Below are 72089 nucleotides of genomic sequence, written 5' to 3'. Positions count from 1 at the left end.
GTGTGCTAGCCAGTCTCCAAGATGGTCCCCAGTGATTCTCACCTCCATGCAGTCACCTCCTGTTGAACAGGACTGACTTGTGTAACCAATAGGACTTCATGGAAATGATGAACTATTACTTCTGAGAGTAGGTCGTAGAAGACAGTGAGGTCTCGGCCTTGCTTTCTCTGAGATCACTCCCTCGGGGGGAGGCCAATGTCATGCTCTAAGGAGACTCAAGCAGCCCTGTGGAGAGGTCCCCATGATAAGGACTTGAGACTTCTTACCAACAGCCAGCATCAACTTGCCAGCCCTCTTAGAAGCAGATCCTCCAGTCCCAGTCGCCTTTCAGATGACTGCAACCCTGGCCCATGTCTTGACCACAACCTTATGAGATACTCTCCAGAACTACCCAGCTAGCCACTCCCAAATTCTTGACCCTCTGAAACTGTGAGATCATTTGTTTTTATGGGGTAATTTGTTACACAGCAATAGCTAACTAATACAACAAGGAGGAGAACTACCACTGGCTAGGAACACATGCATTGAAGAAGTGATATATAAATGTCTATAATGGTTAGCCACTCAACATTTGGGGTTTTTGGTTTGTTTGTTTTTTGCTGTTGTTGTTATATTGGATAGCAACTCCTCATAACTATTACTATGTTAATCATTTAAATGTTATTCCTATCTGCCACGTGACACTAAAGATTAGGACTTAATATTTGAACTGTGTGCATTTGTTTGTTCTTATGTAATGTCATTTTTTTCAAACTTTATTTAGTAACAGAAATGTTATTTTCCAATAAGCCCTTTTCAAAGAACCCTATGTTAAACAGATATCTGAGCTTGTTCAAGTTGAAGCAGTTGAAGAAGTGACAATTTTATCTTCCATCCCAGATTCCAACTCACCCATTGAAGTTACCTTAGAACATAATAGCATTTCAAAAAGGAAAGACGTGGCTTAAGTATTGCATTGAATCTAAAATTGTGAAATATTTTCTAATGAAAACAGTCCTTGGAAGGACTCTCTCCTCCCCTGCCCCCCCCCCCCCATCCCCTCTCTCTCCTGCCCTCTATCTCTCCTTCTCTTCCTCATGCCGCACTCTCTCTCTCCAGCTAGTAAATTATCCTGAAACAGTTTGACAGAGTAAACTCCAAGAAATGTAATTTGATTGGGGGGGGGGGGGGGGGGGGGGAATAGGCTCAACCAAAGTTGATAGTTTTGGAGAGTCAGAGAGAAGTCTGATGTTGAAAAGAGAGCCAAACTATACAGCCCCTGTCAGTGTGAGCCTTATATCTTGGATCAGCTCAGCAGTTAAAATCCATTTCTTTTTTAAAGAATTGTATGTTATAAGGCTTCCTTTGTTCCATTAGCAAAAGGCAACGGTGATCCTAGTAAAAGCCAAAACGTGGCAGTGAGTTTGATGTTGGATGCTCCCAGTTCACTCACCAGCCAACCCTAGAAGCATATTCTTTTCTTTTCACATTATTTTATTTTAACACTTGGATTGCGGGAAACGAGTTAAGTCGGCTCGCGTGAATTGCGCGTACTCCGCGGGAGCCGTCTTAACTCGGTTCATATAGATTTGCGGTGGAGTGCGGGAAACGTGTAAACTCGGGCCGATTGTAACTGCGTATTACCAAATATTTGTTTGTTTGCCGTTCACAAAGATACCTACCTGCGTATGCGAACCGTTTCATACCCATTGGGGTAATAGGTATCATAAAAATCCCTTGTAAGTAGAGAACACTTTATGGCGCTGGTCGAGTACAATACCGTTAGGGTACCAATGTATTGTTTTCTCATTTTATAACCGATATCCCTGGATATCTCACCATGCAAAGAGAATAGTTATTGAGAAATACTTCTTGTGTCCGGACGTCTTTAGTTTTGAGTTTTGTGAATATTATTACGTGTTTAAATATTTAAATATATTGTGATAAAGACATTCATATAGAATTTTTTAACCAAATAAAATAAAATCGTTCCGCAAAGTGTTCGCATAATAATTATTTTTTTATATCAGATATCTATTGGAGTACCGCTATTTTCAGTTAGTATTATTTTTATTTGCTTTAACCTAGAATGTCGCAGCATTCAGACTATAGTGATGATGAGTTTTGTGCAGACAAGTTGTCCAATTATTCTTGTGATAGCGATCTTGAAAATGCGAGTACAAGTGATGAAGATTCTAGTGATGATGAAGTAATGGTGCGTCCCAGGACATTGAGGCGACGAAGAATTTCGAGCTCCAGCTCTGACTCAGAGTCAGATATAGAAGGCGGGAGAGAAGAATGGTCGCATGTTGATAATCCACCGGTCTTAGAAGATTTTTTAGGGCATCAAGGATTAAACACAGATGCTGTTATAAATAATATAGAAGATGCCGTGAAATTATTTATCGGAGATGATTTTTTTGAATTTCTTGTAGAGGAGTCAAACAGGTATTATAATCAAAATAGGAATAATTTCAAACTTTCAAAAAAAAGCCTAAAGTGGAAAGATATAACCCCTCAAGAGATGAAGAAGTTTTTAGGGTTAATTGTTCTCATGGGACAGGTGCGCAAAGATAGAAGAGATGACTATTGGACCACGGAGCCATGGACGGAGACGCCATATTTTGGTAAAACGATGACGAGAGACAGGTTCCGACAGATATGGAAAGCTTGGCACTTCAATAATAATGCGGATATCGTAAATGAATCAGATAGACTTTGCAAAGTGAGACCAGTACTAGATTATTTTGTGCCTAAATTTATAAATATTTACAAACCTCATCAGCAATTATCACTAGATGAAGGGATCGTACCTTGGAGGGGAAGATTATTCTTTAGGGTATATAATGCTGGCAAGATCGTTAAATATGGAATATTGGTTCGTTTGTTGTGCGAAAGTGATACAGGATATATCTGTAACATGGAAATTTATTGCGGCGAAGGAAAGCGATTATTGGAAACGATACAAACAGTAGTGTCTCCATACACTGATTCGTGGTACCATATATATATGGACAATTATTATAATAGCGTCACAAATTGTGAAGCACTTATGAAAAACGAATTCAGAATATGTGGAACAATCCGGAAAAATCGAGGTATACCTAAAGATTTTCAAACAATTTCTTTGAAAAAAGGTGAAACAAAATTTATAAGGAAAAATGATATATTGTTACAAGTGTGGCAATCAAAAAAGCCTGTATACCTGATTTCTTCGATTCATTCTGCGGAGATGGAAGAAAGTCAGAATATTGACAGAACATCAAAAAAGAAAATTGTCAAACCGAATGCACTCATTGACTACAATAAACATATGAAAGGTGTTGACCGGGCCGACCAATACCTTTCATATTATTCGATATTGCGGAGGACGGTCAAATGGACAAAAAGGTTGGCAATGTATATGATAAATTGCGCATTATTTAATTCTTATGCAGTTTACAAATCAGTGAGGCAAAGAAAAATGGGTTTTAAAATGTTTTTGAAACAAACAGCTATCCACTGGTTGACGGATGATATTCCAGAGGACATGGACATTGTTCCAGACCTTCAACCAGTACCGTCTACTTCTGGAATGCGGGCTAAACCACCTACATCTGATCCACCATGCAGGCTATCGATGGACATGAGAAAGCATACGTTACAGGCAATTGTCGGAAGTGGAAAAAAGAAAAACATTTTGAGAAGGTGTCGCGTATGTTCCGTTCATAAATTGCGCAGTGAGACACGCTACATGTGCAAATTTTGCAATATACCTCTACATAAAGGGGCGTGTTTTGAAAAATATCATACGCTAAAAAACTATTAATTTCTATTTGTTTTGATTTATTATGAAAATTTTATTTTAAACTTTAAAAATATGTGTATATTTTTAGGTAATAAGTATTTTTTGGGTTTTTCGTATTTAGTTTATATATAGCGAATTATTTATGTACTGAATAGATAAAAAAATGTCTGTGATTGAATAAATTTTCATTTTTTACACAAGAAACCGAAAATTTCATTTCAATCGAACCCATACTTCAAAAGATATAGGCATTTTAAACTAACTCTGATTTTGCGCGGGAAACCTAAATAATTGCCCGCGCCATCTTATATTTTGGCGGGAAATTCACCCGACACCGTAGTGTTAAAATATTTTTATTGATTTCAGAGAGGAAGGGAGAGGGAGAAAGAGACAGAAACATCAATGATGAGACAGAATCATTGATTGGCTGCCTCCTACATACCCCCTACTGGGGATTGAGCCCACAACCCGGGCATGTGCCCTTGACTGGAATCAAACCTAGGACCTTTCAGTCCGCAGGCGGATGCTCTATCCACTGAGCAACACCGGCCAGGGCTTCACATTTTTTTAATTTAAATTTTTTATTGTTGACACTATTGCAGATGCCCCCCATTTGCTGCCCCTTTTTCCCACCTCCACCCATCCGCCCTCCTTGAGCCCTCCCCACACTATTGTCTATGTCCATGAGTTATGCGTATACTTCCTTTAGCTAATCCCTTCACCTTCACCTGCCTTTTTACATTTTAACTAGAGACCTGGTGCATGACATTTGTGCACTGGGGGGCGGGGGGGATGTCCCTCAGCCCAGCCTGCACCCTCTCCAATCTGGGACCCCTCAGGGGATGTCCGACTGCCAGTTTAGGCAGGATCAGGCCTAAACTGGCAGTCAGACATCCCTCCCACAATCTGGGACTGCTGGCTCAAAACCGCTTGCCTGCCTGCCTGCCTGATTGCCCCTAACCGCTTCTGCATTCCAGCCTGATCACCCCTAACCACTCCCCTGCCAGCTTGATCGATGCCTAACTGCTCCCCTGCCAGCCCGATTGCCCCTAACTGCCCTCCCCTGCCAGCCTGGTCGCCCCTAAATGCCTTCCCCTGCCGGCCTGATCGGCCACAACTGCCCTCCCCTGCCGGCCATCTTGTGGCAGCCATCTTGTGACCACATGGGGGCGGCCATCTTTGTGCAAGGGTGTGATGGTCAATTTGCATATTACCTCTTTATTATATAGGATAATATGTTTTTAAAGTGCAAAAGGGATCTTTTAGTTCATTTTCAAGAAGAATTAACAAACGTGGCTTCATCTCTTCCCTTAGGAAAGGCATTGAAGGCAAATAAGAGGAGATGCTAACATGTGCAGCAGCTGCACTGTCAGCCAGGGGAGGGGCTTCAGTGGTCAGGGAACAAGCTTGCTGCAGGAAGAAAACCAGGTGTTGTCAATGCTAATGGCTGTTAGCACCACTTTCCCTCTCACACGCACATGGACACATTTATGAAACAGAGGTAGAAAAGTGGGAAATTTACCCACACGCTGCCTCATTCAGATTGCTTTTGGCTGCAAGAAACAGTTATTCATCTCAAACATAACAAGGGGGTGCAGGGAGGTGGTCCAACCGCATCATCAAGGAGCCAGTTTCCTTCTAGCTTCCCACTCTGCCCTCACAATGTCTGCCAGTCCTCAGCCAACCGGACCTCTGCCCCCAAGTCGCCTGCCACAGCTGCAGTCCTTCCTGCCTCAGATTAGAAACGTTCTTCCTGTGTTTCTCCTTCTCCAGGAGGAAAATCTTCCCAGATGTCCCCAGTAGATGTCCCAATATCTCCTGGGCAGGGCTATCGTGGAAGCCCATGCCTAAACCAATCACTGACAAGGCAACAGGGCCCAGGGACCAGGGTGAACTAATGCGTATTTGTTTCTGAGCCGCGGGGGAGAGCCACTTCCCTGAACAAATGGCTGTACAGAGAGAAGGGAGACACTAAAATCAGGGCGACCAGCAGTATCTGCTGCATACAACTCAGTGTGCAAAACATGGGCTTTCTCATTTGCCTATAAATGGCTTGTTCATGGGCTCCCACCCCACTGAAGGCCGAGCTGGGAAAATCCTAACTCCCAGTTAAGGTAACTTGCTCACTTCTCATTCAGAACACTCTCCAGTTGGCTCAATTTCTTTTGGATAAATATTTAATCCAATTTAAGGTTCAAATTTGCTGCCAGTGCTGTCTTTCTCCTTCGCACGTTGGCATCTACGTGCGTGGACAATCGGACACGTCCTCCTGCTTGGGGGCGGGGGCAGGTCCGAGTGCTCCTGCTCCTCACGGGCATCCCCCACAACCTTCCCGGCCCTCCTGCCTGGTCACGGAGGCGCCTTCTGGCCTCTGCTGCCGAAACTCACGCTGGCAGAACTCATGTTCCATCTCCCACTTGGGTTATGTTCCTGGGTGGCTGGGCCAGCACCCTGAGAAGGGTATGTCCCACTGTGGCTTTTACTGTGGGTCCCTCGGAGATTTGCTGGTGACTTCAATGTCATCTGCCAGCCCAGGCAATCCTCACCGCAGCTCCTGGCTGCAGGGCCATTGTGGCCTTATAATGAAAGGACAGCTAACACATCTGTTGCTTTCTTTGTCCCTCTTTGTGGTGGTGGAGGGGGTGCTGAGTTGCTCCCAGGCACTGGGGCGGAGGGGGGGGGGGGGGCGGCGCGGGCGGTGGCTGACAGAGATTTGAGACCCCTGTGCAGGACTTTCCACAGAAGCACACTGCCCCCCACAGGCAATGCTGCCTCCCACACGGGTGCCCGCCCCTGCGATGCATTCACACCCCAGAGTCCCAAATGGGGCTTGGGGCGAGGCCCCACTGCTCTCCATTTCCTCCAAACGCCTCCAGTTGTTTCTAACCCACGCCCTTTCCCCCACCCAGGAGGAGTTTTGATCCAGAAGCGGGGAGACAAGACATTTACTTCAACCCTTGTCCTTTCTCTTCTCTACTCTGACGTCCAAGCTCCCAGACCGCCAGGGAGGGCTTGTTCACTCCCTCCCTCTACGCAGAACTCCCCACGCACCCTACCTCTCCTCATTCCTGGAAAAGTGAATCTCATGTTGTAGCCATAATAGAGAAAACAGTTCCCCTTAATAGGAAAATGGCCCAGGTTACTGGAAGAAGAGAAACACTTCTGTTTGCAAGACAGCATTCCTGGAGGGGTGTTTGGGAGATGTTGCTCCTGTCCCATCATTTGTCAGTTGTCTGGGTCCGTGCATGCATTTCCATGGAAACAGGCAAAGTTTTATTAGACACAATTACATTCACAAGCATATTATGACGGGCTTCGGAGTGGTGACTCGGGAGCCAGACACCCTTCACAGAGCTCTCCTGTGCCTGGTAGCAGTGCCTTCTATTAACTGGCTTAGTGTAGTGGATCATTCTGATAAATGCCCCTTATTCAGCACCGAGTATAAGTCCACAATTTTACATCCATTAACTCAACTCCCTTCATTATAATTCCCTTCCCATAAGGCATGATTATTATTTCCATCTTACATCATACTAAGCCTCAGACAGGTTAAGTAATTTTCCCACAGACACACACTGCGGAATTTAGAATTCAAACCCAAGGTTTTCTGACTGCAATGTCCGCGTCCTCTCCTCCCCAGGGGAAGCCGCAGTGGCAGGACAACACGATTGGGAGCATGGGCTCCAGAACCTGCCAGCCTGAACCCAGGCCCCAGGTACAGGACCTCCTCAATCCTCAACTTCCTCATTTGAAAAGGGTGTTAATAGTTCACACCTTGCATGGTCTTGTGAAAATTGAATGAGAGCCCCAGCTGGTTTGGCTCGGTGGATAGAGCGTCGGCCTGTGGACTGAAGGGTCCTGGATTCGATTCCAGTCAAGGGCACATGCCTGGGTTGTGGGCTCAATCCCCAGTAGGGGGAGTGCAAGAGGCAGCCAATCAATGATTCCCATCATTGATCTCTCTCTCTCTCTCTCTCTCTCTCTCTCTCTCTCTCTCTCCCTGCCTTCCTCTCAGAAGTCAATAAAAATATATTTTAAAAAAAGGTGAATGAGATATATATGTTAGAGTTCAGAGTTGAGTTCTCAATAATTAATTTTGGCCATTATAGGTGTTGATATACTATAATGCTGCCTCTCTAAAGGGCTTTCATACTGAAAAGAACTTTAGAAAGCATCTAGTTCTATTACAAAGTTTTATAAATGAGAAACGGAAACCCCAACAGTTCACTCTACTTATCCATACATTCTTTTTAAATACATTTTTATTTATTTCAGAGAGGAAGGAAGAGTGAGAGAGAGATAGAAACATCAATGAGGAGCAAGAATTATTGATTGGCTGCCTCCTGGGACCCTTTAGTCCACAGGTTGATGCTCTATCCACTGAGCCAAACCGGCTAGGGCTACTTATCCATGTTAATGTATATTAAATGAAATTACATATATTAAACTTTCATATATATATATAATTTTTGTTGCCAAAGTCTTTGATACTGAGCCTTAATATGTATAGTATAGGCTTTGGAGACAAAAAGTTCACTGCTCTTTCAAAGATAAATACTGCAAGTTAAAAAAAAAAAATACAGATTCCCACTGGGTTCCCTTCAGTCCATTGGTTTGGGCGTGCCTGATGAACCTGCAGGTCAGAAAGACACTGCCGGTGACGTGGGGAGAGAAGGCATTCACTGGCGTGGGCAAAGCAATAGGAGGAAGCTCTCGGAGTCAACCAAGAGGGAGATGAAAGAGAAGTGCCAGCGACCATGATTAGTTGATCCATCATCAGAAGGAGTCAGCTCATAATTTCAAAAACAAATAAAAATTGGGCCATAATTAGGCCCAATTAACTCATCCTTCAAACACATTTTCTGTCGTGGACATCTGTTGTTTTGGCTGCCTTTCTGGTAATTACAACCCATTTTCCCTTGGAGGAACTATGTGACTACCATATATTGTTTGAGAGTGACCTTATCCCTAACTCCTGGAATGGGGCCCAATTGGCTTAAACCAATCAACTAATCTCACCCCCAAAAACCCAGTTTAGGGACAGGGCCATGACCTATCAGAGCCAATGAGATGTGAAGGGGTATCTGGGGGAGAAGCTGTCACGCTCCCCTCTAGCTTTGTCAGAGCCATCTTGCTAGTGTGGAGAGATGGTCTGAGGATGAAGCCAACTTACAGAGGAGATAGGGGTGGGATGCTCATACTGTGGAGCCCAAAGATAGATTACTTCCTGAATTTCTGCTGGAAGGCGATCCACCCTGGCTGCTTGACGCTGTCGCTGCAGGGATGTTTCAAGGGACCTGGCGTATATGGCATACTGTTCTTAATATGTTTGCTCCCCTTCTTAAGCGCTATGTATTTTAACCAAGGTCACCTCTCCAAGAAAGGTTGTTTCTCCAGGTGAGGATTTTTATCAGTAAACCCTTTAACTAAGTGCCAGAGGGGTAGTTAATCACTTTAACTATGAACAATCACGCTTAAGCTACATAATCGTTACTTAGAATAATCTCCTTCAGTTACTTCCTTGTAGCTTAATAGAACAATAGAGTAACCTTGGGATGGAGATAAGAAACGCCCTGACCTTTGGAATAGAATGGATAGGGTTAAGATCAAATAGTATAAACACAAATGTAAAAGGACAATAAAAAGAGGAACCTGGCTAGGAGGAACCTGGCTGGGAGGAACCTGGCTATGATGATCACCTGAACACTGCCTCCGTGTCATTCCTTCTTCGCCGACTCCGTCCACACCTATAGGGAACCCCTGGACCTGTTGGGGCTGGACCCCAACAAATTTCTCGGTGCCCGGAGCCAACACTGACTTATGAGCTCAGAACATACAACATACACACCCCAGTGAGAGGTAGAGTATTCCCCATTCCCCGGGAAAGCCAAGGCTTAGATAAATTAGCAGAACTGTCTAGTGTCATCGAAGCCAGGATTTGCACCTGGTTCTCTCCACATGCTTCTATAACTCTCACAGCAAACTAAAACTCAGAGTCTAAGTAACACACTCAAGGCCACACAGAGGGTGGGTAATGGTGGAGCTGGGCTTCTCATTCGGAAATTTTTGTTGTTTTGTTTTGTTAATCCTCACCCAAGGATATTTTTCCATTGATTTTTTTTTTGGGGGGGGGGACAGTGAAAGGAAGGAATGGAAGGGGAAAAAGGGAGAGGGAGAGAGAGAGAGAGAGAGAGAGAGAGAGAGATTAATGTAAGAGAGACACATCAATTGGTTGCCTCCTATACATGACATAACTGGGACTGGGGATCGAATCTGCAACCCAGGTATGTGCCCTTGACTGGGAATCAAACCCGTGACCCTTTAGTGTGTCGGGTTAATGCTCTACCTACTTAGACACACTGGCCATGGCTCATTTGGAAATTTTTGTCTAAACCCTGTGCACTCTGCTCTGTGGGCTAATTTTTTAGGCAGATAGCACAAACAAGAAGATAAACACAGGCTTTTAGGAGTAAGTCCCCAGTCCCATGAGGCTGGTATACTCAGACTAAATAAATGTCAGCTGCCTATGTATCTTGTTCTTAAATTCACCCACTGATATGATATAGGAAGAGGAGCAAGAAAGAAATATCATAACTTCATTATGTGCAGACATAATGCCCAGCTGGGTTTGCCTTCTGCTTGAAGAGTCTATTGCATGGTAGTAGTTCTCCCACAAATCCATTCTCTCCTTTCTGAGTATCTGGCTGAACTACATTTCCCAGCCTCTCTTGCACTCAGGTGTCACCATGTGATCCAGTTCTTACCAATGGAATTCAAGTGGAAGTGATGTGCACTTATACCCCAAGCAGTGGGCATGGCCCCTCCATGTCCTTCCCCTTTCCTTGGGATGGAACCCTTGACCATGCAGAGGAGGTTAATGCCTTAGTATATGACGAAGCAACATGATGGAAGGAACCTGTTTCTAAAAGCCCTATGAATCAGAGCCATCCCAGCAATCAACAATACTCCCCTCAAAATGTCACACTAAAGAGAATAAACTGCTTTGTCCTTTAAGCCACATGTGGTTGGGGACAGTCATCCCCCTTATCCTCAGGGGATAGGTTCCAAGACCCCCATGTCTGAAACCTTCAATAGTACCAAACCTTGTATATACTGTGTTTTTTCCTATACATGCACACCTATGATGAAGATTAAGTTATGAATGTGCACAGGAAGAGAGTAACAATAATAACTAATAAAATTGAACAATTATAATAATACTAGTGGCCCGGTGCACGAAATTCATGCACGGGGGGGGGGGGGGGGGGGGAGGGGGCGGTGTCCCTCAGCCCGGCCTGCACCCTCTCCAATCTGGGACCCCTCGGGGGACGTCCCACTATTGGTTTAGGCCCAATAAACCGGCAGTCAGACATCCCTCTCAAAAACTGGGACCGCTGGCTCCTAACCACTCACCTGCCTACCTGCCCAATCACCCCTAACCACTCTGCCTGCTGGCCTGCTCACCCCCAACAGCCCCCCACTGCCAGCCTTCTCGCCCCCAACTGCCCTCCCTGGCTGGCCTCATGGCCTCCAACTGCCCTCCCTGGCCGGTCTCCTGGAAGGTCTCCCAATCTAATTAGCATATTACCCTTTTACTAGTATAGATACATGAATGGCTTTGGGGCCATTATTAAGTAAATTAAAGGTTCCTTGAACCCAAGCACTGCGACACCACAACAGTCTGTCTGATAACCTGGACGGCTACTAAGTGACTAGTGGGGGTGCGGGGAGCACACACAGCTACCGACTGGTGTGCCTCTTTGCAGGTCTTCAGGGTGGACGCGCTCCACGTGGCATGAATAAAGCAAGTCCTGGGTGAGGGACTCCGCAGGCTGCAGAGACCTTGACCACGCAGCCAGCGTCAGGCAGGCAGCAGAGGCAGGGGGCCATGAAGCTCGGCAGCTAAAATCCTGGTACCATGAACAGAGCCTTGAGGGGAACTGGTGGACCCCCGAAACATGAAGACCAAAGACCAGAGTCTCATCCTAGCTGGTTGCTCAGTGGTTAGAGTGTCGGCATGCAGACTGAAGGGTCACAGGTTCGATTCTGGTCCAGGGCACGTACCTGGATTGTAGGCTTGATCCCAGGCTCTGGTCCGGGTGCCTGCAGGAGGCAACCAATCCATGTGTCCCTCTCTCACCAATGTTTCTCTCCTGTCTCTCCCACCCCTTCCATTCTCTCTAAAAATCAATGGGTGGGATGAACAACAAAAAAGGGACAAGAGTCTCTTCTACCTGGGTCAAGCTTCTGAAAATATTAAATGGATGGGGTTTCTTAAAAAGGAATCAAACAGACCAGCAATTCATTGAGAGCCAATGACTAGAACTTTTCTCTCTCATGCCACCAGCACTCAGAAATCACCTTTTGGTGAATTGATTCCCCGTATTAGTAATACAGTCACATCGGCTGAGCAGATAGACTGTCCCCCGTGCAGGCGAGGGCACAGGGAAGTGACCGCCTCGGAGTCTGCTGCCGTGAATGCTGGGGAAGCAGCACAGTTGGGGTTATGAGCTAGGACTGAGGAGCTAGGGCTCAGGAGCTGGGGCTCAGGAGCTAGCCCCACACTTACTGGCTCTGTGACCTGGCACCTGCGCTGACTCAGCTTCCTCATCTGTAAAATGGGAATGAGAGTAACAGTGCCCACCGCATACCATCACTACGCGGACGCAGGTCTTAGAACAGTGCCTGCCACAGTGAGCTCTGGGGAAAAATTTACGTAAATGTTGATGCCACCTTCAGGATGGGATTTTGACAATGTGCATCGAAGCCTGGCCCAGCAACTCCGCATGTAAGAAGAGTTTTCCTAAAGAGATCATCTTTGACATGTGCAAAGACTTACCCCCAAAGAAGCTCACTGTGGTAACAAGCAGCCATTACTAACACACTGGCTAAAAAATGGTAGTAACGTATAGTCGTGTTCATACAAGGGGTGCATTGTTGAAGACCTCACAGGAAGAAAAACTCACATTGTACAGTGTTAAATTTCCTACAAAAAATAAATGCAAAGCAAGATTCACATTATTCAAATGTTGCCCATAAAGGGAGATTTAATTAATATTTTATATCTTACTATTTCAAGTTGTGTAACCCAAATTCTCATTAAATGTAACCTGACTTTATTTATTATGAAGCCACACAAAAATGTATGTCACAGAAGAATAAGCAATGGCTGAGTAAGACATCCATGATACATCAGCTTTAAAAAGGGGGACCCCATTTTCATCACAGGCACTTTTTAAATATTCGGGAAACAGACCTCAAAATTTACAGTGTGCTGGCAGGGTTACTGGAAGTTTCTGATTCCTTATTTTTATTTACCTACCTTTTCTAAATGTCCTACAAGGAACATGTATTATTTTTCTAATAAGAAACAATAAAAGGAACTGTAAGGAATAAACATAACATTAATATTAAACTAAATTTGAAAAAAGTTATAGAAATACTTATGCAAACAAGCAGGTTCATAAAAGAAGACAGTTCCGATTGGTTAAGCGATGTCTATCGCTTTAGTAGACGGGACAATTCTCCCCTCTAGTGTCGGTGCAGGGACAGAGCTCCAGCGGAGGTCTCCCCAGACCCCAGGACCAAGCACATCTTCCAGAGCACACGCAGAACACCCTGGAGTGCCCTATGGCATTGGCACCATGTGCCTGGGCACGCTTCTTTTGAGATTTGAGAATATCTTTAAACAAACCAAAAGGTCGGCCATCCAAAAGAGAGCAAAGGACACTAAAGAGCCTCAGTCAACTCCTCCGGGCTGTTCCCCTGACACACTCCATGCAGTGTGGGAGGAGAAGGAAGTCTTCATTCTCTTCCTCCTTCCCAGGGAACAGGCAGGTGAGCACGTGGGAAAGGGTCCTACACGCCAGTCCAGCAGGCTGTGGCTCCACGCCTCTGTCCCGCTGGTAAGCAGTGTATGATGCCCACGCACGGTCGTACTGACCTTACCTCTCACACCAGCCCTTCTGAACCCACTTGAAAATCCCCCTCCCCCTTGAACACTCCACACTGAGTGAACACATTCACGGGGTTATCTGGTTTAACCACAAAAAAAAGTCTATGAACTTTCCACTGTAAGGCGAATAAGCTCTGAGGATCGCATGTAAACATGGGCCTTCAGTGAATGACACTGCACTGTGGAACTGAAATTCGCTAGGAGAGTAGAACTTAAATGTTCTCACCAAAAAAAAAAAAAAAAGACGAAGTGAATCTTTCCACAATGTACATGCATATCACATCATCATATGTACACTTATATATCTTCCAATTTTGTCAATTACACCTCAATAAAGCTGAAATTAAAATTAGCCCTAGCCGCTTTGGCTCAGTGGATAGAGCGTCGACCTAGAAACTGAAAGGTCGCGGGTTCGATTCTCTTCAAGGGCACATACTTGGGTTGCGGGCTTGATCCCCAGTGGGGGGCAGCCAATCAATGATTCTCTCTCATCATTGATGTTTCTATCTTTCTCTCTTTCTCCCTCTCCCTTCCTCTCTAAAATCAATAAAAAATACATTTTGAAAAAATTAAAATTAAAAAAGCCCTATGCAGCAAATACTACATTTTCCCAGTCTGACAGAGTGGAGAGACTAGTATGGAAGCTGGGCCTTGGGCTCGGGTCTGAGTCCTGGAACCACAGGGCTTCTGAGCTGCACAATTCCTGAAGCTCTCTGCGCCTCCTTCTTCCCCTTCCTCCTCTGTAAAGTGCAGACGATAATAACAGCATAGCTTGTTGTGGAAAGCTCTTAGAAGACTGCCTGGCACAGAACAAACATTCAATATATGTTCACTACTATGCGCCAGATGAGGGAAGCTGGGTTCAGACGTGTGTTAACTTGCCTGTGGTTACACAGCAAGTGTCGGAGCCAAGATATGCTTGAGTTTTGTTGAGATCCTCAGATCCTGAGGTTTGATTTGGGTCTTTTCTTATAGCTCTCATGCCTCTCATTCACAAGCTCCTACTTCCTCTCCCTCCGTGAGCATGTGGAGTGTCTTTCTAAAAGCTGTTGGAGCGTCCTTGTCTGCTCATTCTGTCATCTGTGTCATTTCTGGGTCTGTTTCTGTTGATTGATTTTTCTGCTCATTATAGCTCATACTTTTCTGCTTCTGTGCATACCTGGCAATTTTTCATCAAATGCCAAACACTGTGAATTTACATTGTTAAATGCTGAACTTTTTTTCTGTATTTCTTTTATATTTGGGGTTTGGTTTTAAGGTGCAGTTAAGTTACTGGAAATTTGAACTGTTTGAGGCCTGCTTAAGAATGCAAAGCAGGTCCAGGACACTTTTAGTCTAGAGCTAACTCGGGCATTACCCTAGGCAATGTCTTTCTCAAGGTTCTGCTTAATAGTCCATGCGTTACGAGTTCTTTTCTTTCAGGTAGTAACACAAATAATTTCTGACCCTGTGTAAGGTCTGTGTGAATCTTCCCGGGGTCTTTCCCTGGCCAGGGGCGGCATCCTCAAGGCCTGTGCTAGTCAGCGCTCAGCTGCAGATTTCAGGGAACCCCTGCAGAGCTCCAGAGTCCTGTTCTGCAGGGGGAATGCCCTCCCACTTCCCCAGGCCCTTGCACACAATTGAACTTATGAAGTATGTAGCAGGCGGTTGTTGAATGAATACATATTGTACTGCTCTCCATGTGTTAAGCAAACTTGGGCCAGGCTTAGCCTTCTGGAAAACATGCCATAACTGGCAACCGAGGGAGGATTCCCTATTGGAAGAGATTATGTCTCCAACAGAGATGAAGTTGGAGATAAACATAGCCTTGAGACTTAAAGCCATCTTCTCAAAAGAGAATGTAATGACTATTTGTCATAGTGATGACATGTTGAAGCCATGATAATTTGGACATACTGGTTTAAATAAAACATTATTAAAATTAATGTCACTGGTATCTTTTTTCCTTTTCAAGGTCGCTACTAGAAAGTTTTAAAGGATGTATGCGGCTCGCATTCTATTCCTATTGGCCAGCACTGCCATGGAGAAGAGCGCATCCGGAGGGAGGAAGGCCTGGGCTGGCCCAGAACCTAAAACCCCACCTGAAGCTCACGCTGACAAGTAGATGGTGTGAAAGTAGAGGAGATGGGAAGCAGGATACACAGAGACAGACGTGATCTATTCCATAGCCTGTCATTCTGACACCATCCCCACCCAAATTCCTTGGGCAGCTTTCCATTCGCTTAGGGAGGAAGTTCTCTTATAACGGAGCAAAATTTCCATGTTTAAGACCAAAAGCCAAAGAAGAAGTGATCCTGCAGACTAGGCAGAGCCGCCACAGCCTTTATTCACAACTTCCAGGAGGAAGAGTGGACGACCTGGGTCAGGTCCAGCTTTGCCACTCCAGCTGTGTGACCTCCGGCCGCTGACACCAATTAGACTACATCAGTTTCTTCTTCGGTGAAATGGGGCTGTTAACGTGCCCACCTCACAAGGCTGCTGTGGGGGTTCATTTCTACAAAGACTTGGAAGAATGACTCACCCCTAATAAGTATGACTGAACCGGCTGTGTTGCCTGGAGTGAGCCCTGCGCAGCATCAGAGCTGAAAGCCACACAGCTGGTCCAGTAAGGACCGCAGTAGCTGCCGTGTTGCTGATTGATATCCGTGTAAACAAGGGTCAGATACACACGGTTTCCATGTGTGCCCCATCTCTGCTCAAAGTCCAGCTGACCTTCTCCAGGATGTCAAACCTGCTCACCTTTCAATGAGCCAGAAAGTTCTGAAAGGATGGCTGGGTGCTGGATCCCCGGCGATAGGGTCCCCTGAGGGGCTGGGCACTGCCCCTTTGCAATGAGGCTTCCTCCCTTCAGTCACCAGACTCCCCCGAATTAGCTGAAGCTCACAGGTGTGACTGCGTTGTAAAGCATCCATTTGCATTTAAGATCTAAAGTGATGTATGAAATGTCAGCATGTGGTTGGCCTTTAGCCATCAATCTTAGGAGGCTTAGCAGAGTACTTGGAGCAGGGAAGCTTGGCTCCTACTTGCCTAGCCATTCAAATAAGAGCTCAGACTCGACCCACCTGCCCACGGCCACCCCCCAGGGTAGACTCAGACAGGCTCCCCACTCTTGCCACTTCTGTGCCACCTGCTGAGACTGCCCAAGTGCTGCTTTCCCTTAGCAGAAGAGGCCACACGAGCTCTGCTTCTAAACAGGAACGTCCATGGGCGGTGAACCCCACAGGGGACAACTGCTGACACCTGAACTCACAACTGCCGGCTTGTCTCATCCTGGGCTTGAAGCTCCCAAGAGCAGGTACCTTATGCCTCATCATAGTTCCAGAACTCATAAAACAGAAGCACAACAAGTGTATGGTAGTGAATGAATTAAGTGAATAAATGAATAGTCATTAGGAAATGATTGAAGTCATGCCCACCTGGTGGGAATACAGAAAGGAGGGGACACTTCCACTTTAAATAATGCTCAGTGAGAAGAGTCAAGCAACCATTAGCAAATATTTCTTCAGCACCTACTCTGTGCCAGGCACTGTTCTAGGCATTAGAAAGAATGTACTAAACAAGAAGTCTTGCAGATAACATGATACTGTATATAGAAAGTCCTAAAGATTCCACCAAAAAACTACTAGAAATGGTAAATAAATTCAGTAAAGTAGCAGGATACAATATAAATATCCAGAAATAAGTTGTGTATATACACCAATAATGAACTATCAGAAAGGAAAACAATCCCATTTACAACTGCATTTTAAAAGAAAAACCACCTAGGAATAAATTTAACAAAGGATGTAAAAGAACTCTACTTGGAAAATTATAAGACAATGAAGAAAGAAATTGAAGAAGATATAAATAAGTGGAAGCATATACCATGTTCATGAATAGGTGTAGAGAGCACCTGGGAAGGCACATGGGCATTTCTTTAATTATTGTCAGCTGAAGCCAGTGGTGTTGGCAGAGCCACGTCCTGGAAACACACCTTGCCAGAGGCAGGAGTGTTGTCAGCTTGACCTTCAGCCCAGGTGCCAGGGGGTGAGTTTCGTTTTCTAAATCCAGCCAAGCACCAGGAATGAATACGACTTGGGCCCACCCAAGAATGCACATAATCTCCTTTGTCTTGACCTTTAGTAAAACTTCCTGGTTTTTGCTGTATAAAATAAACGCACTGTATCGACTCTGGGTCTCTGTGTCTCCATCAGAGGACAGTGGTCCCACCAGGCCCGGGCTTTTCCCTTCCATCTCTGTGTCTGTCTCTTTCCTTCATTTTCTCAATCCCCAGCAGCCCCTACCCAGGAACCGGACTGCTCTCTAGCCGTGCTGGATGCAGAAAAGAGAGAAATATTTACAAATAGGAAGAATTAACAGCATTAAAATATGCAAACTATCCAAAGCAATCTACAGATTCAATACAATTCCTATTAAGATACCAATGGCATATTTCACAGAACTAGAACAAATATTCCAAAAATCTATGTGGAACCACAAAAGACCCCAAATAACCACAGAAATCTTGAGAAAAAAGAACATAGTTGGAAGATATCAAACTGTGCTATAAGGCTATATAAACAAAGCAGCATGAGATTGCCATGAAAACAGACATAGAGATCAATGAAACAGAAGAGAGAGCCCGGAAATAAACCCACACCTTATGGCCAATTGCTATTTGACAACGAAGGCAAAAACATACAAATAGATAAAGACAGTCTATTCAATAAATGGTGCTAGGAAAACTGAACAGATACATGCAAAAAAATGAAACTAGACCACCTTCTTACACCACACATAAGAATAAACTCAAATGGATTAAAGACTTAACTGTTAGACTCAAAACTATTAAAGTCCTAGAAGAAAACATAGGTAGTAAAATCTTGGACATTTCTTGTAGCAATATTTTTTTCTGATATATCTCCTCAGGTAATGGAAACAAAAGAAAAAATAAACAAATGGAACCATATCAAACTTTAAAAAGTCTTTGAATAGTAAAGGAAATGATCAACAAAATGAAAAGACAACCCACTGAATGGGAGAACATGTTGGGCAATGATACACCTGATAAGGGGTTAATATCCAAATTATATATTTAAAAACTTATAAAACTCAATACCAAGAAACAAAACAATCCAATTAAAAAAATGGCAAAGGACCAGAATAGACACTTCTCCAAAGAGGACATACAGATGGCCAATAGATACATGAAAAGATACTCAACATCACTAATCATCAGAGAAATGAAAATTAAAACCACAGTGAGATATCACCTCACACCTGTCAGAATGACTATCATCAATAAATCAACAAACAGCAAGTGCTGGTGAGGATGTGAAGAAAAGGAAACCTTCATGCACTGTTGGTGGGGATGCAGCCACTGTAGAAAAACAGTATGAAGTTACCTCAAAAATTAATGGCCCTGACCGATTTGGTTCAGTGGATAGAGCATCGGCCTGCGGACTGAAGGGTCCCGGGTTCGATTCCAGTCAAGAGCTTGTACGTTGGTTGCGGGCACATCCCCAGTAGGGGGTGTGCAGGAGGCAGCTGGTCGATGTTTCTGTCTCATCGATGTTTCTAACTCTCCATCCCTCTCCCTTCCTCTCTGTAAAAAATCAATAAAATATATTTTAAAAAAACTTCTCTAGCTAAATAAATAAATAATAATAATAATAATAATAATGGAACTGCCTTATGACCCAGCGATTCCACTTCTGGAAATATATCCAACGAAAACCAAAATACGAATTTAAAAGAATATATGCACCCTTATGTTCATTGCAGCATTATTTACAATAGCCAAGATCTGGAAACAGCCCAAGTGCCCATCAGTAGCTGAATGGATAAAAAAGCTGTGGTACATTTACACAATGGAATACTACTCGGCCATTAAAAAGAAGGACATCTTACCCTTAGTGGCAGCACGGGTGGACCTGTAGAGCATCATGCTAACTGAAATGAGTCACTCAGAGAAAGACAAGTGCCATATGGTTTCACTTACTAGTATATGTGGAAACTAATAAACCAAATAAACTAACACACAAAATAGAAACAGACTCATAGATACAGAGAACAGACTGACAGCCGAAGGGGAGAGAAGGGTTGTGGGGCTGGGTGAAAAAGGTGAAGATATTAAGCAAAAAAACAAAAGTGATTACCAGAGGGAAAGGGGGTAGGGGGAGGTAGAAGAGGGTAAAGGAGGAATAAATGGTGACGGAAGGAGACTTGATTTGAGGTGGTGAACATACGATACAATATACAGATGATGTATTGTAAAACTTTATTAGCCAATGTCACCCCAATAAATTCAAAAAATAAATAAATAAAAATAGAATATATAAGGATATATAAGAAACAGCAAACAATAAAATGATTAAATGATGATGAACAAACTGAACTAACAAGCAAAATACAGACAGACTCATAGATAGAGAGCAGCCTGACATTTCTGGGCTGGGGGTGAGGAGGTGCTAGGAGGGTCGAGGGATTGAGCAAAAAAGAAAAAACAAGAGAAAGAACTCATGGACAACAGTGTAGTGATTGCAGGGGTAGGGAGGTGGGTGGAGATGGAGGAGGGTATAAGGGGGTATAAATAGTAATGGAAATTTTTAAATTAAATTAAATATATATATTATTTTTAAAAATATGTTTTATTGACTTTTAGAGAGAGAGGAAGGGAGAGGGAGGGAGAGATAGAAGCACTGATGAGAGAGACACATCAATTGGCTGCCTCCTGCACGCCCCCTACTGGGGACCAAGCCAGCAACCGGGCATGTGCCCTGACAGGGAATGGAAATGGTGACCTGAAATAAATCAGCCGGTTCTTAACAGCAGCCAGGCCTGGACCCAGGCTCATCTCAGCCGCTTATGTCCTTGTGCTAACTTTTCATCTGTAAAATGAAACTAAAAACACCTACCCCATAAATTCTACAAGCATTAAGCTGATTAACACATGTAAAATTCTTTATAAAAGTTTCCAACATGAAGTCGACACCCAGAAATTCTTATTATTATTTTCGGTTTTGTCTTTCTTTTGTCTCCTGATATTTGGCAGAAATAACTCAATGTATTTGCCCTCAACGGGCATCCCCATCCTCTGAGCCTGGTGATAAAACCTGAGTGCTCGCGGGCAGGACAGAGACAGGGAAGGCGTGCTGTACAGTTTCACAGCCCACGTTTCTCCCTGAGCGAGGAGCCTGGAACTTCGGGGTTAGCCTGACCTCCAGTGGCCAAACGGAAAACTCAGCTGGGCCTCCAGATGCCGCTGCGACAAAGCTGTCCGTGCCCAGCCACGGTGAACCCCACCGTGTTCTTCCACCCTCAACAGCGAGCCCTGGGGCCACGTCTCCTTCCAGCTGTTTGCAGACAGAGTCCCAAGGACAGCAGAAGCTCGAGTGCTCTGAGCCCTGGGGAGAAAGGATCTGGCTATAGAGGTTCCTGTTTCACAGAATTATTCCGGGGTTTGTGTGAAGTCCAGGGTGGTGACTTCACACGCCACGATGGCACAGGCAGCAAGTCCATCTATCGGGAGAAATGCGATGAAGAGTTTCATCCTGAAGCACACAGGTCCTGGCATCTTGTCCATGGAAAATGCTGGGCCAACACAAGCGGCCCCCCGGTCTTCTGTCTGCACGGCCGGCCGAGACCGAGCGATGGATGGCAAGCATGTGGTCTCCGCCAGGAGGAGGGCGGCGTGGATGCTGTGGCAGCCACGGACTGCTCTGGGTCCGGGAATGGCAAGCTCACCATTGCCGACTGAGGACAACTCTAGTAAAGTTGACTTGTGCTTTATCTTTTTTAAACATTTATCTTTATTGTTGAAAGTATTATAGATGTCCCCCTTTTACCCTCTTTGCCCGCTCCCCACTTCCCCATCACCCCCAGGCCTTCGCCACACTATAGTCTGTGTCCATGGGCTGTGCATACATGCATATAACTTCTTTGGTAAATCTCTCCCCACCCCACCCCCGCCTTCCCTCTGAGATTCCACAGTCTGCTGCATGCTTCCATGTCTCTGGGCCTGTTTTGTTTGTCAGTTTATTTTGTTCATTCAATTCCACATATAAGTGAGATCATGGGAGACTTGTCTTTCTCTGACTGGCTTATTTCACTTAGCATAATACTCTCCAGGTCCCTCCATGCAGTCTCAAAGGGTAAGAGAACCCTCCTTTTTACTGCTGCATAGTATTCCATGGTATAAATATACCACAACTTTTTTAAAAATATATTTTATTGATTTTTTACAGAGAGGAAGGGAGAGGGATAGAGTTAGAAACATCGATGAGAGAGAAACATCGATCAGCTGCCTCCTGCACACCTCTTACTGGAGATGTGCCCAAAACCAAGGTACATGCCCTTGACCGGAATCGAACCTGGGACCTTTCAGTCCGCAGGCCGACGCTCTATCCACTGAGCCAAAGCGGTTAGGGCATACCACAACTTTTTTATTCACTCCTCTACTGATGGGCACTTGGGCCGTTTCCAGATCTTAGCTATTGTAAATTGTGCTGCTATGAACATAGGGGTGCATACATTCTTTTCTGATTGGTGTTTTGGGTTTCTTAATATATATTCCTAGAAGTGGGATCATTGGGTCAAATGACAGTTCCATTTTTAATGTTTTGAGGAAACTCCATATCATTTTCCACAGTGGCTGCACCAGTCTGCATTCCCACCAGCAGTGCACGAGGGTTCCCTTTTCTCCACATCCTCGCCAGCACTTGTCGTTTGTTGATTTGTTGGTGGTAGCCATTCTGACAGGTGTGAGGTGATATCTCATTGTGGTTTTATCTTAAAAAAAAAAAAACTCAGCGGGAAATGTGCTCAAATACTGAAAAGCTCAAATGGCAATGGACCCGGCAAGGAGCTTTCATTGAGAGCATACTAACCGCTGAACTGTGCTCGTCCACAGAGAAGTTGCACCCGTGGGGAAGTCCACGGCTTATACTTGGCTAGGGTGGATTTTAACCAAATCCTGGCTGGCTTAGCACCCTCTTGTTTATCACGAGGCACAGTGCCTGGCTAGAGAGACCATCATCACGTCTTCAGAGAGAAAATCCGTTTATAAGGCCCTTCACCACATCATTGGACCAACACAGGCATTCTGTGACAAAGGCTTTTATCCCCTTTCACACCGAGAAGCTCAGACCAAGAGCGCCTTCCCCAACGTCACACGCGGCCCCCCGTTCAGCACGTGCCACCAGTGTTGGGCACGGTGCTAGACTCCAGGGTGAATGAAAATGAGGCACACCCGGTCCCCGCCCCCGGGAACATGGGGACTAACAAGTCAGACCAGAGCAGCGGCCCCTACTCCTCACTCGCATGCTCTTTTCTCTCTGACTGGAAACGCAGCCGTGGAAAGCCAGCCAGTTTGGGGCGGTCTGCCTTCCCACCTGGACTAGACACTCAGCAAAAGCAGGCTGACCAGGACTGTATCGCCTGGTACTGCACCTTTGGAGCCTCGTGCGGGGCCTTGCTTGCGGGCAGCCAGGCGCTCAGGATGCCCTCGGTCACATGGGGTGGAGGGGCTTACGCTTCGTGAACACTATCTCTGCGAGGGTGACTTATGGCTTGTTCAGGCGGACCCTGCCTGGCATGACGCTGAGCACCTCACATGAACCTCTCGGTTTATCCTCACAGCCCCCGAGGGGCAGGCCCTATGGTACTACTGGTATTCAGAAGAGGAGACTGTTGGAAGAGGTCAAACAACCCATCCAAGAGAACGGGAGAGCCAAGACTTGAGTCCAGTTCTGACTCCAAACCCCACACTTTTACCAGCACATTCTACCCCTAGTAGCGACCAAGCACCTAGCCATGGGCGTCCCAATATGAGCAGGCTGTCGTTAGACCCACTGAGTCCCAAGAGTGGGCAAGTATAACAGAAATCCATGGGGCAGTGGACAAGGCCCATTCAGGACCTGAGTTATACAAACATGTGACTCAGACCTCCCTGCTGACTCCCTCTGTGTCCTAATGAAGCACAGAGAATGAGAAAACCAAAGCTAAGTCCATGGATGCTCAACACTCCGGTGTGAGCTGAAAAGACACTGCGTCCCCACTCAGGGGCAGCTTTGAGAGACTGGACAGAGCTTCGGGCAGTAGATGTGGTCATCAGCCTGGGGAGAAGACAGAAGTGACTTGTTGGCAGTGGTGAGTGGCTCCAATGATTGGCCGGGAGCCTTGAAGGAGCAAGATGGGAAATGATAGATCTCAAAGCAGAAGTCATAGGTGTGTCTGTGGGAGAAGCACAAAGAGGGCGTCCTGGTGCCTCATGTCAAGGCCCACCAGAGAGCATCCTCCAAAAGGAAGCACCTGAACTAGGTGGACAGGGTGACTTGCTCAATGGAGATGAGTCAGCCTCTATTCAGCTATGACTGGGCTATGACTTCGAGGCCTTGAGTAGAATAACCATGTGATAGGGACTCGGCAAAGGCCCAACAACAGCTCCCTCCCACTGTGGCTGATCTAGCCACTGCTGCTGGTAAACATTTTGCCTGTCAGCATCATCTCTTGACACTGTGTATGGAGCCATCACAAGAAAAACCCAACCAACCCACTGAGAAAAGTTGATTGCATTGGACCATTTCTACCCTGGAGTGGGCAGTGGATTGTCCTTCCTATGGTTCATATGGATCCCAAGTACCCGTTGTGGACCTTTCCTGTCCATAGCACCTTGCTCAGCGCCACCATCTAAAGACTCACAAAGTGTCTGATTTTCCATCATGGGGTCCTGGATAACAAACTCTTAGGCTAAGGACTTCCTGTATGTGGAAGGAGAGATGGCCATGGCATGACTTTCTGCATCACTCAGAAGCTGCTTGACTGATAGCACATTGTCATGGCCTCATAAAAGCACAGCTTGGGCTCAGAGGGCTGTCCCTCAAGATGCAATATTCCCTCTATGGTGGTGTCTCCTCACAAGTTACGATGCACGGATCTGAGAACCAAGGGGCAGCAGTGGCCCCTCCACCGTCACTCCCAGCGACCCACTTAAAAATCTGTGTTTCCTCTCCCTGAAATTGTAAGCTCTACTGACCTGGCTCCCAGAGGAGGGATGCCCCTAACCAGACGGCAACGGTGATCAAACCTAAACCTGCTGCCTGGCCATTTGGGGCTCCTTATACCAGCAGCCCTAACGCAACAGACAGCAGTTCCTGGGTTCGAAGAGCTCATTGACTTTCATCGGCACTAGGACATAGGATTGCTGCTACATAATGAAGATGGAGAGGAGGATCCTAAAACTCAGAGCATTTACTGGGATGCCCTTGGTGCTCCCGTGCCAAATTTTAACTGTGAAGAGGCAATTACAGCAACCTCAGCCTCCTCTAGACATGGAAACCAGGGGCTCAGAGCCCTCAGGGATGAAGACCTAGGCTAAATCACCAGATGAGCAAAACCGGTGGCCAAAATAAAGCCCACAAAATAATGGTTCTCGTCAGTCATTAGGGAAATGCAAATCAAAACCACAATGAGGTGTCATGCCACATCCACCAGGATGGCCGTGCTCAAGAACAAGTGTTGGAGAGGATGTGAAAACTCAGAACCTCACACATTCCTGGGCGAATGTGGATTGATATGGCTGCTTCAAAGGACAGTTTGGCAGTTTCTCAAAAAGTTAAACCAAGCGTTACCATTTAACTAAGCAATTTCACTCCTAGGTTTGTGCCCAAGAGAAATGAAAACAGGTGTCCACATAAAAACGTGTACATGAATGTCCACAGCAGCATTGTTCATCTAGCCAAAAAGTGAAATAAGGCAAATGTCCATCTTGAGTGAAAAAAACAAAATAGTACACTCATACAATAGAATATCGTTCAACCACAAAAAGAATGAATTACTGATACATGCTATAACATGGATGAGCCTTGAGAATATACTAAGTGAAAGATGCCAGATGCAAAAGACCACGTATTGTATAATCCCATGTATATGTCCAGAATAGGCAATGTCCAGAGGAGGCAAGTCCACCGAGACAGGAAGTGAGTTAGTGGTCACCAGGCCCTGGGTGGGGGGCTGGGGAGGGAGTGGGAATAACTGCTGATGGGCACGGGGTGATGAACATGTTTTGAAATTAGATAGTAGTGATGGTTGCACACATCTGTGAATAGGCTTAAAGCCAATGAATTGTATATGTTTACCAGGTAAATGTTATGGTATGTGAATTATGTCTCAAAAATGCTGTTGTAAAGATACATAAGCATATGAAATAAGCAAACAAGCATATGAAAAGATGCTCCAACTTAACAACCATTAGGGAAATTGATGTGAGAATCACATGAGGCACTCCTACAGATCCACTAGAGCAGTGATGGCGAACTTTTAAGCTCGGCGTGTCAGCATTTTGAAAAACCCTAACTTAACTCTGGTGCCGTGTCACATATAGAAATTTTCTGATATTTGCAACCATAGTAAAACAAAGACTTATATTTTTGATATTTATTTTATATATTTAAATGCCATTTAACAAAGAAAAATCAACCAAAAAAATGAGTTCGCGTGTCACCTCTGACACGTGTGTCATAGGTTCGCCATCACTGGCCTAGAGTGTCTCACACAAGGAAAAGAGACAGACAGCCCGCAGGCTGACGGGGGAACCCTCACGCATCGCTGGCGGGAATGCAAAATGGAGTCACTCCGGGAAACAGCTGGGCAGGCTTTTTGCAAAGTTAAACAGACACCTAAACTTGTGGCCCAATAACCTATTCCTTGGTACTGACCGAGAAATGAAAACCAGTCCATGGAACTGAAGGCAGTGTATTCACAATCACCAGGACAAGAAACAACCCATATTCAGCTAGAGCACCGCCCCACTCCCCGCCCCGGGCGTCCCTAAGATGAAGGGTTAGTCCAAACAAGCAGGAACCGCGAGCATGAAGTTCAAAGGCAGCATGTCAGGTGAAAAAAGTCAGTCTCAAAAGGCGACACACCGTACAATTCCATTCATACCACGCACTGCCAGCGGCAAGACGGGGAATAGAAAGCAGATGGACGGACAGTCGGGGGTGGGGGAGAGGGGGGGGCGACCACACATTTTGGAGGCTGATGACAATACTCGGCATTCTGACTGTGCCGGTGTCACGTGATGGTATGTGTTGGCCAAAAATCAGAAAATTATAAACCAAAAAGGCTGAATTTTTCTGTATGAAAATTATACATCAATGAATGTGATTTTTAAAAAAATGAAACTGGGACAAAAGTGGTTCTGCCTCTTATACCATTTCCCCTCCCATAAAGCAGCCATGCTCACCAGCTTGTGTGCCCTTTCAGCCTTCCGGAAATGTTCTACATGTATAGCCTCGGACGTGTACATCTGCATGTGGCATGAATATGTGCACATGCACGTACACAAACATGTGTGTGTATACACGTTGGAGGCTCTGTTTGTTACTATGCCGTGCACTTAACTATTCGTATTCTATCGGGCCTGGCGGGTTGTGTTGTCCCCTTTCTATGCAGGCAGCTGCCTAGGCTAAGGCCCGCCTCCCCCTCCGCCCCTCCTGCGCCTCTCACGGGGCCAGCGCTGGAAGCCAGCCCCTCTGCTGAGCTGCCGGAGATCTGGGCAGAGGTCCCAGAGAGAGAGTTTGGGGCTCCCTTCTCTGGACCTTGCTTTCCAGGAATCCGCCCTCAGTTTCCAGAGGCTGTGTTTGCTGCGCCCAGGCCTCGGGTTCTTCGGGCCAGTAAAGCCGGGTAGTATTCTAGCTACACCCCCGCCCCTCCCAGGCACAGACTTGTCCAGACTTTGAAAACAGGCAGCACCCAGTGCTGTCCCTCGCTCCCAAGTGAAGCCAGCCCGCTCGCACTTGCCCGGCTTGACTGCTCCCCGCCGTTTCAAGGGTTCATTTTCTCCAGCGCGTAGAGCTGTGGCTTGTGCAAGGCTGATGGGTGACTGTGCCCGGAACTTTGGCTCAGCCTCTTCCTGCCATGTTGCACCTTCAGGACACCCTGCAAGAAAGGCACTGCTCCCGCCTCCTGTCAGCCAGCTCAGGAGAGCTTTGGGGTAGGTGTGGTTTTGTCTTTTTGTTTTGCCAATAAAATACTTTCAGTGTGACCTCGGGAAGGTCATTAAGCTCAGTTCTGGGTTGTAAATCTGGTCATGATGATGCTTCCCTCGGGGGCCTGAGGTCAGTGGAATCGCACAAGGATGGCCCATGTCGCACTCGGGGGCGCTGCTCTCGGGTCCCGTTCCCTGGAATAGCCGGTGATGGAGGTGCTATTATCATGGGCTCCATTAGGCGGTGAGTAAACGGGGGTGGGGGGGTAAGGGGGGAGGGGGCGGAGAGAGAGGGAAGGGAGGGGGGCACGAGGCAGAGCTAGGATTTGAACCAAGGCTGTTATGCGGCCTGCACCTGTGCACTTAGCCAAACGCCACCAAGAAGGCAGGGGCTCCTAACCCAGCCTGTGGGGCATACCCTCTTGCCTCTGAGTTTGGAACAAGCCCAGCCTGGCCGAGTCACCCTCTTCCTGCCTCACAGAGGAGGGCTTCTAATTCCAGTCCCTGTCGCAGGCCCTCTGCCCAGCTGCAGGCCGAGATTGACAGGGTCGCCCTCAACCATTCCTATCAGACCTGTCCCCAGCCTGCATGGCAGGGAGAACAGGCCATGAGAGCCCGTCTCTCCCCGCCTGTCTGAAGCCGCAGTCCTGGTCACGTGACCCTGGGGAAGACGCTCTGAGCCATGCATGGTATGTGTCACCCCACCTCTGCCTTTTAAACAATCCGCACCTGGCACCCCATGCTCTCCTGGCCTCTTCAAGTCCCAGGATGTGTGAAGATCCTTATGGCTCAGCAGTAACTTGGGTCTTAGGAACCCATGGTACCCACCCACCCCATTCTCAAATGCCCAGAACATTAACACAGGGTGGTCCCGAAGGGTCACGCCTTCCTAGAACATTGCTCTCTCAAGTCAAAAGTTGTTCGAATGGCTTCGCTCATCCTACAGGATCTGGGCCCTGCTTTTCTCTCTGGCGTAAGCCTGTCACCCTGCCTTATCCGCGATCAGCCACACCGGCCTCCTGACGGTGCCTGTATCACACCTCAGGACTCTTGCACTTGTCATTCTCTCCACCCAGAAACCTCTTTCCCTCGGACCTCGCCTCTCTTGTCATCCAAGTGCCAGCTCCAGCGTCACCTCCTCCAGAGGCCTTTCCTGACGGTCAGGCTCTCCCCCTCCCCCGCCCCACCGGGCCCCATCTCCCCAACTCCGCTTCATTTTCTTCATGACACTTAGGCAGTGGTCGGCAAACTGCGGCTCGCGAGCCACATGCGGCTCTTTGGCTTCTTGAGTGTGGCTCTTCCTAAGCCTTAGGAGTACCCTAATTAAGTTAATAACAATGTACCTACCTATATAGTTTAAGTTTAAAAAATGTGGCTCTAAAAAGAAATTTCAATGGTTGCACTGTTGATATTTGGCTCTGTTGACTAATGAGTTTGCCGACTAATGTGCTAAGTCCTAGCACATTCTGCAGCGATGTCCTTGGCTTGCTTGTCCAGCTGCCTCTCACGTCTCTCCCTCCCTAGAATAAAGCCCCAGGCTGGCAGAAGCCTGGCCGGTCATGTGCGCTGCTGTCACTCAATGAGTCCTATGAAAGGAATGAATGCTTTTCTCCTACCTCCCCCCACCCCCATCCAGTGTTCTCCAGGAGCCAACCGAAGGCCAGGTATTTGCAGAGACAGGCACAGGTGGGACCCACACCACCAGGAGGGCCTGGCAGGGAAGGGAAGCTCCCCACTGGGGTGAAGCCTGGCTCCATCACTACCAGCTGTGACCTTGGGCTCCCTGTGCCCAGCGAGAAGAGCAGCGCTTAGTTCACAGGTAAGGATGAAGGAGATGGTGCACAGAGCCAGTGCCAGGACTACAGGCTCAGCAATTGTGGGCACAGAGTGGGTGAGGGGGTGCGCAAGCCTGAGCAGAGGCCTATGTAAGCAAGGGCAACCCTTTGCACTTCCTCCAGAGACCTTCCCAGTATGAGGGAGACTCAAGGCCACCGCCTGCTTTCGTCTACCGAGCTTGTTGGTGCCGGAGGAGCCAGACAGACCACTGAGCAAGAGTCCTCGGGGCTCCACAAACGTGTCCCAGCGCCTGCCAGGTGCCGGAGACAACGCAGATGAGGTCCGTGCCCTCCCGGAACTTAATCTAGAAATAGAGACGAGATAAAAGCAGGAGATCGGAGATAACCGAGGATCAGCAGGGACGGAGGGAGGCGAGCCGGCAGGACAGTCTGCTGGCAGTGGGCCAGCTTTGCTCCTGGCCCCGGAGAGGGGCAGCCCCTTCCTCCTTGGCCGTAAAACAGTCAGTGTGAGGAGAATGCCCTTCCCAGCCGGCACGCCCATTTTACATCCCGGCTCCGGGTGACCTCACGCATGTGACCTCACCTCTCTGAACCTTGTTGCCAAGCTTGTAAAATGGGGATGGTAGTGGGGCCTACCCACTGGGTTCTCGGGAGGCCCGGAAGGCTGCGTGGCTCAGGGCGTGGTGAAGAGGAAGCCGTGGTGGATGCCAGCCATAGCTTTTGGTGTTATGTTTATGCAAGTGGAAGCACTTCAAAGAGACACCTCCAGCACCAGCCACTTGACTTTACTTCCCAAACAGCACTTACTGGTAAATGGTGCTTCTGCGCCAGGCACTGCATGGCATTGTCTTCATCACCCCATCAGAAAGGCATTGGGGAGTTTTTATTTTCCTTTTTATAAAAAAACACATATGTAAAATTTACCATCTTAACCATTTTTACGTGTACAGCTCAGTGACGTTAAATATATTCACATTTTGGTACAACAAATCTCTAACTTTTGCATCTGGCAAAACTGAAACTGTGCCCACTGAGTATCATTTCCCACTCCCCTGCCCCCAAGGCACTATTTTAACCAAGACCAGCTACATAATTTGTGGGGCTCAGGTCGAAATGAAAATGAAAATGATGAGCAATGCCAAGACAGCAGCAGAGTCTGAAACCAAGCACTGGGCGCTTCTGTGTGCGGCCACACAGGGCCCATGAGACGGGCCTTATAGGAAACCAAGGCCAGAGAACCTAAGTCACTTTCCGAAGGTCAAACGGCAAGTGTTGGAGCCTCTAAAAGGAGATGACTGTGGCCTGCTCTGTCTACGAGTCTGTCTCTATCTCGATTGTAGATCAGGTTGCCTTAAGACAGTGGTTCTCAACCTTCCTAATGCCGCGACCCTTTAATCCAGTTCCTCATGTTGTGGTGACCCCCAATTTCATTGTGACAAATTGAACATAATTAAAGCATAGTGATTAATCACAAAAACAATATGTAATTATATATGTGTTTTCCGATGGTCTTAGGCGACCCCTGTGAAAGGGTCATTTGACCCCCAAAGGGGTCTCGACCCACAGGTTGAGAACCGCTGCCTTAGAAAGACTTTTCTGACAAGATGCTGATGGATTTAAACCAAGTTCAGAGGGAATTTGGAGTGGGGATTTGGAAGTCTCTAGCAAACCTGGCCACCTCTGGGCCGTGCGACCTTGTTCTCAGTGACTGGCTCGGCGAGGATGAGGAAAATGCGTTGTAAGTGATAGTGAGTGTTACAGTTTATGAATGCAATTTTATTATATTATGAATTTTATGGATGTAATACTAACACCCCCATGCTCCAAGGGAAAATATTCCAATCCACTGAGGGGATTCTTGGCACAGCTCCCGGCTTTTATAATTAGAAATGAGATTTCGGACCTGCCACTGAACAGGCATTGCCCTGATTGTGGGAATTCAGAAAGTTCATGATTGCTAGTTTCAGCTCCCTCGTTTATAAATTGGAGATAATGGTAGTGCTGACCACTTCGGGTTTATTGTTGATGTTAAACTGACATTGATTGAACCACATTTATTGACACACATTGAACCATGTACCCAGCATGGTCCTAAATAATGGAAATGTACTCATTTATTTAATTCATAACAACCCAGTAAACCCAGTACCATTTTTTAAAATCCTCACCAGAAAATATGTTTTTATTGATTTTTTTAGAGAGAGGAAGGGAGAGAAAGAGAGAGAGACAGAAACAGAGACAGAGACAGAGAAACATCGATCGGCCTCCTCCCATACTTGCCGGACAGTGGATAAAACCCCAAACCTAGTTCCCTGACTAGGAATCGAACCCACAGCCTTTTGGTGTATGGGATGACACTCCAACCAACTGAGCCACCAGCGAGGGCCAAGTAACATTTTTTAATGAAAATTTTTAGAAATTAAATTTATTGGGGTGAGTGTTTAATGACATATCAGTTTCAAGTGTACAGATCTATAACACATCTGTATCTTGCATTGTGTGCTCACCTCCCAAAATTCAGGGTGTTCCCCCAAAATGTATGGTAGTGGTTATAAATTCTACCCTGGGGCTGCTTCATAATTTCCATTAGAATATCTTAGGGTACCGAGTTTGTTGGAAGGGAAAGTTAGGGGGTGCTTGCATCGCAACCATAATGTTTACTTAAATTGGGGGGTTCGGAGGAGTTGGGGGTTGTAGGCAAGGCGAGTTAGCCGGGCATCCCTCGGAACCCCAGTGTGTGGTGCAAACTAGCCCGGTAATAGCTGCTGAAATCTGAGCGCCCCTCCCAGAACCGCCCTATGGGTCGGCCCTCTTGGCAGCCTCCCCCCCCCCCCCTTTCGAGGCCGATGGTCTCTTCCGCTCTCTGGGCTGGTTCCGGTTCCGCCCTCCGGCGTCACAAAGCGCGGGGTCACGTGGGCAGAGTGCGCTTTGTGACGCCGAGGGCCCCGCCCCTCGCCGCCGACGCGCGCACGCCGGCCCCGCCCGCAGGCGCTGCCCGTGCAGTTCCTGCTTAAGAGACCCCGGAGTGGGCGCTCACTTGGAGTCAGGCCGCGTCCGCCATAGTGCCTGATCCGGAGGTGTCGCCGGCTCCTAGGGAGGGCCCGGGAGCGGCACGGGGCAGAACAGAAAGGAAGCCCTCGTCGTCACCCGGCGGTTTCCGGGCGTGTTCTCGCCGTTCTGGGCCTAGAGGCGACGGGAGCGGAAGGCGAGAGAAGCGCGGAGCACTCGGCGTGAGGAAGCGTCCGGGAGCCTCGGCGGCGGCGCCAGGTCACCGAAGCCCCCCGGCCGCCGGCGGGGCCCGGTGGTGAGGCCGCGCCCGGAGCCCGGTGGAGGCCCGCTGCCGGCTTGGTGGCGGCGGCGGGGGGTGGCGGCGGCCTGCGAAGGAAGGCCTGTCCTCCGCCGACCGCGCGTTTGTGCCTAGGCCGCGGCGCCGAGGCCTCCGGGGAGCCGGAGCCGGGGCGTGGGGGGGGCGGGCCTGGGCCTGGGAGCCACGCCGGTCGTCCGCAAGCCAGGAGGAGGCGAGAGGCCGCTGGCGGACTGCGGGCCTAGGCCCTCTCCCCTCGGCCTTCTCGCGGGGCCCGGGGCACCCCAAACCACGGAGAGAGCCACCGGGAGGCGCGGCCGCGCTATGGACCCCTGACCCCGCCGGGTCACTCGGACTTGTAACGTGTGGACTGACCGCGACTGACTGCACCGCCTGCCGGCCCTTAGCATGAGCGAGGGGGACGCGGCCGGGTGACGCGGTGCCCGTTGGCGGAGCCCCTGGCCCTCCCGCCCTCGTCCGCCCTCCTGCACATGAAGTGATCCCGCGGTCGGGGTCTGGATTGCGGTTCTCTCGCCCCTGCTGTGGGGAGGGGGTGTTTAACCCGAGGCCTTCGGTCCTTCGGTGTCTTGTGAGTGTTCTGTGTATGTACATATTCTGCTCTTAAGTTGATAAATATACATATATTGAGCGTGTCCACGTCTCCTCGCCGAACCTTAGGAGTCCTTTGGCACCATGTCCTGTGTGCATTATAAATTCTCTTCCAAACTCAACTATGACACCGTCACCTTTGATGGGCTGCACATCTCCCTCTGCGACCTAAAGAAGCAGATTATGGGGAGAGAGAAGCTGAAAGCTGCCGACTGCGACCTGCAGATCACCAACGCGCAGACCAAGGAAGGTGAGCACATGGGCTCGGTGCCGGCGGAGACTAACCGCCATCATGGCTGTTGTGGGTCCTTCCGAGGCTGTCGGTGCGGCCAGGGGTGGTGGTCTCGGCCTCGGAGCCGAACGGGCTGCGTTTGCTTTGTGCCCACGGGGCCCTGTAACACGCTAGTCCTCTCCGGTGCTCGGGAGCGGAGGCTGTGGTGGGGGCGGAGGGGGTGCTTTGGGGGCTCGCCCAGGGCTGCTGCGCTAACTTTCTAACCTAACAACTGTTGGGGGCAAATGTTCTGTCCTCCTCTCCCTTTTCCTGTCTGTCTGTCTGTCTGTTTTAATTTTGGAATGGTCTTCATTGTAGAGAAGAGAGCCTCACGCTAATGTTTTGGAGGATTTAATCCAGCCAGTCTTCAACGATGGAATTGCTTTAGTTTTGAGTGCAAATTTCAGAATTAGTGATACAGTAATTTAGTGGCTGTGCTCTTGGTTCATTTTTACTAAATATCAAAAGCAGACTTTTTAAAAAAAAATGATTGCCAGACTTTACATAATGGTGTTGATATTAGGGTATTGAGAAACAGTCGGCTGCTGCCATATGAGTACCAGTAACCCGCTGATTGTACTCTTTATATGCATTTTTTTATAATATTGAGAGTTTAACAGTAGATATTGAAAATGTGACAGATGACCCTTTCAGATTCTGACTCTGAACTTGTCTTGGTTTCCTTTTCTCAGTATTGTAATGCTGATGTGTAGTTTTCAGTTGGCCAGTCTTTTGAGTTTTATTGATGGCATGAGAAGAAATATAGTGAGGTTCTAATTAGGTTAGGGTTTTTCTTGATTACTAAATTTGGTTTATGGTAACAAGGGTTCTTTTAATTGCAATTGCCGGGGGGGAGGGGGGGGTCCCCCACTTCTAGCCTTTTGTTTGGTAAATAGAATGTCTTGTCATGTTAAAGAGCTGTTTTCCATTTACATCCAGACATAAGTATGATTGTATTATTGTGTTAAGGAACACTATTGGCAATCATGACTCAAAAATATTCATTAAGAATTTTACTTATTCACGTGATAAAGTGAAAGAATATTCTGTTTCCCCCCACCTTTAAAAAAAAAATTTCATACTTAAAGGGACACTTCACGTGAGGCCATGGTAATTGTAATTATGTGCAGCATCTCAGTACTTAGGAGAGGAAAAACTGGTGGTCACGAAGGTTTGAGAAACAGCTTTTAAAAATATTATTCAAGAAAATAACTTAAGCCCAAGGAATTACTTTTTCTTTAAGGCCACCAAAAACATTCCTTTACAGAACAAGTGACTTTATAAGAATTTCAGGCCATCTTGATAGGGGAATGGTACTTATGAATGAAAGATAATACAAATGGCATTAAAGAATATTAGGTCAATTTTAATCATTAGATACTATGCAAGCTTCATATTTTATTGCAGTATTACACAGTTTAATCATTTGGGGCTAGACTTTGTCCATCTTTTCCACCTAATAATTGAATACAACTTTGTTAGACTGGAGTAAATTTGATGGAGTAAGGCGATGGAATTGTTCAAAATTAAAGACTTTTGTGACATGTTATTTTTTTTCTAAGCCAGGAAATTATGTGATACATTATTTTGGTAAGCCCTGAAAGAGAAGGGAATGCTTTCTTTGCCCAGCAGCATGTTTATTTCATATATTTGTGTGAACTCTCCTTATTGGAGAGAGCTTTGATACTAGAGTGGTTAAGAGAAGGAGCCCCCGGGGAGGAGATGTGGATTGTTTGCAATCCTTACATTAGGGGAGAAATACTGGAGTGCAGAGGACAGTCACTTAATGAGTTTTATTGGAAATAGTATCCAGTGTCATGAGACAGCTGAGTAAGTGCCACTTAGTTTTAGCACCATCCAGTGAATTAAAGAGTACAGAGTAAATGCTTATAGCTTCGTAATAGGAGATTGTATGTTTTTCCTGTATAATTTAACTGTATAACTTGTTTACCTGTGTTTCTGCACCACCACCACCCCCCCAAAAAGCCTTCATTTGAACTTACTGTGAAAGATTTGGAAGCTGAGGGTGAAGTATTTTTAAAATACTCTTATCATACATTTTCCTTCATTTCTCAAATGCATTTTGTTTTTCATTCTATCCATGATCTGCATGTTTTTGGATTAAAAATTATCCTGGTGTGTAGAAAGTTTTTTATTTTTGAAGTTAACAGGCTACTTAAGGGTAGAAAATCATTGATGTAATTCAGGTACATGAAAATTAAAAGGTCAGTTACAATGTCTGGTGTTAGGGCACCTAACTTTTAGTTTGACACAGCACTTTGTTGATTAAATTAATTGTCCTAGAAAGCTACTGTGAACACATTTGCTATTTTTCCCCCCATTGAACACTTTTGAGAGTTGTTACACATTCAGAAACTGTCAGGTGTTTGACACCCAAGTTTTGATTCTAGAATTTGCTTTTTAAAGATTCTCCATCTCTGTTCCCAATGTATCTTAGCTTGCTTAGAATCTGGAACTGTCATAAACTATGCAAGATGATAGGCTTACATTGGTATTCCAGGATCTAGGAAATTGCATCATTCTAACTGATTACCTGTGAGATACAGCCTACTGCTTGAAATATACTGAAAATAACCCTTTTCTGAACAACTTAGTTCATAACAGTAAATAACATATTATGATTTAAAAGAATAGAACTGATGACATATTTTCATATATATACGTGTGTGTGTGTGTGTGTGTGTGTGTGTGTGTGTGAGAGAGAGAGAGAGAGAGAGAGAGAGAGAGAAAATGCTTAGATAAGTGACAAACTTGAAATAATTGGAAGTCAGTCACTTGGTGGTGAGTAACTTATGTGAAACAAGTAAACTCATAACCTTAACAGAATAAACCCTAATGTCTGTCTGATTGTGTGATTAAGGGAGTTGGATACATTTTTTCCTCCTGCTCCCTGTATTGGATTATTTTTCTTTTTGGTAATTTTACTAGTTCCTTCCTTAGCAACTCTTTTTACCATAGTTAAATTAATTGGTCCACTTACTCTTAAAATTTTATTCTTAAATATTGCAATAATAGTTCAAAGAGTAGAAAAATAGGATTCACTAATCTTCCCATTTGTCTTATCAGTAATTGACATCACTGTTCATGCAGTTGTTTAAACCAGGAACTCAGAAGTTCATGCCCAATTCTTGTTTCTCCTTCACCCCCCCGCCCCCATCCCAATTCAATTCATCCACAAGCCTTAACAGTTCTGCCTCAAACATTCTGACTCTCTATTTCTCTCTCATATCCTAGCCCAGACCATCCTTATCTCTTACCTGGACTGCACAGCAATGGCCCTATTAGTTAGCCTGTTTCTACTTTTATTTCTCTATGGATTCATGCTCCACTTAGATAACAGAGTTATCGTTTTGTTTTTAACAAAACTTTCATTGTTTTTGTTTAAAATCCTTCAATAACTTTCTGTGTATTTAGAAACAATATAAATCAATGTAAGATCAGTACCTTTCTACCTGTATTTCACATCATTATTTCCTTTCATTTTCTTCAGCTGTTCAGTTTTTTTTTGTTTTTTCCAAGTGCTTTCCTTTCTGTCTGAAACATAGCCTTTTGCACATCTGGCTGGCCTCTCAGTCTTTTAGGTCTCAAATGTCAGTTACTTCCTTGAATCAACATTCTATTCAAAGTTGCATTCCACTTAATTCTTTATTATAAAACCCTTTTTTCTGTATTTAAACACAGCAATTTAAATTTTTAGTCTCTTTTCCCCAGTAATACTTAGGTTTAGGGGCTAGGAGAGACAGAATTTCTTTGTTATAAGTAACAGCTTTTTTCATAGTTCAGATGTTCAGCATTAGTGGCTAACTTAACTGAAATTTGGGGTTCCACAAAAGTGGACCTGCCAGGGTCAAGAACAAGTTGACTATTCGGTGTCCTTTGAAGAGAAGTCCCTTACGGCTTTGGATATTTGTGCTGACAGTATCAGTAATCCAGATGCAAGGAACACGGAGTTATTGATGCTCTTTTATACTTAAGTTTATTTCCCATAAAATTCATGTTTGAAGTCCTCTAATTCTTGAGGACTGTGACTTTACCCAAATCCCCAAATAGAATTCATTTCTATCATTTATTTACAGAATATACTGATGATAATGCTCTGATTCCTAAGAATTCATCTGTAATTGTTAGAAGAATTCCTATTGGAGGTGTTAAATCTACAAGCAAGACGTACGTTATGTAAGTATCAATTTCATGTATTTAAGTTCTTAAAATAATAGACTGTTGGTTTGAGAAAGAACCAGGGATGTTTTAGAACCAAACCTCCTATATCTCCTCAATCATTAAAACTGTGATGATTAATTTGTTTGTTCCTGATTTCTTCCCCCAGGTAGGTTAACTTAACCTGTAGTTAGGAGTAAGCACCATTAGGAAGAATTTTTACTCTATATCAGAAAAACAAAATGATGTTCAAATAGTGAACAAGTATTTCTGTACCCTTCTTTGCTTTTATTTGCCTCTACACTTTCTTTTTTTCCACCTACTGTTAAAAAATGTATATGAGTTTCTTAAGAGATCTGTCCTAAATATTTTGTCACCATCAAGAGTATTAAATATGCCCTACCTGGTAGAGCGTCAACCTGTGGACCAAAGGGTCCCAGGTTCGATTCTGGTCAAGGGCACATGCCCAGGTTGCAGGTTCGATCCCCAGTGGGGAGCTTGCAGGAGGCAGCCAATCAATGATTCTCTCTCATCATGGATGTTTCTATCTCTCTCTCCCTCTTCCATCTTCTCTGAAATTAATAAAAAAAATATTTAAAAAATAAAATAAAATTTTTAAAAAAAGAGTATTAAATAATGCCAACATTTGCTCCTCATCAAAAAGAGGTTTTGTCGGGAGGCTAGAGAATTTATAGGATTTTTGAGCAGACACTGGAATCAAATTTAGGTTTGACAATACTTAATGCTTCACACTAATTTGTGACTTTGGGTAAGTTAACTTAAAATCTGTACCTTTAGAGTTCTCAAAATGAAATGGGGATATGAATAAACAGTGCCCAGTACATGGTAAATGACCAAAACAGCAGTACTTGAGGACTAGTCTAGAGCTTAAGGAGGAGGCAGGGTTAACATTTTATATCTTGTAACTTTCTATACTTTCTTGCTATTTAATGGTGATAGCAAAATCATAATATGTGAAAAGGGCAGCAACTTAGGCCATTTGTTTATTATTTACTTTAAAGTTTTTTTTTAAATTGATTTTTAGAGGAAGGGGAGGTGGGGCGACATCTGTCCGCTGCCTCCTGCATGCTGTCTACCAGGGGTTGAGCTGGCAACCTTTTGGTGCACCAGATAATACCCAGCCAACTGAACCAAATAGGCCAAGGGACAACATAGGCTATTTAAAGGGTAGTGATTTCCCCTTAGAAGTTAGATAACCTTAGTTATAATTTTGGCAAATTCTGCTTTTGGTTAATGAAAAAATTCCGGAATTTGCCAATTTGTCAGTCCTAGGAAATGGAATGTGTCCTTAGAATTGAGGTACAATCATATCTTAGAACTTTACTTGGTGTGGGCAAGTATTCATTCTTACAGATTATTCTGATTGTTTACTGTAAAGTTCCATTCCATTTGGAGGTCCTTTTGTATAATATCTTCTATATAATAACAACTTAAAAGACTGAATACTTTTTTTTTTTTTGCTGTAAATACCAAGTGAACTATGTGTTTTTTATGTAATCTTAAGAAATTATACGGAAAAAATTAATTCCTAAAATCTAGTGTGAAATTACACTTTAACTTACCAAGTACCTTTTAAAAACATTGAGTTTCAGATTTATTTTTTTATATATTCAGAAACTCTTGGGGAATTATTTGAAGTACATAAAAAAAATAAGTTGGCTGTTAGAGAATTGAATGTTAATTCACTATGGATATGATTTCCTTTTTTTTTACTCATATATTTGACTCATAAAATGCCTCTTGAGTTTGTTGAGCAAATACTAGAAAAAGAAAACTTTATTTTTACCTCAGGACTTCCAAATTATGCACAAACTTAGAATCTCCTTTCAGGTTCTACACATTTCTGAATAGTCAGGACAGCATAAACTAAAACTAAGCATATAAAGACTACATATTTAGCAACTCATCCTCTGGCCTGTGAGACCTTAAAAAAATTTCTTTTGGGGTTTATTTGTGTGCTCTTTAAAAATTAATTTATTCAATTATCCATAACCATTTAACTCATTCTTTTGACTAAAATATTCTGTCAAACTATGTTGTATTTTTCTGGAAGTTAGAATTCTTGTTTACTGGTAATCTTTGGTCATTGTTTTGAGACTTTTTAAAAAATGAAGGTAATTATCCAATAGTATACAAACTTAAAAGCAACTTCAGTATCAAGAAAGTATCTTTCAAATTAAAAAAAAAAATTAAAGTAACTATCAACCTGTCTTTCTGGATTTGAAATCCAGTTTTTGGAGCACAACAATTTTTCAGGGATCCAAATTACAAATATTAACGATGGTCTTGCTTTAAGAAAACCTGATGTGTGAAAATTTACATCTGTACCTATTAAGAACTGGGGGAAAGTTTAATAGGAATAGTTCCTAATAGTTCTTAATAGACTGAACTACAATATTCTAAGTGGCAATAAGTCAAAAGGCATATGAGTTTGTGGAGGTGGATTGTAAGAGGTGTGAGTCATATGGGACATTGTCTTAATAACTATCTCAGGCTTACATTTTTCAGACCATTATTGTAATGAACATATTTTCACTCAAATCCAATCCATCTTTCCTGGAAGATTCTAGAGGTCTGCCAGGCCTCCAGAGTAGATTTTTTATTTTTATTTTTTTTAAATCACAAATGCATCTTAAATTGATAGTGTTCAAAGGTGGTAAAGGTCAATAAAGTAGTATACTATTTTGGAAATTGGCTGTTTGTAAATCTTTGTCCCAAAGGAAAATTGTCCTGCAAATGTGTGATAGAGATAAAATCCTAACAGCTGCTCATAGAGCTAATGTTATTTTTGTTTTTGTTTTTTAGAAGTCGAACTGAACCAGTGATGGGAACTTCAAAAGCAGTATGTAAAAACACAATCTCACACTTTTTCTACACATTGCTTTTACCTTTATAATGTTGCAGTGGAGTAAATCACATTAGACCTTAATATCCAACTGATCATAGTACATATTGTAAATAAAATGTATCTTGATGACAGCTCAGTTGAATCTGGATATATGTGGCATAATTTGCACACTTACTTTGTAGAAATGGGTAATTTGTGCCCCAAGAACACTGTTTCCTATTAAATGATAGCAACCCTGTATGACACTGTGTTGTACAGTTAATGTATGATCCTTTTTAGATCATGTAGGTTTTACATTACTGAACATGATAACATGTTCTGCATCTGTCTGTCTATAGTTAGTATTTTGTATGTATGTACAGGCTGTTGTGTGCTTTTTGTTTCTTGCAATAAAAAAATGTTTGGAGTGTATAATTTGCCATTTTCACGTTGTATCACTTAGTTTTTGTTAGATTTTTTTTTTCTGCCTGATGGATGGCTTTTAAAAGGGCATTAGCAACATGCAAAGCTCCATATTAAAGTTTGATGCTTTCTCCAAGTTCAGACACATGAGAGAAGAAAGCTTTCCAGAGAACACTGATGCAGCTTTATTATTTAGTTTTGCTTTATTGGCAGTTCTGAGCTCCAATTCTTTGTTTCTGCCCTCACTATAAAGTGAAACCTGAATTGGGCCCTCCAACAGGATATCAGTCACAATGATTTTGATGATTTTATATAATTGAGTACATTGTTTTCAAATTTTAATATAAGGTCTTTCAGTTCCAGTTTGCTCAGTTGTCCAAATTAAAATATTTCCCTCATTCTCATAAGATATTAATTGTAAGCTAATTGAGAACTGTACCTTATCAAAGGTAACTGCCCTTAACCAGGGTAACGTCTTAATTTTATCACAGATTAACTTGAAGTACGGCACCATTTTGACTGTGAGCTAATAATTAGTAGTAGTCCTCAGTTGTGGGATGAAGCATCTGTTTCCAAACACAGGTCTGCAGTAATTGGTTCTGTAAACTGGATGGTTCTCTAAACATTTAACTGCTCAGGCTGATTTATACACAAGATGTCTGAAATCTTCATTTAGAATTCAAGGGTACTGCTTGCTGTTTCACTTTATCCTTTTTAAATACTGATCTTGAATTGTGTATTAGTCGTTTCACTAACCTTGGATCATTGGATCTTAAACATGATAACATAGAAAATCTGAACTTTGGTCTTGTTCTCTAAAGTATATATGGCCTTTAGTTCCCATGGAATTAAATACAGTGATTCCAAACTCATAGTGTTTGGGGTTCCCCCCCTCTTTTGGGGTATATGGGTTTTTGTTTTTTTAAGCATAATGCTGTAAAAAATGTCCAAGTTTCTGTTTTGCTGGTGATTGGTTTAAAACTGATTTTTTAAAAATGTATCCAAATGCTAGCACAAAATAGATGACTATCCTGGTGACTGTAGTAGTTAATGTAACACATTTGTATAAAGTACATTTTATATAGTATTTAAACTAATTCAGATGAAGTTTTATTTCTTGAAAACAGTTATTTCCTTTTTGTTTATTAGCATGTGTATAAACACAAATCACATGTTCATAAATAAAGTTAACATTCTTTTAGCCTTGTGTGTTCCCTGGCATGTCTGTATTACACTTATAAGAAGCAGTTTATTTTACGCTTATTTAGGTTTCTCTTTCTTTTTGTTTTTAGTACTTTAAAAGTGGCTTTAATTTTTAAGTAGAATTATCTGAAATGGAGACATTAGATAACAATATCCCCGTCATTTATTTGCTTGGGGTACATTTGCTGACATTTAGGATGAGAGAAGAGCTTCAACAAGTATAATTTGTTCCCATCTTAAGAGACTTAAGAATCACATGTATTGTTCCAAAAACCAAGTAAGATAAAAATCACTAAACCAGGTTTTTACATTCTTATTAGTAGAAGTGAATATATGTACATTTTGGTAACTTGGCCATCTCTAATCAAAGATGACTGGCTATATCTGTCTGTACTCTTCAGCTTTCTTTACTTAGTTGTCCTTCCATGTTGAGACTCCAAAACTGGGTCTTCTTCCTACTAACTGAACATCAGAATTACATTGTGTAGGATCCTTTAATTTCAAGTAAGTGTATTTGGCATTAAAGATTTTAGATTCTTGCTCCCAGAAGTAAGACCGCAAATTAGATGTGGGGAGGTGTCTTAATGATGTCCACAGTATGCATCAAGCAGTTGTTTTGAAGACTTTTTTTTTAATGTGGCAGAATTTGTTTTTATCAATAGTCTGAGAGTTACTGTATTTATTGATGTTTAGAACATACAAATTTCTAGTCATTTTTAAACGATTCCTTGTCAGCAAGTTTTCAGTTTTTCGTACCTTGCTATATATAGAAAACAATTAGATACCCTTCTAAATTTGTGGTACATTTGACTTCCTTGTGGATTAAAAAATATTTAGGTGCTATGGTGATTATTTGGTGGAAAAAAGTTACTTAGATGCCATTGAATATCTGAAACCACTTTCAACCCAATAAATATCCAGTACTAATAACAAGTTGGCAGAAAGCTAAAAAGGAGGACAAGAAAGCCTGGCATAAGAACAAAAAGACGTTATATTTTAAGTGTTAGAGTGGGAAGAACAAAAACGTTAGTTTTTCAGTTCCAGCAGTAAGAGAGTTAACATAACTGATTTACTTTCTTTCTAAGGAAATGATCAGTATCATATTCGAGGTAGTAAAGGACTATTTTAAAGGCTATTTGTTTCATTGGTTAGAAGCATAATATAGTATATAGATGATGGGTGACAGTAGTTTATTCAGTTCTTATTATTTAAATTCAAACAATTCCTGGTTGATGTAAAATGTAACCCTCTTTAAAACAGATTTGACTAGGTTAATTTATTCTGGCTAAAAATAGGATATCGTAAATTCTCTCAAAAAATTTTTTTAACTTGCCCCTTGAGATTAGTTCTATTAGGAAACTAAATTTTAAGAGCTGGACAGTTGTGAGGACCCAATGGTGGATTATATGGCTGAGTATTAGGAATGTGGGATTCATGCATTATGAACTCTTCTTTAGAGTCCCTCAGTATAATAGCCATCAAACTAACTTTTGTTTTCTTCTTTGATTCAGACATCTTGTTACATTCTCTCCATTTTAAACTAGAGTTATAACCAATAATGCATGAGAGAATTATAACAAGTTCCTAAGTACATAGAAAGATAATGCTTTCATTTGGGTACACCTGTAGGAAAATTATATCTTCACAATTATGTGACGATAAGTGTGTGCGTGTACATACATGCACATACATAAATACTTTTTTAAAAGCTGATATTAAAATCATGTCAAGGAACCAAATAATGAAAAATTTAAGAAAGTCACATTTGAAAACACTTTTTTTTTTAAAGCCTCCTTATATCTTTCATTTCTAATACTTGCTCCATTTGATTAGTTTTCTTCACATATTAAAATCATCCTCATTATGAACCAGCTCTGTTTGCCCTTGCCTCGGGGCCCTTTTGTTTAGCTTAACATTTTTGCCCTGATAAAGTTGTGTTTTCTTTGTCAAGAAGTTATTTGTTACTCTCCATATGGGAGACTAAACTTACTTAGATTGAGGAGTGTATGCTTAAAAAAAGATCAAAAGTCACAATTAGTGGGAGTTGTTTTATTCAAGATTATCTGAGCCTTTAAAGAACTGCTTGTTTTACAATTTACATAATGACATTCCGGGAAAGTTAGATTTCTTGCTCTCCTAGTGTCCAGTGTCTTGAGCATCATCAAATTTAGAGACCACCGACAGACACTGGACTCTACCTAGCATTTAGCCACCTGCCTGAACAGAGTGCCCATATGATACACTTTTCCTTACCCCATTTTCCCATTGTGATTTAGCCCCCCTCAACTGTTAGTCTTTATTACTGTGTGTGAAATACGTAGGGAAAGGAGGGGTGAGCTACACTTTCAGCTTTAAAACACTTTTTAGAAAATAACATTCTTTAGAATACTTCTAAGAAAATGCCCAATATTTAAACATTAAGTGGCAGTAGGAACTAAATGATCACTTTTAGATGTTTTCAGTGTGGAACTTGAATGTGTGTTTAATTTTTTGTGAACAGATTGATGACTCTTCTGCATCTATTTCTCTGGCCCAGCTTACAAAGGTATATATACATATATTCTTGAAAATATTAATCTTTTTCTAACATCGTATTTTTATGTGGAACACTTTTTTGGAGGGGTTGGGGGAGGAGATGTTTTGTAAAAATATTGTATGTATTATTACTATCCTGTAAAGAGTAGTTGTGGTTTTGAGAAGATAGGGGGAGTACTTTGTCAGCCTCAGCACAATGTTGGAGTATTTTCATCTTCAAGACAGAAGAAACACAATGAAGCTACTCATACTTTTTCCCCCCTCATATATTTTGTTTTTAATTGTGCATTGGAAACTAAGAAAGTTCTGGAGGAATTCCTTGTTTTTGGCTGTAAATTATGTGGACTTTATTTAAGCAGCCAAATAGAAGCTTTCCTTTACACGGACAATTGCATGGTTCTTTCTTGAATATTTGAATTGAACCCATGAAGGTCAATATATTAAATGTGATACAATTGCTTCTTTATACTATAGACTTGTAGTCTGTCTGCATTAGAAAAAGTTTTAAACAACCTAATTTGTTTGAACACAGACTACATGAATTGTGATGTATACAGCTGTTTGCAGGAATATACCAATGTGTATGTTTGGCAGAGGGGCAAAATGTTACCTCCTGAAATCATTGTATATGCCATGTTTTGCTATAAGATTGCTTACATTTTCTGCTCAACAGTGTGTATTTTTTATTTGGGAAAGCACTAGTAATGGACTACTTTTAAAAACAATAGATTTAGCTTGCAAATCATGCCTTTTTTAAAAAAAAGCAATTATTACAGAATTGACAGATTTTTGAGGGCCAAAAAGGAAGTTTTCCAAAAGTCATTTTTTTTCCCTACTATCAGAAATATAAAGCAAAATTTAGCAACCGTGATTAATGAGTTGATGGGTTTTCCATTGGTGCTATCCCTCTAGGTCCACCACCTCCATCGTATACCTTGGTTTTGTTATAGGTTGTGTCCTTTTCCCTTAGAATGTACTACCGCCCGCCCCCCCCCCTCCCCCCCCCCCAAAAAAAATGTCCTAGTTCCTTTTCTGGGAAAACTAAACATTAAAATTGATAACTCTAGAACATAAAGTGGGCTAAAACTGTCCTCCTAATTTTCTAATACAAAGTAGGTTAGCATAGACTTAACATCATTAGCAGTTTATAGGTTACTGTTTTAATTCTTATGTGCTGTAAGGACCATATTCGAGTTTGGGTCTATTCCTACCATTGTTTCTCTGTGGGAAGCAGTTGGGGAGTTTGGAGGTTTCGGGAATTTTTTTTAACTATTTGTAAATTAATGTTTGGGTTCAAACAAATTAGTTGTTCAACATGTAATCAAGTTTTCTGTAAATGTTGCTGTTCTAAGCTCTGTTAATGTTAAGCATTCTTTGTATACAAAATTACAATAAAATGTTAAAACTGGTTGCTTGTTTTGTGAATGAATGTAAAGATAAAAACCCAATGAATGACTGATATGAGTGCTAGATGCCTGAAGATTCAAGCTATTAGGACTCACTCCCTTAGACCCTGCTTATATCTACACTTGTATATACCTTAAAGATGAAGTTCATAAAAATTTGGAGAGTTGGATTTAAAATTATGAATGCTCATTGCATGTGCTTTGCTTTGTTCTTAATTTGAAATTGGCACCACTCCCTAATGAGCCTTCTGATTTTTAATATCAGTTGCATAATGTGTTCAGTTATTCTACCCCCAACCCCACCTCCCAGTTGTAAGTTCAAAGTACTATAGTCTTAATGCTACGACACTTGAATTATTTTTAAGGTTGGAAAACATCAAGTGTTTCTTTCTAAACTTAACCTGCTTTTAACTCTTAAGAGGAGTAGTGTGCAAATCTTAACACAAGGTACAAACAGGGTCTAAGGTTTGAGTGCCCCCAGAAAGACTTTCTCCAATCCCGCAGACACTCAAACACCCAAGGAACTCCCGGTGCTTCTTCTGGGTTATATGTGTAAATAGCTGTTTTTATGCAAGATTAGATACTGCTCTTTACAGGATGAGTGGTGTTGTCTTTGGCTGTGTGGTCTTAAATGTGTTTCTAATGTGTGTGTCAAATAATTACCTGTTAAACAGACTGCCAATCTGGCTGAAGCCAATGCTTCTGAAGAAGATAAAATTAAAGCAATGATGTCGCAATCTGGCCATGAATACGACCCAATCAAGTAAGTTCATAAGTACTGTATACTACTAGGGACTTCGGGGTGGATTTCTCTGCCAATCAGAGGCTTTATTTTTTTTTTTAAGATTTTATTTACATGTAATTTTTTTCTCCCTTTCAGTTACATGAAGAAACCTCTAGGTCCACCACCTCCATCTTATACCTGTTTTCGCTGTGGTAAACCTGGCCATTACATTAAGAATTGCCCAACAAATGGGGTAAGTCCAAAGTACAAAACATAGTTCAGCTTATTTTTCTTACAGTTATTTATTAGCCATTTTTTTTTCTTGGTAAATACTGCTTTCTATAGTACAAAGGCAAATGACCACAGCCTCTGTGGTCAAAGCCAAATTGTCAGGCTTCAAGTACTGGCTCAGCCACTTAATAGCTGAGTGAGCTTGGGCAAGTTACCTGATTTCTCCACGCCTGTTACTTTTTGCCTGTGGATGGCTGTTGTGAGAATTAAGTGAAATCATGTGTAAATAATATATATAGTTAGTAAACACTACATGTTAGCTAATGTTAAATTTCTCTCCCTCCTCATCTTTCGTCTCTGAAAAGGATAAGAACTTCGAATCTGGTCCTAGGATTAAAAAGAGCACTGGAATTCCCAGAAGTTTCATGATGGAAGTGAAAGATCCTAACATGAAAGGTGCAATGCTCACCAACACAGGAAAATACGCAATACCAACTATAGATGCGTGAGTATTCAGATTAGATGTGGCCTGTGGGGACTGCAGTCAGTCCAGGTAGAGTGTTCTGTTTGTCTTGAGCTTGGGACTTGGCCACTTCTATGTTAGGAATGAGAAGCTGCAGTCGGCTCCATTTAAAGCGTATTTAAAATGGGTCTGGGGGCTTCTGTTACCAGAGTGCCACTTCCCTTGTAGTCTTCTAATTTTTTTCTTTTTCTGTCATTCCCTGCTTTCCTCCTCATTCGCATACTTACTGCCACATAAGCTCACATGCTACTTGCACTTTTTAAGTTAACAAGACAGATATCTTAATAGTTTTGAGAAACGAGGCTTAAGAATAAAAGTTCTGCAATATGTCAAGGTAAATGTAAGTGCCAAGAAGTGAAACACTGAGGTATCTGTGTGAGTCTTAAGATTCTAAAGTACGGTTTATTTTGTAAACCATTAATTAAGGCCATCTCTAGCACAATAAGCTGTACCTTAATGCTCATTTTTAATGAGTTTTCAAATTTAATTTTGTGAGCTAATTTTTTTTTTTTTTTATTGATTTTTTTACAGAGAGGAAGGGAGAGAGATAGAGAGTTAGAAACATCGATGAGAGAGAAACATCGATCAGCTGCCTCCTGCACATCTCCCACTGGGGATGTGCCCACAACCCAGGTACATGCCCTTGACCTGAATCGAACCCAGAACCCTTCAGTCCGCAGGCCGACGCTCTATCCACTGAGCCAAACCGGTTTCGGCTGTGAGCTAATTTTTAATGAAATGGATAGACATGAAAACCTAGGGAAATAGTTCAACTAGTAAGTTCCCTTTCATGAGCTCTTACTAATGCTTCTAATTACCTTTTTGTCACTCTCAACAGCTGTGAACTCACACAACAAAATATTAAATGTTGTTTTAGAGAACAACTTCATAGTGCATAAGAATCTCTATGTTGAGTGGTCTAGGCATTCACGTGCCACTGCCACCACTGCTGCATTTATAACAGGTCCTCCAGGAGATCGTGAAGTTACCTTGACAGACCTCAATTTAGAAAATAAGATGTCCCTGTTCTCAGTGACATACAAAAGTATTGTATGTAAGAGCACAGTTTTTCCTCAGCTGCTTGAAAGTAGGGTAGTGAGCTGGGGAGGACAATGGAAATGGCTGTGCCATAGAATGGTATTGAAAAGATTTCATGTTTTTGAGTAGTTACTTCAGTAAATGTTTTAGTTCACAGATAAGAAAATTCCCAACCCTGCTCACTTTCTTAACTTCACACCCATCTGTTTTTTATTGGTTACCATCCTGTATTTTTGTGGTTCATCTTAGAGCAGCTTGTTATGCTGTTCCTAATTCAGACATTTCATACTTGCTTCCAAACAATTTTAGGTTGAAATTATTTTTACAGACACAATTTAAGAGCAGACCACTTCATCTTAATAAAATATAGAAATAAAATATTTAAATATTTGTGTTGGAAAAATGAGCATCACCTGTGAACCAGAGTTAATAATTTATTGCTTTTGAATGGTGAAATACAAAAAATCCATTTATGTCAAACACGCAGCAAATGCTGGGGAAAATGGGAGCCCAAATATTTTAATTAAAACTTTCACCCTCTCCATTAACACCACTAATAAGCAACTCAGATTCTTCTGTTTCTTTTTCTATCCTCTCTTCTTTTTTTTTTTCTTTTCTTTTCTCTCTCGGGCAGTGGGAGACTCCTCTTTCACAAATTGGGAACAGTGGGGCATAAGCAAATTGACACTTATTTCTGGAATCGTGGTGATGTCTATGGAGCAACTGCAACACAAATAGCACACCTCAGGTACCTTCTCTGACCAGCTGAGATAAACACACTTGTTCCTTAATGAGATAGGAAATTTTTCTAGGAATTCCTGTTTTACAAGTTTGCCTGATTACAGAGAAGATGGGGGTATTGGACGCAGTGGTGATGAGCCTGAGAGTAGCATTTTTTTTTTTTAATGTATTTAATATCCAACATTTCTGCAGGTGTTACTTTAAATTTTTGTAACATGTTCTAATCATTTAAGTAAAAATTGACTATAAATGGATAAAAATCTCTTTTAAAATACTAATTATAAGTAGACCACTGGCCACTAATTATTGGTGTGGTTGGTGACATAATATTTCCCCTTAATTGTACCAATTTTAGTTTCCCATATTATGTGGCATTCACAATAATTACCTTTACAGGTATTGAGGACTGTTAGACCATGGAGGGGGTCGTCGTACCCCCCCCCCCCCCCCCCGCAGGAAACCTGGTAGGGTACAAAAATGTGATCAGGGTATTGCCGTGTCTAAGTTTGAATCCTTTTGTGGCACTGAATGTGTCACTTTACCTTCTGGCCCTCACTTCTTAGAGCTATGGATTCTAAGATCCTTTCAGCCACTTTTATAGCATTTCTTTGTTTCTTTTTGTATGCTTGTTGAGGATTTTATGTCTTTTTGTTGGTTAGATGGAGAATAATAATTGCTCCCTTATTTTGGAAGATATTACACTCATGTCAACTAATCAGGCATTGTACTAAATTATACGTTCCCTTTATGGATATAGCAGAACTTGTAAATGTCTTAGAAATACTTTTTCTTCTTAACAGTGTTAAAATGCTAAAACCTTCTTTTACAGAGAAGCATATGCAATTGGGAAGAAAGAAAAGCCACCTTTCTTACCAGAGGAGCCCTCTTCATCTTCTGAAGAGGACGACCCTATCCCAGATGAGTTGCTGTGTCTCATCTGCAAAGACATCATGACTGATGCCGTTGTCATTCCCTGCTGTGGAAACAGCTACTGTGATGAGTGTAAGGCATGCTCAGCCTTTGAAGACATAGATTTTAGAATATGTATACAGTTGACCTTTGAGCAACATGGGGGTTAGGGGCGTTAACCCCTAGTCAGAAATCCAAGTATAACTTTGACTCCCCCAAACTTAACTGTTACTAGCCTACTGTTGACTAGAAGCCTTGCCAAAAAATAGTTAATACATATTTTGTGTGCTACATATATTATATTCTGTATTCTTATAATAAAGTAAGCTAGAGAAAAAATATTAAGAAAATCATAAGAAAGGAAATTTACAGTACTGTACATATTTACTGGGGGGGGAGATCCATGTATAAGTGGACCCATGCAGTTCAAATCCACGTTTAAGGTTTAGCTGTTTTACTTGGAAGGCACTTAGCAACATTGTGAATTTTAATAGGATATGAAATGTTGATAATTGATTGAGCATTTAATAATGAGAACTGCTTTTGCTGCTACGTTTTTCTTTTTCTAAACAACAGCCTCTCTGTCCTTTTAATATTTGAATTAACCAATACCTTCATCAGGGTGTGACTGGCTGTGATGAGGTTTTATAAAATGTAGAATTCTTGTTTCCTATACATTTTATCTTTAATTTTATTTTAAATAAGTTTTTATTGATTTTACTTTTTTATTGATTTCAGAGAGGAAAGGAGAAGGAGAGAGAGAGATAGAAACACCAGTGATGAGAGAGAATCATTGATCAGCTGCCTCCTGCACGCCCCCCAACTGGGGATCGAGCCCGCAACCTGGGCATGCACCCTTGACCGGAATCGAGCCTGGGACCCTTCAGTCGGCAAGCCGACACTCTATCCACTGAGCCAAACCAGCTAGGGCTCCTATACATTTTAAATGGTATACAGTGCAGATATTTTAAACTGGTAACTAATTCCCTTTTCTGGATTGTGAAAGATATCTTGTGTGGCCTCCCTTTTACCCAAGGTTTCACTTTGGTTTCAATTAACCAGGGTCAACCACAGTTTGAAAATATTAAATGGAAAATTCCAGAAATAAACAATTCCTAATTTTTAAATTGTGCACTGTTCTGAATAGCATGATGAAATCTCATGCTGAGCAATTTTGTCCCACCTGAGATGAGAACCATCCTTTTGTCTAGTGTCTCCATTTCCCTCACATAGTCCCTTAATAGCTATATTGGTTATCACATTACTGTCATGGGATCACAGTTCTTGTATTCAAGTCACCCTTATTTTACTTATTGATGGCCCCATAGCACAAGAGTAGGGATGCTGGCAATTCACACATGCTAAAAAGAAGCCAGAAAGTGTTTCCTTTAAGTGAAAAGATAATTCCTGAGTGTGATTTAGAACCGCTCTCTGTAAGATTTAAAACCGCTCTCTGTAAATAAATACCAATATTTTGTCATGTGGTTACTTACAGCTTTTTTCCTGATACTCATATTAGCACTTCTTTATTTTCTGCCACTCATCCTAAGTTTGTCCCTTACTGAAATAAAAAATGGTATCATCTAAAAGTTTCACTGCTCTGGCCTTTTTCATTTCTAAAGATAGTTTTGAACTATAAATCTGTATTTGGGGGCCTCTGTAGTGCAGACTAAAGTCAAGAGAAGAGGTCATTTAAGACTTCTTTCAGAGTGTGTCTTGGATTTAGCAAACCACTTGTTACTGAATTTTTTTATTACACTGGAACATAATCAGTGAATCTGTAATTCAGTATTATTCCTACTTACTGTGCTATAGATGTTTCTGGTTTCTTTGAATAATGTTTCTGTTCCTTATAAAACCCTAGTAAGACATAGAAAGTTCTTTTTTTTTTAGACTAATTTTTCCTGTAATATTCCAATTACTAGCTCAACAAAGAGAAAAGTATTTGAGAAAGAATGCTTTTTTCAAAAATTTAAATGTTTAAATTCATGATTTCTGTTTTTAAGGCAGAAAGAAGTTAGAGCAGAGTACTATGAGGCAAGAGACTAGAACTGATTAGTGATAATGTGCTTGGAAAACAGTAATGTAACTGGACAGTACTATCATTAATATTTAAAATGTTATATATAGGTATAAGAACAGCACTCTTGGAATCAGAGGACCATACATGCCCAACGTGTCATCAAAATGATGTCTCTCCTGATGCTTTAATTGCCAATAAATTCTTGCGACAGGTAGCTGTCTTTCTATTCCTTTTATAACACTTTTATGAAAAAATGTTTTAATCTTTTAATTGATTTAACTACTTGCATAAACACTGCATTACATTTTCTGCATTTTTATGTTTGGTGTCTAGGCTGTTAATAACTTCAAAAATGAAACTGGTTATACAAAAAGACTACGGAAACAGTTACCCCCACCACCACCCCCAGTACCACCTCCGAGACCACTCATTCAGCGGAATCTACAACCTCTGATGAGATCTCCAATATCAAGACAACAAGATCCTCTGATGATTCCAGTGACGTCTTCATCAGGCCACCCGGGTCCCTCTATATCTTCATTAACTTCTAGTCAGTCTTCCTTAGCCCCTGCTGTGCCTGGAAATTCATCTACCCCAGCGCCCGTACCTGATATAACTGCAACGGTCTCCATATCAGTCCACTCAGAAAAATCAGATGGCCCTTTCCGGTAAGTCTGGATTCCCAGTGTTAGGAAACAAGTGAGAACAGTAATGTGGTTTTTATGTATATTGTTTTAATGGTTGCTGTAGTGACCTGCAGTTTGTATGTCCTTGTGTACCACTGTGCTCAGCTAGGTCAGTAACTTGTAAGAAATGGCTTAATCTTAATTGGAGGAAGAGGTTGATTGGCCATGATTAAACATCCCAAAGTAAAAAACTGCAGGTTGCCCTAACCGGTTTGGCTCAGTGGATAGAGTGTCAGCCTATGGACTCAAGGGTCCCAGGTTCGATTCCGATCAAGGGCATGTACCTTGGTTGCAGGCACATCCCCAGTAGGAGGTGTGCAGGAGACAGCTGATCGATGTTTCTCTCTCATCAATGGTTCTAACTCTCTATCCCTCTCCCGTCCTCTCTGTAAAAAAAATCAATAAAATATATATTTAAAAAAAAACACACCAAAAACTGCAGGTTGCCAGCACCCCCTATTACATGTTGAATTGTATCCCATAACAGCTCAGCAGTCCACTAGGGTGAGACTTGACTTGTGGTCATACTAATGTATTGGAAATGAACAGATATGAGCAGAACTAAGAACAATTTTGAAGGCAGAGGAAGGGAACATAAAACATTGGTAGAGGTAGAGAGGTCAGCAATAATCATTGTTTTGGAGAATAATTACCTAGAAAAGTAGTGAAGATTTATTTAAATATTTCCGCTTAAGAAATAAAAGTGACCTTTGACCATGTAATCCAGCAGTTCATAAATTCTTAAAAGGTCAACCAGTTGTGGGTTGTTGGGTGGTTGTTGTTTTTTATCCTCACCTGAGGATATGTTGGTTTTTTGTTGTTTTTATTGATAGAGAGAGAGAGAGAGGAAAAAACAACAACCCATCAATGGGTTGCCTCCCGCATAGGCCTCAACCCGGGTATAGAATGATGCCAGGGGCCTGTTCCAGGCATGCCGAAGCAAAATCTTCAGGTGTGGGACCTTCACATGTGTATGTAAGAAATCCCACTGATAGGTAGGTTGGCCTTTCATTTGATTAACAGTGGGAATAAAGCCCAGAGTTCATTGGATTATCTGAAAATTGCCCCCTTTAATTTATTGGCAGATTTAGAAGTAGAATTTAATCTTGATTCTGTATTGGGTGTGTGTGTCCCACACTTTGAGCTTCTTTTTTTCAAGCTTTATTGTTATAACTTAACTGATTTCTATCATATCCATCATAAATCCTTGATGGTGCTTCTTGAGGTTTCTTCTTTTTACTTTTCACTTGTATGTGAAGGACTCTAAAAGTCCAGTCTCTCACCTTCCTCAGAAGTTTTCATCATCTTTGATTTAACTCATCTTAGTGCTGAGGATGAAAAAACAGTTGTAACTTTTACTCTTAATCCTCCATGTCTGATAACTTTTTAGTGTATTGTAAATTATTGTTTTTTAGGGATTCCGATAATAAAATATTGCCAGCTGCAGCCCTTGCCTCAGAACATTCAAAGGGAACCTCTTCAATAGCAATTACTGCCCTTATGGAGGAGAAAGTAAGTTTTACTGGCTTTTAAATTTGTAGACTTTTTTTTTTTTTTTTAACAATACAGTTTTTCTGTTTTGAGGTGCTTGTTTGTTTAACTATTTGTTAAAAACTCTTTTTTTATTTGTGTTTTTTTTCCTAAAGGGTTACCAGGTGCCTGTGCTTGGAACCCCTTTGCTTGGACCGTCATTATTGCATGGGCAGTTGATCCCTACAACTGGTGAGTAAAATCATTCTGGTTTGAACGTTTTTCCTATAACTTTTTCTAAACACAATAAAATATTTATTACTGTTCTTGTTTATTTTTGCTTCCAAGGTCCAGTAAGAATAAATGCTGCTCGTCCAGGTGGTGGTCGACCAGGTTGGGAGCAGTAAGTATATGTTTAAAATAATCTTCAGCTGATTGCTTTGAGCTAGATAATGGAAACTATAATCTAGACCAGGGGTCCTCAAACTACGGCCCTCGGGCCACATGCAAATACAAATATTGTATTTGTTCCCGTTTTGTTTTTTTACTTCAAAATAAGATATGTGCAGTGTGCATAGGAATTTGTTCATAGTTTTTTTTTAAACCATAGTCCGGCCCTCCAGCGGTCTGAGGGACAGTGAACTGGCCCCCTGTTTAAAAAGTTTGAGGACCCCTGATCTAGACAGTGTATTCTAAATGTCTTTTGTTAATTCTCATATGTCATGTTGCCATGGTTTTTATGTAAAATATCACAAATTCAAAATTATGAAGAATTCTTTTCTAAAAGAATAAGTAATTCTTTTCTAAAATTTAAAATCTTATAAATTCCTTTTATTTTTATGTCTTAACAAATGGTGATATTGACAGGACCTCAATTAATGAATAGATAAGAATAACTTGAAAGAACAGTTTAAATACTTACTCATCCTAACCAATTAAACTTCCTGTTCTTAATTTGGATATTCAAAATTTGAATAAATAAATACATACTGAGATGAAAGCCCACACAACACAAAATTTCTCATTTTGAATAGTCTGTGTTAGTGTCATTTTACTGCATATGAATATTTATATGGTTTTCTACCCTGAAATACAATGAACTTTGATCTTATAGCATATTAAAAATCGGTAGATTTACTTATCTTTCTATAGATACAATCATTTCTGCTTATATAATTCATATCAACAGGCTTACATATATGTATAAACTGGCTTATATTCTAAAATTTTGATTGTTTTGTTGGTGTTTGAAAGATAAACCAAATATCTTTTATAAAATGTTTAAATAAGAGACTAATGGAACATATTAGCAGGAAAAATGTGGGCTTTGCAGACAGGTAGACCGGGTTTGAATCCCAGCTCTTCCATATACTAGCGACATGACAGTGGGCAGTGGGACACCTCTCAGCCTATTTCCTTATCTATAGAAGTTGATTGGTACTGCCTACCTCAACATATAAAATGCCTACACATAGCCCGGCAAGTAAGGGTTTTGTTCCTTTTCTGTAACAATGAGTTCACAGACTAACTTATAGAATGCTAATTGAATATAATATTACAGAAAATATTCTATACTGAGGTGTCATTATTGTTAAAATACATTAATCAGAAAAATTAGTTAAAGTAAATGTTATGCTTGCTCATATCTTCTCTATCTGGAACTTGTAAGAGTTGGGAACAGGGAGTAAGAAACATTTTCAAAGTAAAGTTAATGTATACACACTAAAAAGGTAATGTGTTATAATCAAGCTTATTTTATCTTTCTTTCCATACAGTTCCAACAAGCTTGGATATCTGGTTTCTCCGCCACAGCAAATTAGGAGAGGAGAGAGGAGTTGCTACAGGTAGGCTTGCTGAAATTCTTGAAAAACACTAATCTGATGACACACTCAAAAATATAACACAGAGAAATTAAAGCACAGTTATAGTTTACACTTACTTTAGTGCTCAGTAGTTGCCCTTAAGAGGTCTAAGAAAAATGGATTATGTCAGTATTTTAATTATGGTTTTAAGGCTCCTTCCCAACATCAGTCAACTGCTTTCTCCCTGTCAGCACACAGCAGATTGTTGGCTTACATACTCTTTTGAGGGTAGAAGGAAGTCATTAAGGCCCAGAGCGTATTTCATTTAATCAGCTCAGCGCCCAAAGCTCCCAAGTGTGAAGTATTGTATTTATTTCTCTTCTAGACCCAATTGTCCCAGTCTTTTTTTTTTCTTTTCTTTTCAAAAAGAAGAGACCAGGAGAATGTTGTTAGGAGCTCGTGCCCTGCACAGGAACAAGCTGTACTAATCTAACAAGTAAATAGGTTGTACTCACACTTACCCTTTACCCAGGGTAAAGGGTTCTCCAAAGTTAACTTTATGACGGCATTAGTAAAGGTACAATAAACCTTCGATTTTGTGGACCTGAACTTAACAGACAAAATTTCCTGTTTGTATGTCATATATGAAGATAAATACCCTGTTAATTTTTAAATGCTTTTAACCAAGATTTGCTTATAATTAGATTAACGGGTCATCTTTGTTATTAATTCACTGTAATTTTTAACAAATTTTATCGAATAGGCCATTTGTTAGGAAAAACACTAGTAATTTTGCCAACATAAATAAATATTACATATCTACAATTACAAGTCTACATTTTTAAATCCAAGAGTCACTGCTTGTAAATAATATTCTACAAATGATTAGCACATGACCACACTGCATTGCATGAAGCAGTTGTTTCTGTTATCATGTGGTGTGACTTTTTGCAGCAGTTGTCACACATGCCAGCCCATGTTCTCACATGCTAAGCCATGCCCCAAGCATGTGCGTTTGTTTATTCTTGGTAACTGGTGAATGAACACATTTGCTAGACCTATTCAGTATAAATTTAAAGACTTTTCTGTGAAATTAAACTTTTATGCGTACTTAATTTTAATTACACAAACATGTCTACATAAGTATAAACAGGTAAACTAATTTGTCAGTTTTCTTGTCATACACATTCAGAAAACCTACTTTATTTTTACTATATAGTGGACTTTCAGCTTTAATGGACAACCCCTCACCCAAATTAGTCCGTTATATTGACGTTTTACTGTATTTTCTAATGCTCCATTAAGATTGATAAGTTTCTGAAAGTAAACTAATACTTCCTTATAGATCACATTAATGGAAGATAATATTTACTAAATCAGACTCTGAAAAGAGGCTTAAAATCTAAGCACCCCTCCTGCTACTACTTTATATTAGTGAGCTATAATTTAAAGAATCTTTAGTTTAACAGAAAGAAATCCACTATTTTATTTTATTATCATTATTTTTTAATTCTTACCTGAGGATATGTTTTTCATTGATTTTAGAGAGAGAAGAAGAGAGAGAGAGAAAGAGAAACATCGATCGGTTGCCTCACGCAAGTGCCCCAACCAGAGATCAAACCCGCAACCTGGGTATGTGCCCTGACTGGGAATCAAACCTGAAACCCTTCATTGCATGAATGACACTCTAGCCAGGGCAAGAACCCCACACTTTTAAAGAAGCCATTATTTCTTCGATGAGGCACAAATCAGAAACTTTGGCCATCACTGTTATTTTGACTTAAACCTTTGAGAGAAAGCAGTGTAATTTTCAATTATTCATTACAAATGTTAAAACTAGTAATTTATTGTACTTTGAAGGGTCTTTACCCACTTCTTCCCTCAAAAATTATACGAAGTGTTTTTCCTCCTTTTAAACTTTCGGTCTGGAAAGACATTTTGGGGAGAACTAAGTGCCTTTATTACAGAAATAGTAACCTGTCAGCTAGTTCCTTTAAAGGGAAAATTAGGAACTAGTGAGATAGTTGTAGGGTGATAATAAATCTGAACTTTACAGAAGAGAACTTTTAAGTGTACCTTGGCTGTATAGAGAAGGCCCCGTATACTTACATCATCTCGGTCCCTAGGTAGCCTTTATAATTATTTTTATATGTAAATGATGGTACATATAAGTGATATCAGTGTTGTTATTCTAATCCATTGTTTATAAGTTTGAAAATAATTATGGATAGAAAAGACAAGCTTACTTATCTCAGATGATTTTAGTTTGAAGGAATAACATCTTGGAATTTTTATTTCTCCAGAAGTATAAACCGTGGACGACACCACAGCGAAAGATCACAGAGAACTCAAGGCCCATCACTACCAACAGCTCCAGTTTTTGTGCCTGTTCCACCCCCTCCTCTGTACCCACCTCCTCCACATACACTGCCTCTCCCTCCAGGTGTTCCTCCACCACAGTTTTCTCCTCAGTTTCCTCCTGGCCAGCCACCACCTGCTGGGTATAGCGTCCCTCCCCCCGGGTTTCCTCCAGCGCCAGCCAATTTATCAACACCTTGGGTATCATCAGGAGTGCAGACTGCTCATTCAAATACCATCCCAACAACACAAGCACCACCTCTGTCCAGGGAAGAATTCTATAGAGAGCAGCGACGGCTAAAAGAAGAGTAAGTGTGTTCATTTGAAATTATACACTTTCATTTTCTGATGTAACCTTAAGCAGGTATCTGTGGAAACATTTTCCATTGTTTCCAGTTAGTACAAGAAAAATCACGTAGAAATCGAACCAAAGCCATACAAGCAACTTCCTCAGGGATTCCTAGTTATCTGTAGTTTTAAAGTGGAAAACTAATGGCAATTTCATTCATTTCATTCATGGTCTAATTACATTTGTCTTGTTAGTTTTCTTAAATGGTTTTTGTTAACTTTCACTCTTTAACTTTATTTTACTAGGGAAAAGAAAAAGTCCAAGCTAGATGAGTTTACAAATGATTTTGCTAAGGAATTGATGGAATACAAAAAGATTCAAAAGGAGCGTAGGCGCTCATTTTCCAGGTTAGTGTTTTGCAAGCCTTCACAACAGAATTACAAATGGGACTTTGCCTATCCAGGGATTAGCTATGGATATAAATAACACTGCACTTACGGAGTTTTTCTGATTCGGTCTAGATATATAGAAATGGAGACGTAGCTTATTTCCCAATATCCTTTTATTGAAATAATGTCTCAGTGTTAATTCTATTGTGTAGAACTAGCAGTTATGGGGATTAAAGTACCCTTGTCCCTTGAACTTTATTTATAATGTGAAATAATTGGGAAATGTTTGTGGAAGGAAAGAAATAGGGGAATAGCCAAAGCACATATCCGAGGACACTGTTAGTTAAGGCTACAGCTTCTTGCTGGAACATTAACCTGTGTAATTATGATGATGTATGATAGAATACAAGTTGCTTTATTGATAGAAAAACTGAATTACTATAAAAATTCCCTGGAAGTTTGTTTAAAAGACTTATTTTTTTAAGCTTACATTTGAAATGCAGTTTCTTTTAAAGCTAGATTATATTGGCCAACATAGGATAAAAGAAATTGCTCATATTTAAATGAACAAATAGGAAGTAAAATTTAAACATAATTGGCATTTTTTTAAATGTTAAGTTTATTAGCTCATATAACTCACGGTACATTAAGGCACTTCACTCTAATTGTTAAGGTTTCACTTTTGTTTTGTAACAAGTGATTGATCTGACCTTTGCATAGTGTATTTTATTCCATTCCAATAAAGGCCACTGTGCCTCTTTAATCATCCAAGATGAAATTTGATATAAAGATTGAACCCTAAGGAGAAGCATGCTAGAATCTGAGAGTCTGTGTTTTATTTTGTATATATTTCTCAACTGTCCAACTGTTGTTTTGTTTTTGTTTTTAGGTCTAAATCTCCCTATAGTGGTTCCTCATACTCCAGAAGTTCTTATACTTACTCTAAATCAAGATCTGGTTCAACACGGTCACGTTCTTATTCTCGATCATTTAGCCGCTCACACTCTCGTTCCTATTCGCGATCACCTCCATACCCCAGAAGAGGCAGAGGCAAGAGTCGAAATTACCGCTCAAGGTCTAGATCTCATGGATATCATCGATCTAGGTCAAGGTCACCACTATATAGACGATATCATTCACGATCAAGGTCCCCTCAAGCATTTAGGGGACAGTCTCCAAATAAACGTACTGTACCACAAGGGGAAGCAGAACGTGAATATTTTAATAGATACAGAGAAGTTCCACCACCATATGATATAAAAGCTTATTATGGGAGGAGTGTTGACTTTAGAGACCCATTTGAAAAAGAACGTTACCGAGAATGGGAGAGAAAATACAGAGAGTGGTATGAAAAATACTACAAAGGTTACGCTGCTGGAGCACAGCCTCGACCATCAGCAAATAGAGAGAACTTTTCTCCGGAGAGGTTTTTACCACTTAATATCAGGAATTCTCCCTTTACAAGGGGCCGCAGAGAAGATTATTCAGGTGGACAAGGTCATAGAAGTCGAAACATAGGTGGTAGCAACTATCCAGAAAAGCTTTCAACAAGAGACAGTCACAATCAGAAGGATAGTACAAAGTCAAAAGAGAAGGAGAGCGACAGTGCTACAGGAGATGGTAAAGGAAGTAAACACAAGAAACATCGAAGGCGGAGAAAGGGGGAAGAAAGTGAAGGCTTTCTAAACCCAGAGTTGTTAGAACCTTCTAGAAAATCAAGAGAACCTACAAGTGGCGAGGAAAATAAAACAGACTCATTATTTGTTCTTCCGAGTAGAGATGATGCTACACCAGTTAGAGATGAACCAATGGATGCAGAATCCATCACTTTTAAATCAGTGTCTGAAAAAGACAGGAGAGAAAAAGATAAGCCAAAAGCAAAAGGAGACAAGACCAAACGAAAAAATGATGGATCTTCTGTGTCCAAAAAAGAAAATGTAAAACCTGCTAAGGGATCCCAAGAAAAACTAGAGGGAGAGCGTGAAAAATCTCCTCGATCTGAACCTCCACTTAAAAAAGCCAAAGAGGAGACTCCAAAGACTGACAGTGCTAAATCATCATCTTCCTCTCAAAAAGACGAAAAGGCCATTGGCACCCCCAGAAAAGCTCACTCTAAGTCATCAAAAGAACACCAAGAGACAAAACCTATCAAAGAGGAAAAAGTGAAGAAAGACTATTCCAAAGATGTCAAATCAGAAAAACTAACTAGTAAGGAAGACAAGGCCAAGAAGCCTGAGAAAAGTAAGCCTCTTGACAGCAAAGGAGAAAAAAGAAAAAGAAAAACTGAAGAGAAAGGTATAGAGAAAGACTTTGAATCATCTTCAATGAAAGTCTCTAAACTCGAAGTAACTGAAATAGTGAAGCCATCGCCAAAACGCAAAATGGAACCTGATATTGAAAAGATGGATAGGACCCCTGAAAAGGACAAAACTTCATCATCAACAGCCCCAGCCAAAAAAATTAAGCTCAACAGAGAAACTGGTAAAAAAATTGGAAGTACAGAAAATATATCTAATACAAAAGAAACCTCTGAAAAATTGGAGTCAACATCTAGCAAAGTTAAACAAGAAAAAGTCAAAGGAAAGGTCAGACGAAAAGTAACTGGAACGGAAGGATCCAGCTCTACTCTTGTGGACTATACCAGGTATTTGATATGGGTGGGTGGGTGTTTGTTTTGGGAGAGAATTTTCTTTAAAAGTGGAATATGTTAATTAAAAATGTGTTTTGATATTGGGGGTTGGGCTGTTTTACTTTAAAGATAAACTTTTAAGTCAGTCAGTTTTGGGGGTCATTGTTTTTATGCAGTCATGTGCTTAAGCAATTTATATCTTTGTTAGAGTATACTTATTCCTTTTGGAAGTTAAACGTGTGGTTTTTTAATATTTTCATTGATTTTTTTTAGAGAGAAAGGGAGGGAGGGAGGGAGAGAGAGAGAGAGAGACACACACATCAATGTGAGAGCAAAACAATAATTGGCTACCTCCTGTGTGCATGTGCACGAACGCACACACATACACACACACACACACATACCCCGCACCATGGATTGAGCCTGCAACCAGGGTATGTACCCTGACTGGAAATTGAATCAACAATCTTTTGGTGCATGGGACAATGCCCAAACAACTGAGCCACATGAAAGGGCAGAGAAACATCATGGATTAGCCTTTTTATATTTATCAGTGTTTTAATAAAAGTAAATTCTTCATTAATTGAAAATGTTTTATTTCTTTTTAGTACGAGTTCAACTGGAGGCAGTCCTGTGAGAAAATCTGAAGAAAAAACAGATACAAAGCGAACTGTCATCAAAACTATGGAAGAATATAATAATGATAATACAGCTCCTGCTGAAGATGTCATTATTATGATTCAGGTCCCTCAGTCCAAATGGGATAAAGATGACTTTGAATCTGAGGAAGAAGATGTTAAAGCCACACAGCCTGTGTCAAGTGTAGGAAAACCTGCCAGTGTTATAAAAAATGTTAGCACTAAACCAGCTAATACAGTCAAGTATACTGAAAAAGAAAGCGAGCCAGCAGAGAAACTTCCAAAACTCACCAAGGAAGTGAGCCATGAAATCATACAACATGAGATCAAAGGTTCAAAAAACTCTGCATCTAGTGAAAAAGGGAAAACCAAAGAGAGAGATCATTCAGTGTTGGAGAAGGAAAATCCTGAAAAGAGGAAGAGCAGCACTCAGCCAGAGAAAGATAGTAATTTGGACCGTCTCAATGAACAAGGTAATTTTAAAAGTTTGTCTCAATCTTCCAAAGAGACTAGAACTTCAGATAAGCATGATTCCACTAGAGGTTCCTCAAATAGAGACTTTACTCCCAGTAGAGACAAAAAAACGGACTATGACAGCAGAGAATATTCAAGTTCCAAACGTAGAGATGAACGGAATGAATTAACAAGAAGAAAAGACTCTCCTTCTCGGAGCAAAGATTCTGCATCTGGACAGAAAACTAAGCCAAGGGAGGAGAGAGATTTGCCTAAAAAAGGAACAGCAGATTCTAAAAAAAGTAATTCTAGTCCCTCAAGAGACAAAAAACCTCATGATCATAAAGCCACTTCTGATACTAAACGCTTAAGTGAAGAGACAAAATCTGTAGATAAAAATCCTTGTAAGGATCGTGAGAAGCATATGTTAGAAACAAGGAACAGTAAAGAGTCAAGTGGCAATAAATTACTTTATATACTTAATCCACCAGACCCACAGACTGAAAAAGAGCAGGTTGCTGGGCAAATTGATAAGAATGCTACCAAGCCTAAACCCCAGTTAAGTCACTCCTCTCGACTTTGCTCCGACTTAACTAGAGAAACTGATGAAGCTGCTTTTGAACCAGATTATAATGAAAGTGACAGTGAAAGCAATGCATCAGTAATAAAAGAGGAAGATACTTCTGGGAAAATTTCTAAGGAATTGAAAGATAAAGTCATAGAGAAAGTCAAAGAGAGCCCGGACACAGCAGCAGTCAGCCAGGTCGGTGTCACCAGGAGCCAGAGTCAGAGCAGTCCCAGTGTTAGTCCAAGTAGAAGTCACAGCCCTTCTGGAAGCCAAACTCGAAGCCACAGTAGCAGTGCCAGCTCGGCAGAAAGTCAGGACAGCAAGAAGAAGAAGAAAAAGAAGGAAAAGAAAAAGCACAAGAAACATAAAAAACATAAGAAGCATAAGAAACATGCAGGCCCTGAAGCAGAATTGGAAAAAAGCCAGAAACACAAACATAAGAAAAAGAAATCAAAGAAGAGCAAAGATAAAGAGAAGGAGAAGGAAAAGGAGAAGGAGAAGGAGAAGGAAAAGGAGAAAGATGACCAAAAAGTGAAATCTGTCACTGTGTAGAAGGACAGATTTTAAAAATTGACTTAATTACTAAGTCATCTGTATTAAATTTTGTTATAATGTAAAGAGATTCAAGCCTTGTAAATAATGATATGGAAGACCCTGTGCTGCACTTAAAATATTGCTGCTTGATTATTTGATTTTTACATCAGAGCTTTATAACACGAACTTTTGTACAGAATTGTGAGTTGTGACCATGTAACATGAGAGGTTTTGCTAGGACCTATTATTTTTAACCACCATTAATTAGTTGGGGTGGAGTTTACTGTACTGTGAAATTTTCACATTTGAATTTTTTAATTGCCTGGCAAAAGCTGATATCAGTTCTAAAATATCAGCAGAATGATTTGCTGAATTCATTACAACCCCGTTATGTCACTTTTTGATTACAATAAAAGTTTTCAGGAAACTTTTCAAATGTGGAATATTACATTATTTGAAGAAAGTGTCACATCTTTCTCCTTCCAGTCCCCTATTTAAAATACCCTTTGAGCCGAAACCGGTTTGGCTCGGTGGATAGAGCGTTGGCCTGCGGACTGAAAGGTCCCAGGTTCGATTCCGGTCAAGGGCATGTACCTGGGTTGCAGGCACATCCCCAGTAGGAAGTGTGCAGGAGGCGGCTGATCGATGTTTCTCTCTCGTCGATGTTTCTAACTATCTCCCTTCCTCTCTGTAAAAAATCAATAAAATATATTTTTTAAAAAATAAATAAAATACCCTTTGAGCTTTTAAGGTGACTTGAACATACAAAATTCTGAAGTAAACATAGAAGATGTGTTTAATTGGGGCAGGTAGTAGGTGGCCAGAAGTAAGAAATCAGCATTAGCCGAAACCGGTTTGGCTCAGTGGATAGAGCGTCGGCCTGCGAACTGAAAGGTCCCAGGTTCGAGTCCAGTCAAGGGCATGTGCCTGGGTTGCAGGCACATCCCCAGTGGGAGATGTGCAGGAGGCAGCTGGTCGATGTTTCTCTCTCATCGATGTTTCTGACTATCTCCCTTCCTCTCTGTAAAAAATCAATAAAATATATTTTTAAAAAAAGAAATCAGCATTAATTGGAGACTCAGTTGAATAAATCTAGAAGGGTCTTTTTTTAAAATACATCTTTACTTATTTTAGAGGAAGGGTGAGGGATGGAGAGAGAAACATTAATGAAAGAGGAACATCGATTGGCTGGCTGCCTGCAGCATACCCCCCAGCGGGGATTGAGGCAGCAACTGTGACATGTGCCCTGACTGGGAATGAACTAGTGACCTCTTGTCTCATGGGTTGGTGATCAACCACTGAGCCACACTGGCCAAGCAAAAGATCTTAAATAGTGATTAAAAGTTTGGACTTGAGTTTTGGGGTTTTTTTTGCTTTGTTTTTTCTGGACCTGAATGTTAGAGATGAGGAATTGTGATTTGTTTATGGTCATGTGTTTTTCTTGAAACCCTGATGGAGTATTAGAGCCTTGGTAAAGTGCCAGCTAAAGAGAACACAGCACCTGTGCCCAGTCCACAGGAGCAAGCAGCAACAGGTCCGGAAGCACTTCATACAACTTACGGACTTCCTTCATGGCTGTGGTTCAGGAAGCGGAGTGCAGGCAGTGAGAAGCTATTGAAGATTTGGATTTAGGACACTTGGGAAGCAACCATATAAGCAGGGATTTAGAAGGTGTGGTGGGAGGAGAAAGATGCACCTCAGCAGCAGTTGGCTTGTTAACCTGCCTCCTTGCCTTGAAGTAGTGCCTTCAGAGTGTGTGTGACTCCAGTACTATGTACAGTTTTGGGGACCTGATTTCTGGTGGTATATAAATATACTTTCTTAAATTTGTTTCTAATATATAAAGGAAAACGATTGGGCAGTTTAAAGAAAACTCATATAAGGGACATAAATCAACATCCTGAAAGCTGTTCGGGACTACATTAAATTTGGGAAATGCTACCTTTGAAGGGCTGTGCTTTTGTTACAATTCTCAAGTCACATTTGTTTTTCCCCAGACATTTGTCACTAGGGATTGGATGTCTGTCCTGCCCACTCCCAGCCCTTGCCCACCCCACACACAAAACATATTAACACTTCTGCTTTAGATACCCCAGCCAGATACTTTTTTAATCCTCACCTGAGGACATGTTTATTGATTTTAGAGGAAGGGGGAAAGAGAGGTGAACATCAATGAGAGAGAAACATGGATTGATTGCCTCCCTTACGTGCCCTGACCAGGGATTAACTCGCAACCTAGGTATGTGCTGTGACCTGGAATCAAATCTGGAATGCTCCAACTAACAGCCACCCAGCCAGAGCATGACTACACTCCTAGTTCCTAGTCATCTGGACACATCCAGATTGTGTCTCCCACTCACTGAGGATTTGGGCACCCAGGACTATCAAGTTCCATTGTGTGGGGTCAGTTTCATTACCTATGCTTATTGTCCTTTAATTTTTAAGTTCACCTGACCTTTAACTTCAGTTCACTCCTAAGACAATTATCCTGAGTTATCTATCACCTGTGATCATTTCCCTCCTAATTTTAAGCTCAACATTTTGTCTACAATCTGGTCTTTCAGTGCCATCCTCTCGGCTTTGTTCAGGACTAAGGTGTCAACTCATCCCTTAGTCACTCTTCTTTCTACTGTCTGTGGTTGCCTGTACCTCGTCATTTCAACTACATAACATCCCCAAACCTGCTCCCCTTGATCCATCTTGCTGTTCCTAAACAGTTTAACCCCTAACTTAGGTAAGGGTTCTGAGCACTGCTTAATGAAATTAAAGACTTGAAAGAAAATTTAAGAAATAACTTTGCCAGGCACTGTCTAGGTGCTTGTATTTATTTGATCCTTAAAAATTTTAGTGGTTGCCCTAGCTGGTTTGGCTCGGTGGATAGAGCATTGGCCTGCAGACAAGGGTTCCAGGTTCGATTCCAGTCAAGGACACATGCCCGGGTTGCGGGTTCAATCCCCAGTAGGGGGCATGCAGGAGGCAGACCATGATTCTCATCACTGATGTTTCTATCTCTCCCTTTCTCTCTGAAATCAATAAAAATATATATTTTTAAAAATTCTAGTGATTTATGATGTGTAATGCTGTGTTGAGCAGAAAATCCCCTGCCTATGAAGTTTCAGTCCAGCCCTTGGATACTCAAGTCTGGTGCCTAACCAGTCCTCATCCCTGCCATCTGAAGGGGCTGGACAAAGTTTAAGATCCACCCAGTTTTTCTGGTCCTCTAAAAGGCCATATATCTCCCTCTCGTCTGTTCTGGGCTGTTTCATCTGGCTGGAATTTCCTTCCTCTGCCTGTCTCAGGTTCCTATTCATTGTTCAAGAGTCAGCCTTTCGTGGATTACTCCCTCACAGTGCCTGCCTGCCCACACCCATGAGCAGTAGTCAGCCTCACTGAATATGCTATAGAGACACTCCAAATTGTTTTCTATGGGCTCTGCCTGGTCGTCTCCCTCATTGGACTAAGTGTGAGCTCCTGAAAAGGAATGTGGTTGAATTCCAGAAGCCAAACTATGCCTTGCACATAATAATGTTAGAATTGGGAAAACGAAAGCATTTTTTTTAGCTTTGAAGTTACATTTTGCAAACATCCTGTTGGTATGCCACTGTTTCTAGGGCAGAGAGTAATTCTTGAGAAAATAGAACCCTTCCAATACCTAACTACTACAGCATACCAAGGGAATTGGAAAGACAATCAGGGACCTAAAAATAACTCCTTGGCTAGTCTCCACATGCCAAATGAAGGGAGCTACGTCCCCTCTGAAACGGTTAAGCCAGGACTTCAGAGATATAGGAAGCTAGTTAGTGGTTTATGCATGTGTCCCCATCTGTCCACTTTCTTCTGTCTGTAATGAATGCTTTCATTGTACAAGACTCTGCAGAACAAAAGCCCTGGTTCAGAATATGTTCTTTTCTGCATCCTTTTATACAACTCATTTACCCAATCTGGCTTCAGCGGGTCTCATTTTAGTAAAAAAAATGCCTCATTAAGGCATAGATATGTATATACTAGGTGTATCGGTTAATAATGTGGATTTTATAATCAAAGGAAACATGATAATTTCAAGAGAAACATCAAAAGTGCTTTATTGCAGGGGTCCTCAAACTACGGCCCGTGGGCCATATGCAAATACAAATATTGTATTTGTTCCCGTTTTGGTTTTTTACTTCAAAATAAGATGTGCAGTGTGCATAGGAATTTGTTCATAGTTTTTTTTTAAACTATAGTCCGGCCCTCCAACGGTCTGAGGGACAGTGAACTGGCCCCTGTTTAAAAAGTTTGAGGACCCCTGATTCAAAGTAATGTCCATCGCTAGCTACACATTTCCCTGTCTTTCAGGTAATTTGTGGATACCAACCCAATGGAACTTTTCTTTTTTTGAGGCAAGCCATTCAGAGACCCAATTTTCCACTTCTTTGTATGTTTTGAAGTGCTGCTCAGAAAGTGAGTGTGCCATCGATCCAAACAAGTGGTCATCTGAAGGAGCAAGGTCTGGTGAATACAGCAGGTGGGTTAATATTTCCCAGGCGAAATCTTTTAACATGTCTTTAACTGGTTTCAAAATGTGTGATGGGGCGTCATCATGAAGCAAAATTACTTTGCCGTGTCTTCTGGCACATTCTGGTCGTTTCACGATCAAAGCGTGGTTCAAATTGATTATTTGTTGTCGGTAGCGATCAGTATTAATGATTTTAGAAGCTCATAATACACCATACCCTTCTGATCCCATCAAACACAGAGCATTGTCTTCTTTCTGAAGCGATTTGGCCTTGCAGTCGATGTTGATGGTTGACCTGGATCAACTCATGATTTTGTGCGTTTGGGATTCTCAAAATAAATCCACTTTTCATCGCCAGTCATAATTTGATGCAAAAAAAGACTTTCTTTTGTGCTGTTGAAGCGACATTTCACTGATGACTTTTCGGTTTTCCATTTGTGTTTCGTTCAGTTGATGTGGCACCCATTTTTCTTCCTTTAAAATCTTTCTCATTGTTTGTAAATGATTGGAAATTGTTTGTTGAACAACGTTTAATCTTTCTGCAAGTTGTTTTTGAGTTTGACACGCATCTTCATCCAATAATGCTTGTAATTGTTGATCTTCAAACTTTTTCGGTTGACCTGGATGTTCTTTGTCTTTCACATTGAAATCATCACTTTTAAAGTGTTACAACCAGCGTTCACAAGTATCTTGAGATGGAGCATGTTCAGCATAAGCTTCCCAAAGTATTCAGCAGCACTTTTCTTCAAAATAAAGTAGTGAATTAAGACTTCCTACAAATGCTCTTTTTTTGACACGAAATTCAACATTTTTAAGTGTAAAAATATCTATGACATTAACACCTTCAGCAAATTTGACATATGAAGTTTTGAAGTTTGTTGTCAATACAACAAAATAGCATACATATCTGCCTAACCGGTTTGGCTCAGTGGATAGAGCATCGGCCTGCGGACTGAAGGGTCCCAGTTTCAATTCTGGTCAAGGGCATGTACCTTGGTTGGGGGCACATCCCCAGTAGGAGGTGTGCAGGAGGCTGCTGGTCGATGTTTCTCTCTCATCGATGTTTCTAACTCTCTATCCCTCTTCCTTCCTCTCTGTAAAAAAATCAATAAAATATATTTTTTAAAATAGGATACATATCAAATCGCATCCATATCAACATATGTGTAACTCCATCTATTAAAAAAATCCACATTATTAACCGCTACACCTAGTAGTGTACCCTACGTTTTCTTCTCATATGTCATGAGTACTTTGAACTTTAAGAATTGCACATGGTGCCCTAGCCAGTTTGACTCGGTGGATAGAGCATCGGCCTTCAGATGGAAGGGTCAAAGTTCGATTCTGGTTAAGGTCACATGCCTGAGTTGCGGGCTCAATCCCCAGTAGTGGCTGTGCAAGAGGAAGCTGATTAATGATTCTCATCATTGATGTTTCTATCTCTCCCTCTCCCTTCTCTGAAATCAATAAAATATACATACTAGAGGCCTGGTGCATGAATTCATGTACATTGAAAGGACACTAATTAGAAAGTGGCCAGTGAGGCAGGATTGGGCAAGATGGGCTGGACACGCCCTGGTGTCAATCTCCCAGGGTCCCTCCCCTGCCAGCCACATCTGGGGCAGCGTCTGCCAAGTCAGTGGGGTCCCTCCAGCAGCTGGGGTCCCTTGGTCTGGCGTGTGGGGATCGGGCCGAAACCAGCAGTCCAACATCCCCCAAGGGGTCCCGGAGTGAGAGAGGCCACTCTGCAAAGTTGCTGTCGCTCGGCAGCTCCGGCATTGAGCATCTGCCCGCTGGTGGTCAGTGCACATCATAGCTGTCGGCCAGTTGGCCAGCTGGCCAGTCACTTAGCCTTTTTTTTTAAAAATATATTTTATTGATTTTTTTTTTTTACAGAGAGGAAAGGAGAGGGATAGAGAGTTAGAAACATCGATGAGAGAGAAACATCAATCAGCTGCCTCCAGCACACTCCCTACTGGGTATGTGCCCACAACCAAGGTACATACCCTTGATCAGAATTGAACCTGGGACCCTTGAGTCTGCAAGCCGATGCTCTACCCACTAAGCCAAACCGGTTAGGGCATCCTTTTATATATATACTAGAGGCCCAACGTGCGATATCGCGTGGCCCTGCCCACCTGGGTGCGCCCCGCCCACCTTTCTGCTGCACTCGTGGCCATGGTTGTACCTGCCTGCCCACCCGCCCACTGCCCTGCCGCACTCACAGCCCCGACCACCTGCCACCCTGCCCGTCCACCAGCCACCAACCTTGCTGCAATTGGAGCCTGTGGGCCCACAGGGGAGGGCCCAAGAGGTGTTTGGTTGTTTTGGTTGTGATGCCTCTTGGCCTTTTATTATTTTGATATATAAAGAATTGCACATGGTCATGAGAGAAGAGAATTGAATAACCTAAGCCACATCAGTCCTTGATAAATGGGTACTGGGAGCTGCTATGTGTAACAGTTCTACACACTCATATGGAAAAGAGATGGAGTAAAGGCAATACTCAGATTTCATGTGAATTGGTAATGTAATATAAACAGCTTATCAAGGCTCCTCTTTGTCATAAGTCTCTGAGATTATTTTAAAGATCATGTTAACATGACTTAAAAATAACTATTGCTAATTTCTTTATGCACTTTTTTAAAAAAGCTAATGGAGGGTGAGCAGTGATTTAACACCAGCATGAATCTTGATTTTCCACTTGGAAATGGGCCTATTTGGTAATTTGCTATGAAGTTGGCTTGGTCAGTATAAATATTTTTCTATTTAGTCTCCCCTTCTTAATAGTAAAAGATACTAACATAAGAGTGGACATAAATTTAAAATTCAAAATAAAACTTGTAGAAAGACTGGCACCTTATTACAATTAATTTTTTTTAATTTTTCAATTACAATTAATGAACAATGTATTAGTTTCAGTGTACAACCCAGTGTTAGATATTTACATAATTTATGAAGGGATCCCCTGATAAATCTAGTACCCATCTGACACCATACATAGTTATTAGAATACTAGAGGCCCGGTGCATGACATTCATTCACTGGGGGGGGGGGGGGGGGGGGGGGGGGTCCTCTCAGCCCGGCCTGCTCCCTCTCACAGTCCAGGACCCCTCGCTCCTTACCGCCCGCCTACAGCGGAGGTGGGAGAGGCTTCCGCCACCGCCACTGTTCTCACTAGCCATGAAACCGGCTTCTGGCTGAGCAGCACTCCCCCTGTGGGAGCACACTGACCATGAGGGGGCAGCTTCTGCGTTGAGCATCTGGCCCCTGGTGGTCACTGCATGTCATAGCAACCGGTCGTTTTGCCGTTTGGTCAATTTGC

The 72089-nt window shown here is 42.0% G+C and overlaps 1 protein-coding gene across 4 annotated transcripts; it reads left to right on the top strand.

Annotated features, from left to right (window-relative positions):
* Positions 1–29492: 29492 nt before the first annotated feature.
* Positions 29493–64705, top strand: RBBP6 (RB binding protein 6, ubiquitin ligase). Of its 4 annotated transcripts, XM_070413657.1 has the most exons (20): positions 29493–29509; positions 33469–33649; positions 37768–37867; positions 40676–40712; positions 44824–44868; positions 46939–47027; positions 47145–47241; positions 47585–47724; positions 50351–50523; positions 52561–52664; positions 52787–53121; positions 54555–54651; positions 54786–54861; positions 54958–55012; positions 56385–56453; positions 57957–58043; positions 58715–59077; positions 59364–59465; positions 60337–62091; positions 62685–64705. In XM_070413657.1, exons 2-20 carry the CDS (start codon positions 33484–33486, stop codon positions 64285–64287), a joined length of 5493 nt encoding a protein of 1830 aa, XP_070269758.1. In that variant the 5' UTR covers positions 29493–29509; positions 33469–33483; the 3' UTR covers positions 64288–64705. The 4 variants fall into 4 exon arrangements, with proteins under 4 accessions (XP_070269758.1, XP_070269759.1, XP_070269760.1 ...); XM_070413658.1 differs by lacking the exons at positions 29493–29509; positions 57957–58043 and having other exon boundaries at positions 32502–33649; XM_070413659.1 differs by lacking the exons at positions 29493–29509; positions 59364–59465 and having other exon boundaries at positions 32502–33649.
* The last annotated feature ends 7384 nt before the right edge of the window (positions 64706–72089 follow it).

This window comes from Myotis yumanensis, unplaced genomic scaffold (genome assembly GCF_028538775.1).
Source record: "Myotis yumanensis isolate MYYU_CA2020_CCGP unplaced genomic scaffold, mMyoYum1.0.hap1 SCAF_4, whole genome shotgun sequence".
Lineage (NCBI taxonomy): Eukaryota > Metazoa > Chordata > Mammalia > Chiroptera > Vespertilionidae > Myotis > Myotis yumanensis.
This window is presented reverse-complemented; position numbering and strand designations above follow the sequence as displayed.

Coding starts and splice junctions, on each gene's coding strand:
- RBBP6 (XM_070413657.1), top strand. CDS start 33,484: ATGTCCTGTGTGCATTATAAATTCTCTTCCAAACTCAACTATGACACC. Junction 47,725..50,350: donor GCAATACCAACTATAGATGC/GTGAGTATTCAG, acceptor CTTCTTTTACAG/AGAAGCATATGCAATTGGGA. Junction 56,454..57,956: donor GGAGAGAGGAGTTGCTACAG/GTAGGCTTGCTG, acceptor CATTGATTTTAG/AGAGAGAAGAAGAGAGAGAG.